We start from the raw sequence: 53,827 nt of genomic DNA, 5'->3' as shown, positions 1-53,827 counted from the left end.
ATATATATATATATATATATGAAGAATCAAATATAAACCGTCCTAATTTGTATAAACTTTATAAACTAATTACAACCAATCACATAAATCCATTTGTTTTTTTTTATATTTACAAGGGTATTACGGTCATTTGAATTTACAATAGTTATGTTTGGTAATTGTTTAATATTAATAGATAAGTTTGGTAACAACATAATATTTATATAAACATGGATAATATATTGATTAGCATAATTATTAGCAAATATTTAATTGAGGTATCTATTAAATTTTTTGAAAAAAATCGTCACATTTTAAAAAAATGTAGAATAATTTTGTTTTACAAATACAGAGCACTAATTTCGAATGAAAGAGACCTAAACTGTTCAATAAAAAAAAGTAATTTCAAATAAAACAAACTCAAGTTGTTCAATGAAACAGAGTTATATATAATTGCATCATGTCCATATGTATAACAGTTGTAATGAAACAAATTTATATTCATAGGTATGTATGATAGTTTGTAATGAAACAGGTTCATATGTATAACAACTATAATGAAACAGGTTCATAGGTCATATATGATCGCATCAGGTTCATATGTATAACAGCTGTAATGAAACAAGTTCATAAGTCATATGTAATTGCATAATGTTCATATGTATAACAGTTGTAATGAAATAAATTTATAGAACATGTTTTTCTCCTTTTTGTCCTTCCGTGTCTTTAATATGAATTCTTTTTTTCTTTTATTTTACTTATTTAGCTTGTTTCAATCTTGACATTTAATCAAAAAATGGATGAATGTAAGGTTTGTATTAAATGAATGGTTTGCAAAGTAAACCTTCACATATATATATATATATATATAGGGTTTATTTCAAATACAACCTATCGTATTTGTACAACCAATGCAACCCAATAAATTAAAATATTTATGGAAATGATTAGAGTTCATTTATTATGATTTAAATACTTATGGAAGATGAATACGGTTCAATAATTATGATTAATACTTTATATTAGGAAATAATCAAAACCTCTATAAAATCACATATTAATCAAATGAAATGAACGGTTGAGATTGAGTTGTATTGGTTGCACAAATGACAAGGGTTGTATAATAACCAACTTATATATATATATATATATGTATGTGTGTGTGTAAATATATATATGTGTGTATTTTTTTAACTTAAATACTAAACATATCTGATTAATTAATAAAAAATTAAAGTTTTAATGAAAATAAAGAATAACAAGAATAAAGTGCATTTAATAAAAATAACGGGTTGATATGAAGAAATATTATTTTATTGTTTCCTTGAATGCAATTAAATTTCTTCGGATAATAAATTAAAATAAATAAATGTCTTGATATTTTAGTTATTAATTTTTTAATCAAAGTTTTTATTTATTTATTTTAAAAACTGATTGGTATTTTTATTAACTTCCTTTTAAAACTCGATTGGTTTAAGACGAGAAAATTATGAATTAAAAATAACAGTTAGGGTGTATTTGGTATGCAGACTACATGGGACAAGACGGGACAAAAATAATAGTCTCATATTTAGCATGCCATGGACAAAAAAAACATGGGACAAGGTGAGACTATTTTTAATTTTAGTGGGACAAATGTTGATATTTCTTGTTCCACCAAAAAAAGTGTAATAACATGGGACTAAAGTTAAAATGACAATATTTTGATTGATTTGTTGTCATTTTACAATCATTATATGATATAAAATAATATTGAACAACATTTAAGGGTAATATGGTCATTTTAATAGTTTTGTCCAGTCTTGTCCTAGTCGTACCAAACATAGGACAGACAATTAGTCTTGTCCCGTCCCGTCCTGTTCTATCTCGTACCGTCCCGTCCTGTCTCATCCAGTATGCGTACCAAACACTGCCTTAAAGGCTTATTAGTTATAATATGATAATAATGTGAAATAATATAATAATCAAAAACCAATAACAATTATGTACACAATTTGCTTGTTTTTATTAAATACACTTTACTTTCACTAGTTATTATTTCATACTTTCTTTTAAACTTTTTATTTATTAGTTAATCAAATTTGTTTAATATTTAAACAAATTAAATAACAGAAAAAGTTATAATTTACTCTTTATTAAATATATATATATTTTTAAAATAAAAACAAATAGCATAATAATAAACATGCCACATGTGATGTTATGATGTAGTTAATCATGACATTACGTATATGGCATATGGTAATAATATCCCATGATGACTCATCACATACACCATTTCAAAATGTCTTTTGTGGACCCCTCACACCTCCATTATTCTTTTTTCTTTTTACTTTTTTTAATAATGGAAGGAGAAAAAAAATTAGGTATTTATTTTGGGATAAAACTACACGTCTATTTATATACGGAGATTATTGACAATTTAAAATGTAGGGTAAATTACAGTTTTGGTCCATGTGGTTTGTTGTTTTTTAGGTTTGGATCGCTATAAAAAGGTTATTAAAAAAATCGTTAAATCAAGGGTATTGTGCTCATTCTACATTTTTCTATTGCAAAATTAAAAAAACATTATATATATATATATATATATATACACACACACACACGAGACACAATGTTACATCAAGGCTATTTTTGACGTCCGTTTTATCTCGTCGTCCACCCCATCTCCAACATCCACAAAAGCACCTCGCTTCCCTTGTCCAATTCGAGGTTTTGCAGACCACAAACAACGTATCCTTAGGTTCCTTCAAGTTCAAGAGAAAGTTGGCGTTTCTCAATAACCCAAGGCTTCGATATTTTTAGATGGCCTAGATCAAAAATCCGTCGAGTAGGGACAATAAAGGATGTTACCTGCAAATTTCAGGCATGTATCGGTTGTTGTGTAGTTGAATTACTTGTTGAAATTCTTTCATGCTTTCATGGTAATCTAGCTAAATGTTGAAAAGTGAAAACTTGCGTTTTTAGCCAAGGTGAATAAATGGATTTCAAATCCAATCCAAATCTTGCAAACCAAACACAATAATGGATTTTAAATCCAATCTACTCCAAATCCCTCATGCAAATTCAAATCTCTCAGAAACATTCATGCAAACCAAACGCATCCTAAGTATTTTTGCATACCATGAGGTTCTTTTGCAATAACTTTTATGAGAACCCAATCCAAGAAAATTAACAAACCATAAGAACCAAAAATGAAATTTACTCTAAAAATGTAAGTAATAATTTTAGATATTTAAAAAATGAAAGAGTGTCTGATATTATATATTTAGATAAATCTATTTCAGTTGTTAAATATGTACTTTTATACATCGAAATATCATGTGAAAAAATAAATTACGGTGAAAAGCGTAAAAAAAATCTGAACTCTTAATTACTTTTAATTTTAAACCCATTTTTAAATAACGCTTGATACAAATATTAATCTGGTTATTCCAACCCTAATATACATCTAAATATAAAAATCCTTTTATTACATTTCTCAAAACTTTAATTTTTTTTCATTAGATCCTCTTCCAAAACTAATGATTATTTATTATTATTATTGCGTATACCTTGCAAAAAGGAAAAGACTATGACGTGTGGGATCGTGATTGGAGTGGGGTCCAATGGCTGAATAGAAAAAGATAAGATGTAGCATATGAATTTATGTTCGAAATTTAAAGGTAATATTAAATTCGAGTAGTTTTGTTTATTGTCAAAAAACATATTTTTATTTGAATAAATATTTTATAATTATGAAATAGGAAATTTTTCTACAATTTTTGTCCTCATGGTTTAAAAAAGATTGCGAGTTTCATCCTTGATTTTGAAATTGAGATTTTTATTCATATTATTTGTAGTTTATTACTTTTTTTTCGTGCGGTAGGTCTTGTTTATTTAAAAAAAACTCTTATTAGTTTTTTATGTCTGATTTGTTAAGAGGTAAAACTATTCAAACTGTTTGTTTTTTTCCAACTTTTGAGAGGTACGTATGTCTTATTGTCCTCTTATATGATAAGAGGTAAACTAACCTCTTATTTGTCTTTTATTATTCTCCAAATGCTCAGTAACGATGTTTCTCAATCAATTAACCTTAATCGATTATTTATTTATTTGATTCTTACCAAATTAATCCTCACCACTCTCTCAATTGATGTATTTTAATAAGATTAAAATGTGTTAAATACTATTAATGACATTTCGTTTAAATAAATATTAATTATATAATTTAGATATAAATTTTGTAACGATGATGAATAAAATGTGAAGTTGTATAAATTTATCTATAAATTAAACACATTAATTTTCTAACTTGTAAAATTGACAAATTTAAACAAATTCATACATCTATTAGTTTATAAAAACAAACAATCCTAATGATTCATATTTCAGACTTCAACACTATATTTTATCAATTAAAAATGAAATAAAACTTCAGATTTCAGCATCTCTTAAAAAATTAACGCCATTTTAAACTAAATATGTTATAATTTCTCCATTAACTTAAGGGTATTTTAGTCTTTTTATTTATTTTTCCTTTTTGATTTATTAAAAATATTTTTGGTTTCTTTTTTGGTATCTTTGTATTTTTGATTTAATAAAATTATATATATTTTTTATAAAAAATTAATAGATAGAAAATTATATTGTTTTATTATTGTCCATGATAAACTAATTAAAATATTTTTTAATACAACTAGTTTTTATATATATTTTTAGTCATTAATATTTTAGTTTTTTATGGGTTCGATTTTTCACTAACATCGTTCAAATACAAGCCGTTAAGTACCTCTCACATAAGTGTATTTTAATTTTTCTTCATTAAAGACCAAAGGATTCTATTTTTTTATAGAACGAAATAATTAACTATTTTTAGGTTATTCTTACCAAACAAATGTATGCAATTTTATTAATAGAACGTACAATTATTTAGTTTCATAAGTCATTCAATCATACAAAATAAATGTACATATTGTATAAACGTATTACAATAAGTTTATAAAATTATACGTTCTATTAATAAAATTACATACATTTATTTGGTAAAAATAACTCAATAAAGTTGATTTTTTGGCCCTATAAAAATGAGTCGTTTAATCCCTAGTGAAGAAAAAAGAAATAAAATATCATCATGTAAATGATACTCCACAACTCAACGACTTATAGTTAAATGACGTTAGTTACAGAAATCCAATTAATAAGAAATTAAAACTATAATGAACAAAAGTATACAAAACAACGAATCGCATGAAAAATATTTAATTAGTTTATCATAAACAATAATATAATTTTATATATATATTAATTTTCATGAAAAATATATAGTTTGATTAATACAAAAAAGACAACAATACCAAAGAAATAAACCAAATAAAGATATTTAATAAACAAAAAAAAGTTAAAAAGACTAAAATACTCCCAAGTTAAATAAAGGATTTTTAATTGATTTAAGATCTATTTATTTTTTCAAAATTATCTCTTAACATCTCTGAAGTCTGATTCGTTCAGACGTTTAGTTATTAAGAGCATTTGTTTGTTTTTTCAAATAAGAGCTTAAAAGCTCTAAATGTCCTCTGAAATTGTAAGTAGTAAACGTATCCCTTAACACCTCTTAATCCTAATCCATCCTTTATGAAATGATTCATATTTTGGAGGTCCTAAACCACAAGGGTGGTGCATGATTGCTTTGAGCTTGACTTCAAAGGTGAAAAGTACCTGAAGGTTCCAGGTTTAATTCCAAGGAGGAATAAAAATCCCCTTGTGGCCATGGTCCATTCAAATGCGGTAACTTCAGGTTATTTGCAAAGCATATGGTCGGTCTGGGATTAGTCAGCTTGCAAAGCGGGTTAGATATTCATGTTAATTAAAAAAAAATTGCTAGCAAAAACTATTTATCTTTTATACTTTTGTATAAACTATTTATTCTTTATATTTTTGCATTAGTTTGACCAATCCAGATTTTAGACTTCAGACGTAAAAACAGACAGTCTTACTGATTCAGACTTCAGTACCAACTCTTAAAAATCAAAAATGAAATCAAACTTTATATTTCAACACCTCTTAAAAAAAGTCACCATAATCTTAATAATAAAAATAATAATAAAATATAAATCATGAAACGAAAACATAACAAATTATAAATTATAGTGATGAAAATCGAAACTGTAAGGACCAGAATCGTAATCTTTCACAAACAATGGGGGAGGAAAATGATAGTTTACTTTTTTTAGATATGATAATTTATGTAATATTGAAAGAAAATAAAATAAAAATAAAAAAAGGGTTGGGAAGTTGGGGAAGATGCATGCATTGTGTGTCGTTGAAAATTGGACGGCAAATGTTAATATAATTGAGAAAAACGAATAATGAAAGTGGAAATGTTAGGGTGGAAGATGAAATCCAGATCCACGTCAGGAGATAAACCACGTGTCACTGTGCAGAGGCATCTCATATTCCCACAGGCCGTCAATCAAACTGCTGCCCCCACCTTCCAACTTGTTCAACTCCCGACTCATTTTCTAATTATTTAACCAAGATATTTTCTACACCCCATTTTTTTTATTGTAAAATTAAACTATTATATATTTAAAATTTAAAATATATTTAAAAGAGGATTTGTATTTTTTTATTACATTATTTATAAATCATGTATTATATGGGATTGATCTGGTGTTTCTTGATATATCTTATCTCGGTATATTTCATTTTAAGATGTATTCAAGGGCGTAGATTATTTCCTACATTTGTCACCTTAACTTTCATTCTCACTGGAACTTAACCATGTATATTTAACTATAAAATATTAGTGATATATCATATTAGTATTTTAAAAGCATCTTTAATAAATATCAAAAGTCGTTTACCAAACACTTATTCGATAAACATTTATCGGTAAAAATTCAACACTAAACATTTACTTACCGGTTAAAATTTTAACCAGGGTAAGAATCATAGGTAAAACTCTTGGTCCTTGTCTTGTTCGTACCAGGTATGATTTATGGTTCTTACCGTATTCATACAATAAGGTAGTATGACTTAATAAGCGCTTGACTTGTCTTCAGTTACTTAAGTAAGCGTTTGTAGACGACAATTAATGATATATCATGCTAGTATTTTTAAAGCATCTTTAATAAAACGTCACTATAAACAAAAAGTGCAAGTTTTTATAAGATTTACTACCGTAAAAAGTTCATAAAAAAACTTTTACATTTTTTAATTTCTTATACAATAATTTTGATATATTAATAAAATCATATGTTTTCTTGACTTTCATATAATAATAATTATTAAAAAAAGTCTTATAAGAACCACCATTTTAATTTTATATATAAGCTTTTAATTTAGATTTTAGTGAGTAAAAATATATGAAAAAATTATATATTACAAAAACTTTCATTGAAGATGCATATGGTTTTTAATGCATTTTAAATGATGGATTGTCCAATAAATATTTTCATTCAGATATATGTAAAATCGAGAGATCAGTTATCAAAATTTAAAATTTTATTTTGATGGTGAATTTAAAATTTAACTGTATTTTGGTCATACAGTTTTTTTATTGCAAAAAAAAAACTCGTGTGCTAACAATATGCTTGGTTTGCTCCCTTCCACGAACGTTTATTAACTTAGGGGCTGTTTGGCAGTTGCTGAATGATTTAGTGCAGAATGATTAAGAGGGTCAGAATGGTTAAGTGCATAATGAAATAAAGTTGTTTGGTAATTGTTCTCTGAATGACAACAAATTACCATTTTAACCCTTAACGAATTTCAGAATTTTCCCCAACCAACTCGTTGTTGCCCAAATTTGGCTACTCAATAGTTACCATTGACTGCTTCTTCATGATAATGGAACTGGGTGTGCTTTTCTTATCACAGTTCTTAACCCTCGATTTTATTTTTGGGTTCTATGATTTGATTTTGATTTCAATACAGAAGAGACTTTTTGTGGTTTTGATTAGGGTTTCACTCACTTTTGGATTTGGGTTATGTTTTTCCTGGATGAGACGTTACCGATTTCGTTGATGGGATCTAAGGATTGTCGCCGTCGGGAAGGAGAAGTTATGGGATCTACCGATTTCGTCGCGCCGATGCCATTCCAGAGATGATGAAGACGATGATGGTCAAAATAGAGAGATTCTGGTGAAGGCGACGATGGTCAAAATAGAGAGATTCAGGTGACGGTAGAGAGAGTAGAGTAGATAGGGGCTGTTTGTCGGCCGATTGTCGTCGGTGACGAAAAATGGCAACGAACAGGGGAGTGGGAAGGAGCAGTGGGTAGAGCCATTGATGTGTGTTGTTGTGGAGGGCAATATGATGGGTTGATTTGTAAGTCTGCATCTGAGTGTATTTTGGTAGATTGAGGAGATGGAGATGAAGAAGATGATTTGAGGAAGATTACCAGAAGAACAAGCAGGAGGAAGAAGGTGCATGAAGAGAGGGGTTGGGAAGAAGGGTTGGGAAGGGTAAACTTGGGAAAATAAAAGTCTGAATGGTTTAGTGACCCATTGGTTGCAAAATGGTTAAGAGGGTTATGTAACCATTAAGAGGCTTAATTTTTTTTGCCAAACACTCCTTACCTCTTACCGATTAAGAGGTTGGCTCTTAATGTCACCATTAAGAGCCAAACAAACAGCCCCTTACATAAGTTAATTCACATGAGGATAAAATTAGTCATTTTACGTTTTTCTTTGTCTTAACGATCTTCCTCCCACCACCACCCATCATCTCTTAACACAACCACCTTAGCTCCTCTCCAACTGCCAACCATCGTTTAGCTTCACCTCTACATTGATTTGTTCGTCCATGAACGACGTTGACGACCACCATTCCATGTTCCTTTCCACTTCTCTTTAACACCTCCCTCTATCCCTTTTCTTTTCTCTTCTTATCGCCGTTCTCCCCCTACTTTAACCGATCTCTAATGCCCCTTCACTAGCAAACTATCCCCTATCCTTGCAAATTATTGTTATTTGGCTCAAATAATATAAAAAACTTCACCATTAGAGGCTAGAGATTGGTTAATATTAAACGGTTGACCTGATGGTATTAGTGGCTTTGTAGAAAAGAGGAATGAAGAGATAGACGATGGCAATCGTTTGACAATGATGGTTTTCATTCTTTAAAGGGAATTCTGTGATACTTGAATCGGGATTTTCGATTTTTGTGTTTATAAAACTAGGGTTCTTTGATTTTGTTGTTATATATATGATTTTGGTCACCATGAATCAAGAATCTATCGGTTTTACATATTGTGTTTGAATTAAAATTTGGGTATGAATTCTTGGAGTTCAATAAGTATTTATTTATATTAAAAACGACCACAAAACTTTTTACTTAACAAATCTATTTTAACAGAATAAATGAGAGGGACCAAAACCAACCTTTTCGCATACTGTAAGGGTTTTGTTTGCAACAAAAAAAATCATAGGGGATGATATCCAAGAAATAGACAAAATTACAGGGATCAAACTGCAATGAACTCTCTATATAAATTTTATAATGTTATCTTTCATAAAATGAAAATGAAATTGAAAAGGTGAATATCGGTTCGGGGAGTCCACAGTATAGGACCACATCCGTGTCATAAAAGGAAGCTTGTTTCTTCACCAAATCGTGGTAGCTTCTAATTGGGCCACGTAACCGTCAAACAGAGACTTCCACGTGGTGCCCTACGAATATCACCAGCATAAAGATTTTATTTCGGAATCAACGGCTTAGATTCCATCTCGGTGTTCAAATTTCTACGTCATACCAACTATACATGTCGGATGAGTCTACCCGTGACGGAGACGGGCAGCTGTCCGTCCCCACCACTCCTCCAGCAGGTATAATATGGTCTCTTCTCCATCCTCCTTCCCACAAACCTTTTATTCAATTTTTAAAATCTTCCTGGTCTTCGTTTCAATTCCGTCAAAGATTTCTCGTATCTCATCTTTTTACGTACACTTCAGTTCTAGCTTTGCAGAGCCTGAAATTTATTTGGATTTATTCGATTCATAATTTTTTTGATATGGCTGGTATGTGTTGTGGTGTCGTCGGTGAGACAAACACGCCATCCACGGTTGAGCATAGCGGTGGTCGTCAAGGGAGGCGTCGCCGGATGGAAATTCAACAGCTTAAATTCCTAGCGGCTGCCGCCTCTGACGTGGTGATGCCTCTTCCCGGGAGTACCGGAAAGCGAAGAAAGGTTGAAAGTCTCGATATGATTCAAACTAGTCGTAGTGGTGGTGATATTGCTGTGACTACGCCGGAAGGGTTCGAGAACGCAGTTCAGGCTTGTGATATGAAGTTGGAAGAAGTCGGATCTTCTGGTACTTCTTCGGAGACCAAGCGTTTGAATAGATGCGGAGCTTCGTTGGAGACTTTGGACAGAGATGTTTCTGATGAGGAAAATTCTAGATTCGGTCTCACCGTTGTGTGTGGAAGGAGGAGAGATTTGGAAGATGCCGTTGCTGTAAAACCGTCGTTTTGTAAGACGAGTTCTCAGAATTGCAACGACCTGCACTTTTATGGCGTTTACGATGGCCATGGCTGCTCGCATGTAATTAATCCGATCCTGAAACACTTTAGTTGTGTAAAATCCGTTATGTATAACTGAATTACTTTTTGTTTCTTTAGGTTGCAATGAAGTGCAAAGACAGAATGCATGAAATAGTGAAGGAAGAAGTGGAGAATGGCGAGAAGTCGATGGAATGGAAACAGACTATGGTGAAGAGTTTCTCACGAATGGATAAGGACGTAACAGAATGGAGCAACAATGCTTCGAGCTCGAATTGTAGATGCGAACTTCAAACTCCTCAGTGCGACGCCGTTGGATCTACTGCGGTCGTTGCGGTGGTGACTCCCGATAAGATCGTCGTCTCCAACTGCGGAGATTCGCGTGCAGTTCTTTGCCGGAACGGCGTTGCTATTCCCCTATCCTCCGATCATAAGGTATATATTAAACAATCGCAACACCTGCCTGGATTTCCATCATCTTTCCCGTCGTTTGTGGTCTAGTTGATCTTATGTATACGTACCGATTCAATTCACTGACAAATTTGTTTCTGAATGTAGCCTGATCGACCTGATGAACTTGAGAGGATCGAAGAAGCTGGTGGCCGAGTAATATACTGGGATGGCGCTAGAGTTCTCGGCGTTCTAGCCATGTCTAGAGCAATCGGTATGTAATATGTTCTTATTCATCGAAATTTTGTTGAATACTTTCGAGATCTGGATTCTTCAAAACTGATTAAATGTTGGTGTTAATCATCTCAATTAATTTTTCAGGCGACAACTACTTGAAGCCGTACGTGATTCCGGAACCGGAGGTAACCGTAACGGAACGGACGGCCGAGGACGAGTGCCTTATCCTTGCCAGCGACGGCCTCTGGGATGTGGTATCAAACGATGTGGCATGCAGTGTGGCTCGCATGTGCCTGAGTTCCCAGGATGTTCCATCGCCGCCGCGGTCGCCGGGAAGTGAACTAAATGTTGCTCGCGGTGAGAGCTCCGACAAAGCATGCTCCGATGCGTCGATACTTCTAACGAAATTGGCGTTGGCTAGACGGAGCACGGATAACGTCAGCGTGGTGGTCGTTGATCTGAGGAGAACAGTATAGCCATAACCATAAGCCACTATTAATTCTAAGATGAAGGATTTGATGTCTTATTAACGATGATGAAGATATAAATGTATAGTTTTTTGAGGGAGTAATATCCCTCCGGTCCTCAATCGGACATGATATTAATCGAATTTCTTTCTTTCTGGTAAATTAAATCTGTTGATGTGCTCAAGAAACTAAATAAGAAAATTAAAATTAATATTAAATGATCCAATTAATTTAAATAATAAACACATGTTTAATTTGTATAAATGCGACATCAATGCTGTATTTGATTTATGTAAGTAGCATCTTTAACGAATATTCTATAGTTTCTTTTAAGAAAAAGTTATCTTCAAGCTATAATTATATTAATAAAATTTTATTCTTTCTTTTTATAATTTCAGTATATCTAAGGAAATAATTGAATATTATTTCTTTAGTAAATATAAAGTTTTATTCGGAATTTTTTTTGATAATATAGTTTTTAGAGTAGAATTATATTATATTTTTTTTATTTTAAAATAGTTGTTGAATGGTCTAAAGATAGGAGAGAAAAATCTAAAAAAATCAACTTCACTTTAGTTTTTAGAATAATTAAGTTTTTGGAACAAATAAGTCATTATACATTTCAAAACCTGTTAAATAACTATTTAAACTTTTTAAAATCTGTTATATACATCCTTATTATCTATAAAACTGATTAATATAATAAAATAATGAAAAAATGTTGAAAAAAGTCAATGGACTTATATTTTAAATGATTAAGTTTCTAAATATTTTTTGAATAAAAAAGTATTTATATTTTAAAAAAATTTATTGATAAAATTTATTTTAAATAAAAATAAAATATATTATATCAGAGATTTTTCAAATTAAAAAAAAATAAAAAAAATTTAAAAAGAATTATTGATTATATTTACTTTTAATTAAAAATAAAATATATTTCGTAATGATTTCTCAAATTAAAAAAAAATTATTATTGATATATTTTAATTTTAAATTAAAATAAGTTTCATCAATAATTTTTTAAAATCTTTTTTTTTAATTTCTAAAATCACATACGATGATATATTTTATTTTTAATTAAAATAAATTTAAGCATTAATCTAATTTTTTTTAATTTTTTTAGTTTGAAAAATCATTTGACAAAATTATTTTATTTTTAATTAAAATAAATTTTATCAAAAAAAAATTAAATGTAAGTTTTTTTTATTGTAAATATAAATACATTTTTAGTATATTTGTTTCATTTTTATTGATCTAAGCTTTTGGTTCAAAAAAATGTTTAGAGACTTAATCGTTTAAAATGTGAATGACCATTGGTTTTTTTCCCGACTTTTCTATTATTTTACCACATTAACCAGCTGTATAGATCATAAGAATGTATCTAACAGATTTTGGAAAGACCAATGAGTTATTTAACATGTTTTAAAATATCTAATGACTTATTTGTTCCAAAAAATTGTTTGCACACTTAATAATTCCAAACATTAAAGTTCATTAGATTTTTTTAGACTTTTTCCAAAAATGTATAAGAAAAGAAAAAACAAAATAATATTATGAGCGGTTAAAATATTTTTTTATTTTAAAATCGTTATTAAATTTAAGTCTCTACAATTATATTTATATGTTTTTCAAATCAGTATTTAAATTACAACAGTTTTTTTTGTAACAATAAATCCTTTAACAACTGTTAAAACGCCTACCATCTTTTTATATAGTTTTTCTTTTGGTTTCCATTTTGTATAAAGTTTTCTTCACCAAACAAAAAGGTTCAAATGTCCTAACTACCTGTTTGAGTTAATATAAGCTTAATAACGAACCGTCTTTATTATGTTAGTCGAACACCAGACATTAGGTACAATCATGTTACTCGAACGCTAGACATGTAGGTAAAATCATGTTGACGTGAAACTAAAGTCTAAAAGCCACCCTTTTAACTCGTGCTCGTCACGTAACTAGAAGTGGACGTTTCTTCCCATACAACATTACGATGACACGAGGAACACATTAATAGATGACCGATTCGATGGTTTTCACATGTCTACGTGATCATCAATTTCTTAAATATTGATATAAAATTGTTTGTTAGATATTACTTTATTAATAAAGTTCAAGGCATAAATGTCTTTCATCATATAACACAACCAAATAACATGAAAAGGAACAGTTTTAGATCAGGTCTAATTTTTTCCGATTAAGATAAAATAATACCAAAATAAATGCCCATAAAGAAAAATACACGTAATTTTAAGAATACGAATATATATATATATATATATATATATATATATATATATATATATATAACATTATTCAGGTGTTGGGCAGACCTATGAAGGCTCTATTGGGATCTTGTACAATCGATTTTCACAAGTGAATTAATTAGAGTGCTTGGTATAATAGAAAACAGAAGGAATGATCAATCAAAAATTGAAAAGAAAAATCCCTCGAAATCAATCAAAATAAAAAGGGTTCAAAATCAATAAAAATTCTAGATCCACATTTCGTTATGGATATACAAATATAAAATGAAAAAACGTGTGACATTTTATATAGTAATTATAAGGACAAAATGCGCAATCTACTTTCATAAATTTCTTTATTATTTCATTATACTTTCAGTTTTTCTTATTACAACAATGTGCTTTCAAACTATTTTTTATTACAACATTGTATTTTGAAGAATTTATCCATTATAGCATTGGATAACCTTTTGATTTAAATTTACCAATTATACCAGGATTCCATTTCACATCATTGTCCACGTAAGTTGTCCACATGTACTATAGTGATGTGATTTTTTTATTACAACATTGTACTTTTAAAATTATTTTATTATAACATCTACTAGTTTTTATTAAACAATGTACTTTTAGTTTTAATATTTAGATGTTTTACATGTTATTTAATAAATATATTACATATATTAAATGAATTAAAAAATTTAAATTATTCATTAATATACCAGTATTAATAAAACTAGTAGAAGACAACTTATCTCGCTATTTTTTTTAAAATGTGTTTTTTGAAAAAAGAAAATAAGAATTGATTTTTTTAACCAAAAAAATATTATATTTTAAAGAATATATTCTATTTGTTCAAAAACTTTTACTTGACATATAAATATGTTAAATTAATTAGATTTTATTGAATTATTTATTAATATAACAATATTAAAAAATTGTAGAACACAATTTATTTTATTAACATTTTAAAGAGAACTTTAAAAGATATGTACTTTTTTGAATAATATAAAATAATAAGTGTTACATTTGTTACAAACAAAATATATGTCGAAAATAATGTAGCATATTTATTTAAGAAATATTTTACGTATAATATTTAATTTGCATGCAACTTAATAAGAAAAAGTCAAAAAAATTAAATGTTTTTTTAAAATCATAGCAACAAAAAATAAAAATCACTAATAATAATTTGGAATATGCTTTTATTTTTATTTTAATTAAGTCATCACAATGATGTGTCATCCACATCACCTCATTAAAGTCACATAAGCAAAAAAAAAAAAATTAAAGGGTTAACTGGTTTAAAAGTTAACAGATTATTCATTGCTGTAATTGATAGATTTTTTAAAGTACGATGCTTTTTAACCCTAATAATAAAGACGATAGTGTACATGTTTTCCCCCAAGCCAAAAAAATCAACGACTAAAATTGATTAATGAAAGACGGGAGAGATTGCCGGAATCCGTGGTGGTGGTGGTGGTGTTGCGTATGTGGATGGATAGACGTGAACTCTTGATCAGAATGGGAAGCATCAGGTGCAGGTGCAGCTGCGTCTACGGTTGGTTTGGTCCAACCCCACGGCGTCGCTCTCTGTGTGCTGGATTCCAATCTAAATATCATGTGGACTCCAAGTCAATATTTATACCTAATTACCAAAACCATCCCCATACTATCCATCTCTTTCCATCTTCAGTCCTTTCATTATTTTCCTTTCACCTTTCTAACAATTCATTTTCAACAACAATAAACTTCAGTTTTCCTTTTTTATCATTTTATTTTAATTAAATATTCGTCCTCTCCTTTAAAAAATAAACCAAAAGTTAGAAAATCAATGTATTTTGAATACTTAACAAATACGATGGTTAAAAATATTTCAATAATAATATACACCCGATACCGTAATAGATTATAAACATCGAAAATAACCGTAAAGATTGAAGAAAAACAACTGGTAACTAGAAACTGTATAATGCTTAGTTACAGTAGTTTCTATAAGCATACAAGCTAAATTTGGATTCTAAGTTATTCTGTAAAATGTTTTTTTATGTTATGTCGCTTGAACATATCTTGCAAAAGAATAAAAATTTTATTGACATCAGGTTCTTATCTTAAAATCGTACTTCAAGATAAAATAGTTCTTAGTGGAAATCGATATTTGCTTTTCAATGTCAAAGATGTTGCTATATATCCTTAGAATCTCGCATTATCAATGATGCTATAATAAAATAAAAGGCGTTTCTTTGGTATATATGATATGTCGGGTTTGAATGACTGAAGATAATATTCTAAGATTTCAATCAAATCTATCAAACACGAAGAACCGTTTAGAAATCTATCTTGGCATATATCGGGCTTGAACTTTTGCATTGTGTTACGCTTTACAAATTATTGATCAATCAAGTCTCCATCAAAACCAGTAAAAAGCATCTTTGAAAGTTTAATTTGTTTCGGTAACATTTATAATATCGGATCATCTTGTTTTTTAGATATCGAATAAATCATTATATAGTTTCTTTTCTTCATATATCAAGTACCAAATAAAGTGTTACATTTTTTATTTAAAACCCTACTATTTAAAAGTACTTAATAGTCATGATTAAAATAATTAAAACAATACGCCAATTAACTGAAAATTACCAACCCCAGAACCGAAATACGATTTAAAAGTTAAAATCAAAGTTTCATCTGCTCTTTGACACGAACAAAAGTAGATATCTTGAGCGATAGCTGAACTAGTAAGATCTCGGACTTGCTGTCCATATGTTACTAATTCAAGTCTCATCCAGTCTTGACTTATGGAATGCTAAACAGTTGTTATGTTTTGTCTTTACTGTCCAGGTACCAAACGCACCCTAAAGAATTTGTCTGATTGTTTAACTTTAGGGCCATGGAACAAGGCAAGGTACATATAAGCTAACCCGTATGGTGTACACCCGCAATTACCAAAAAGAAAGTAGATATCATGTGTCATTAAAGCCTAATGGAGAAAAAGGGTTGCATCAGATGGTTTTGAATCCAGAATTCTGCACATAATGTAAGGAGTAACCACAAAATGCGGTTACCCGACTATGATACACAAGACTACAACTATAGAGCTTGTAAAAAACCGACACTTTATCCTCTGTAGTTTTCTACCAAACAAATAGGACCATCAAGCAGTTTGCTATCAAAGAATAAAATTATCAAAATACGTATGATGTGTACCTCGATTAATCAAACGGGACCCTACAGTTTGCCCTTGCTACCGCAGGTTTTTGTCACATGTCAAAACTCTATAACTTGCGTGAGGACCCTCAGCTGTATCACGTAGCATTACACGCCATCCAATCGCCTTCCCTATCTCTTCAAGTTCATTCATCACCGAAATGGAATCACGAATGTACACACGTCCCCCAGGTCTCAGAATTCTATCCATCTCAACCATGATGCTAGAAATGTTGCATCTGATATAATAATACGACATTAACCCAACACAATCAAAACAATAATCGAATATATTCATAAACAGGAAGAATAAATGTGAGATTTCAGCATTAACATATGGTTTTCTTATACTTATTAATGATATTCTTACGCATCTGGCCCGTGAAGAGAAATAAGTACCTTTTTTGCTCAATCGAGAAGAGGCCAGCTGCGTGCAAGAGATCATAGGTTCTTGGGTATGTATCGAATGGCTCACACCTGTGATTAAGATAGGTGATCAAGATGGGGAACTTATCATTATTATCAAGAACAAGAATCTACTAAAACTAGTTTATACCAATCATGCATAACTCCGAGAAGTCCACGATCATAGATGACAGGCAAGGTGTTGGGACCACTAACAGGAACAACGTTCATAACCCAACAATCTACTTGATTGTTAATCAAGGCTGCTGCAAAACTGGCAAGTAAAAAAGATTGATATTAAGGAGAGTTTAAGAGGCAAACCACACGATCCTACAACAGGGAAGGACAGAATGCAATTGGTAAGATACCTTCCAAACCCGGCTCTCATGTCCAGAACATTTCTAAGGTTGTAGGTTTTCCAGCGTAAAGCTCGTACATAGCTATCTATTATTTCTTTCCAGTATTTGGATTCTGCCCTAAAGAGATCTTTTCTCGATACATAGGCGTCAAGTTTTATGCTTTGGAGTCTCTCCGGAGGATTATCCAGTCGTTCAGGCCATGTGGTAATATTTGCTCCAGATAAGTCCTCAGGCAGTCGAGAAATACATGGCTTCAGGCCAACATACCTGAAGTGAAAATAAGTTAACACCATCAGTTCTGATTTTTATCAAGAAATAAGAAAACAGAAGAAAATATATACTTCAAAAAAAGTTATTTTCACCAAAAATTATTTTTATCACGAAATGGTCATTGGCCCAACGGTACCCGGGTTATTATGGAGCCCAGCCTCCCACCTAAGGTGAAGAGTGCATGTAAGTTTTGGCATCTATGAAAATTATATATTTAAAAAAAACCCAAAGAATTCTACCAATAGCAGAGTACTACTCGATCCCATAAAAATTAAAATTTATTATCATCATAAGGAACTATTGTAATGCTTCCCGTTAGCGTTTTGAGGCATCAAAATATTCGTGCGAGTTGGTATAGGGAAAGGACAAACATCTGTGGATGACAGTGAAGACAAAGGGTGCAAACAGAAGCAACAACAAAGTGACACGATGGTACTCGAACCAAGACAAAGTAACAGTACGGCGCTTAAGACCTCAAAGCAGATGACATGGATACCCTCTATGGTATGAATGAAGCTTATGTCCTGTGGGGGTATGGAGAACATTGATGCTGTGTAACAAACCCACCACCATACAAGTACAGTGGGGTTAGAGTTGGGGTCACAACAGGGGTCCATGGAGCAAAAAATGTCTCGATGAAGAAGATTTTGATAAAAATAAATAAAGGTTCAGTTTTTCCTCAAATTTATTCCCCTCATTTTCCCCTACTCCAGTATGGGTGGCTAGGCTCATTGCATATTCTCATGCGTGAGGAAATTAGGGTGTAACTTGTTCTAGTATGTTCCTCATTACTTTAGATTGTAATCACTTTTGGTTTCCTAAGACTTGTACTTTATGCTCGACGGAGTGATAATATTTGTGTTTACACTTAACATGTAAGAGTTTTTATACTGAATTCAAGTTCATGACTAAGGGGCCGTTTAAACAATGCTTACCCGGTAAGCACTTACTAGTAAGGGCCGAACACTTTCACTTAACTGGCCTGGTAAGATTTTAGTCCATTAAAACAACATTGTGTGCAACAACTTATCCGGTAAGCGCTTACCAGGTAAGAGTCGTTATTCTCACTTACCTGGTAAAACTCTCGGGCCTTATCATCGCTCTTACCGGGTAAGATTCTCAATCCTTGTCATGTTTATCCAATAAGGTAAAGTGACCCGGTAAACACTTACCAGGTACATGTTTAGTAAACGGCCCCTAAGTCATTTAATGTTTCAGTTCTGGTTCCCAAGAAGGTACAAAGACATGAATCAGTAGATCAATAGCTAATATCCAAAATCCAATTTAATGATTTGCCTAACGGATGGCTGCAGTGGATGAAGGAGGAAATATTGTAAGTTTGTAACTAGTCAAGCCCTAATCTCTCAAACAAGGCAACATCAAATTTTCTCCTTGATATTTCATTATTTCTTTAATTGCTTATCGCTTTTGGTTGCTAAATTCAGTTTTAGGAACAATCATTCAATCCGTTTTGTCCAAACACTCTTAAGCATTTCTGATCAAATATAACCATAGGGTCTTCATGGTTCAACGTGGATCATCCTTGCAAGATATTACCTTGGTGTACCTTTAGGCTTAAATAAATCATAATTTACTAAAGCTAAGTAAATAAAGACATGACTAGAGAGAGATTTCGTTTTTGAACTACTTATACACATGCAAGCTCAGTTTGCTAATAGAATTTACATGGATTTCTATTGGAACACACACTGAATAACCAAATAACATTGACCAGTATAGTAAAGAATTCAGGCGAAATGCATAAAGTAATTCAATAGACCTAATTACAGTTATAGCAAATGCAAAATTGTATATTCTACTAGACATTCTAGTGCTGATAATAAGAAAGCAAAAAGGATGAGATCCAAATACGGATTCTCAGAGAAAAGCCAAAAGCAAAACCAAGGATTGCCTCTGTTAAAGGCTTAAACAAAAGGTGGTTTTCAGAAATAGTAATCACACATGAAATAAGCTTTTGAACGGTACATCCAAGAAAATGCAAAGCATATGAATCCATCCATATATCACAACATAAATGAACCACTGATACCACAATGTGCTACCATCATGGTCAAGACTAAAAGAAACATTGGTCAACACCACACAAGATTTGTACTTATGAAGTTGGCCAAATGATCTACAATCACCACCATATTTTCATGCAATAAATCATCTTGGGTAATATCTCCTAACATTAACGTCTGAAGAAAATTTGCAACTTGATATAGTAATATATACCATGAACCACAAAAGACCACATGATTTAGCCGAGTCAGAGAATAGAAAAATACCAAACATCGTCTGGATCATCCTCCTCGTCACACAATGGTGGTTGGGTCCCCAATTCACGACTTAAATAGCAACTGTTGTTAAGGGGTTTCTGCCATATTGCAATATATCCCTCTTTCTTCACAAGATTCCAGCAAAGACGAGTTGTAAGGTTGATCATCTCTGAGAGAAAGAAAAAAAATGGCACTTTGGTCAAGAGATATAGTCTTTAAGTACACATTGAAACTTCACAAAGATACTACAAAATAAAGCTAGCAAGAAAGCAAGTTATAATCACAATTTGGCAATTAGACATCAGGGTAAGTTACAGCACCAACTTCTCAGATTTACCTCTTCCTACTTTTCAAGAGGAACTGAAATCATGAACTCAAAGTTATGTATAAGCTAGGGTCTGATAAATGACTTTCCTGCCAACTCCTGAGGACTAGGGAGCATTCAATAAGGTCAACATTGCTACAGAAACAGGTTGACACAGTTAATTGCATCCACCCAGTTCAGTAATAAAATGATTCACTGAACTCGGCCACTTCTTTAATTCTAATGTTCACTCAGTTATCCTTTTTAGGAATTCATTTCATCCTTTTTCCTGAAAACAGTGTACGATTCAGGTTTCGCAGGTTGACTTTTCGCTATTTTAATTTTTTTTGCAGGAGCATCAACCATTTTCAAGTAGCAAGGTCAATAATGACAGTAGAAAGGTTATATCCTTGGAGGCATAGAGCTATTTAACTAGTCCTAGATTTATCCAAGTCAATTTTACCAACAGGACTAATAGAAGGTATAGTAATTTCTTGTCATGCATGTAAAGATATAGCTGCATGCTCTGGAAAAACACATGAATGTTGCAAATTGGAGCAGCCCTTCAGCAAACTAACAATGTTACCTTCCCATTGTTCTTCAAGAAGTGGTTCATGCTTATAAACTGGTTGTGCTGCCCAAGCAAAATATCCTCCGGCCCTTAGCAATCTATTGACCTCAAGTAGCAAAATCCCATCTTCATCAAATTACATGTAAAGAAATGAAACAAATTAGAGTGTCCCGGTTCGAGACTCGGAAGTAATGTAGACTATATGAGCCAAAATATTGGAGCTATCAATGTGCATGATAAGAATACACTAAGAAAATAAATAAGGTGGGATTCATTTCATGACCCTCGTGCATAAGATGAAAAAATTACATGCTTACAACATTTGGACATCAAGAAGCAACCAACACACCCCTCGTGAGCAGCTGTCCATAATTTTATTAACTAACATGCACATGACATAGCACACATAGAAGAAATCAATATGGAATTATTGCCTCGCCAAAGCTTGATGGAGATTAAGAAAAATGATTATTCTTCAATAGCAGTAGTATTGGGTCTCCTTACTCAAAAGAGCTAGCAATGAAAATAAGATCTTCATTGAAGGGTGAACTAGGGTATATAGGGATAAATACAAGTGCAAGGGTCAATATATATTCTGCAGGAGGGGGGGCGGAATTAAGAAGGCATTCATATAACATAACACACTTGATCTTCTTAGACAAAAAGTTACTAATCATGAGAGTTGAGACTTACCATCACGGGTCCAATTGACTCTACATCTTGAGCAATGAATTAATTCAAAAGCCTGGCTCGGATATAATAGTCGCCTTGTTGCAAAAGCTGCCACCATGGCAGGCACACCACGTTCTAGTGCAAATTGAATTTGGTTCTCATGAACATCTTTTGGTGCAACAGACATGGTGAGTACATTCCGTGAAAATAGATAGGCACTGAAACTTGCCACACCACATCCAACATCTAATGCAACCCGGGTATGGCGTCCAAATGCAATGTCAGGGATCATCTACCAAGACGAATCAAGCATCATAAGAAACAGGTATCCAATACCAGGCTGTTAACTCCATTAAAAAGAAAGCCAACTTTGTAATAGAAAGAAGCAACATTACATGAATTCCTTTTAAGATTATACCTGTGAAATCTGGTCCAAGTACTGGTCTGCCCCATGAATGAACTGTGTACCACCTCCCGGAAACTTAAATTTATCCTTGTCTACAGTAATCCAATTTTGACCACCCTTATATTCAGCAAGCTGTGCATGTGGAACATTACTGTACCACACCTGTAACGAAGTGCAAAATCAAAATATCATAAAAGGGGACAGAATGCACCTTCGATGTCTAAAACATCATTTAGCTACCAAAATTGGAGTGTGAATTCAATAATTTAAGCTGCCAATTATAGAAAAAGGTTCAAGTTTTTGAGTTTATTGCTAATTTTGCATATAACTATATTTTGTTTTTGCACGTGTTATCTAGAATTAGTGGAAAGCCAAAATGATCTATCCTGGATTGCCCACTTCTTTATACAAGCTTAGCTGCAAGACAATTTGAAATTCTTGTAAGATGATTGTAGTGCAAAAACTCCTCACCATTCTGTTAGTAATCAGTACGGAAACAGAAACTGGGCAGTCTAATACTGGATCTCATATCAAATTGTTCCTTACAGAAAATGTATTCAAATTCGCACCATATGCACATCAGAAACTAAGGAAAAGGTTACCTCATCACGACTTCTTGGCCAAGGAATTGGGGCTTTGTAACCCTTTGGCGCTGGTACCAAACAATTCAATCCCTTATCTTTCTCTGGACAATGCCGCTCGAACTTCTCCCCTTTCTCAGTGGATTTCAACCCCTTAATCGCCTCCTCATTATCTAAACACGGTATATACTCCCTCATACTCACCGGACAAGTATCAAACTTCGGAACCCTAAACGTAACTCCTTTATCACCTTCCACCACTTTTGTTTCATTATTCCGATTCTCCCCCACGTCGGGATCATACTCCCCCACCTCAAATTCATCCCTCATCACCCCATTCTCATCCACTACCCCTAGCCTCTGCACCGTCGGCGGCGGCGGCGGCGGTGGCGGAGGTGGCGGAGAAAGCAATGATGCAGGCGGAATTGCAGCTAGCGTGTGATCTGCTACTGTTTCTACCTCTGTTGTGTCGTTAATTAAAGACTTGATATCGAAGGTTTTGTTAAAATTGGGTGAAACCGAAATCGAAGGGGGTTTCGCATTTGGGCTCGAGTTCGAACTGAAAAAGATCAACTGCTGATAAGTATCATCGGACCAATGCTTACCTAAATAGAAAAAAGATAGTGCTATGAAGGCAATCCCGGCGGTTTTTACCACAATTGACGATTTTAACAACCCAGATCCCTTCATCTTTGCAAACACCATCACCAGATCCGAGCCGCTCCTCCCTCCTATGATCTTGATTACACGTTTATATGTAGACTAACAGTTCAAGGATCTGTGTGTGTACACGCATTCTCGTCACCAAGATCGATAGCTCGAACTGTGCCAGCAATTCAGTGAAGTGTTGAAGTCGCTTTATCTCCCTCCCTCTTGGCGTATATTATATGTATATATTTCTGTGCCAACGCCCAATGAAATGAAGTGCCTTAAACGACACCTGAATAAATATATAAGTGCCTATACACACCTATATCCCTCTGTATAGCTCTTTGTGTGATTCCATGAAGAAGAGGATTGAAGAAGGGCTAATGAATCCGTTTGGTTGCATTAAAATTTTGAAGATCACATTCACATCTAGATTTAGCTTAACCAACTAATCATGACCTTTATAATTACCATTTACCAATTTGATATATACATTTGAGACCCCTTAACTTTTTCTGTTAGTCATTTCAGGCCCTTTAGCTCATTGGTCAATGGTGGAGTATATTACACTTTTAGTCCCTATGGTTTGTTAAAAATTTACGACTTTTATCATTGGGATTGTGAAAATACAGTTTTCATCCTTATAGTTTGTAATTTTAATCGATGAAAATAACAATAAATTATAAATCATAGAGATGAAAATTATAATTTCAAAAGCATATTGACGAAATTAGATAGCAATTTTCAACAAAACACAAGAACGAAAAATGTAATTTACTCTATCTTTATTTATATCCTTCGTCATCAACATCCCGAGTCCTGTAATACAAGGAAAAACTCACTGGATAAACTACAAAATTGGGTTCTTGGACAATTCTTTCGTTTGCCTACCTCACTTTTACTTGTTCAGTCACATCTCGTCCAACCTTGTCTGCATAAACACACCCTTAAGTTCTTTTCACCAGTCTTGTTATGAATGTCTAAAACATAAAGGGTGTGAAATTGATTTATGGATATTTATTACAATGATCTATAGTTTGGATTAAATGAATGGCTACAATTTATTTGTCAGTGATATGGATGTCTAAAATATAAGGGGATGAAATTATGTATGAATTTGAAAAAGACATCTTGTTCATTTTCTATAACGACTGCAATTTTGATGTAGTTGGGCATGGAATATAACTTGTTTGAAGTTGGTTGGAGGGGCATTGGATATGGACCATGCAGGTTGGGTCATAAGCGAAATAACGTTCGAGTTTAACATTCGTTTTTCACTTGATTTCGTCATGAAAATAATCGTGAAACTAAACAAGATATGCGGTATATGTCACTTACTTAAATAAATACCACGTATAATTTAACGTATCCTGATTAATTCATTTGTGCGTTTGAGTTTTTTCAATAAAGCCTTGGTTAAAGTGAACAACAAAAACCTTTGTTGAGATTTTGGACATTTTTTTTGTTTTTTTTGTTTTAGTTTCTTCAAAGGTGATCCTGCTGTTTTTAGTGATCTTTTTATTTTTCCTTTTGCCATTCAAAGTAAATACGAGAAATATGCTAGTCATTTTACTTCATTATATGAACACTTGTTTTTTCAAAAAAAAATATTAAAATATTTTCACCTAAAATGTAGTTTTTAACTGGATTTTATACATTTTAGGAAAAACGTGTACTTTTACTTTAATTAAATGAAGTTTTAGATTGCATGAAACTTAGTTCAAGTTAGAGCCGGTCCTACTTTAGTGGTGCTTAGGGATGTCTGATTGAGATTAAACCAATTACTTCGAGCGGTATTTGACAAGCATCAAACATGTAAAATTTAGACTAAGATAATTGTTGAAAAATAATACATTTTTATATGATAAAAATTTGTCATTGTAACTTAAACTTAAACAATTAATTATCCAATTGTGCCAGATTTCTTGTTAAACATCATCAATCATTGTTCAAAAAATAAGGAGCAAGAGATTAGTTTATTTAGTGACAATTATTAAAAACATGTGTATCATGGTATAATACTTTCATCTTTTGAGGTTTAAATGTTATTTGTGTTATCAACTTGTTTATGCTATACATGTTTTGACTAAAAAAACCTAAATTTTATGTAACATATGTCGGGTTTTCGGTGATAAAGAGAGTCAATGTGAAAAGCGTAAGAAGGGATCTCCACCCTTGGTTGCACATTAGGATGGGATGCACTGAATCAATTCCCGTGAAGAATGTAATTCATGGGTGGACAATAGATTAAAAGTAATAAAAGGTTCAAATTCATTTACACGCTTCTCATTTTAACTCTCATTTTTCATACGATTATTCGTTTGTGTAACTTATATGAATGAGGATCTTGTATAGAACAGGATTGAATAAAATTATCCACTTTTTATTTTTCCAATATAATTAGCTTTTTTTCTTTCAATTTACTATATTTTTTATTTTGGTTTTTTCAATTGCCTTCGAATAAGGATATTGGTCAAGGGAGATCAGGATTAGAGGAATAACAGTTGGTTTTTTAGGATCAATAGTTCAAATTACAATATATTTAGCCAATGCATTCTTTATGTTTTTTTATAAAATATATCCATAACATTGACTAAATTAGAACTTATAATTGACCGCTTATTATAACTTTTAAAAGATCACCTGAATCCAAATGCTGACTTTGCCCTTGATTGTCTTTGATGGATATGTGATAGCATACCATGAAATTGTGTTGCATGGTATACTTAAATGTTATTTATTACAGTGTAGGTATATTAAGAAATTTCAGTTATTTGTTACCAACCAAAAGTCATGATACAACAGTTAGTGATCATTATTATGTGCATATACGCTATTAATCGCTTGGTCAACAAATTTCGTTGTAAGTCAAAATCTTTCAACTTCGTGTAGGATCTTGGACATGTTCGTTTTTATCCTAAATTCCTAGATTTATAGATCAGTCGTTTTTTATTTTTTTCATCATTATTGTAATGTTTTTTATTTTAAAAATAATCAGATTGAATTATTCGAATGTTTTTAAAATATCAACACATGAATAGCGCAATAAATGCAACCAGGATTGATTGTACGGATCAGACTGGTGAGAAGGCAACAAGTGACTTGTAGATGGTTTACATGGTTCCATTGATATTGTAAATTAATTTATTTTAATCGTGGTTCCATTGATATTGTAATTTGAGGTCATCTGATTCTTCTGCCTTTTGGCCCATTTATGGCCCAACTATTATTACCATTTATAGTAGGTTCCTATGTTGATGTCTCCATGACATTATAATCATAGACTGGGCTGGCTGCAATAATTCTGAAAACGAAATATCGGAGCTTTATGCGTTGGTCGACACAAATATCAGAATTTTTTTTATTAAAGTATATTTAATAAATTAATTATTGTTAAATAAAATAATAGTTGTTAAATGTAAAATAAATAAAAAAATAACATCGATTAATTTTAACATTATCTTTTTAGAAACAAATTAAAATAATAATTAATAATATAATATTTAAAATGATTAAAATTAATAATAAAAGAGTGAAATAGTGTATTGGTTATTTGGTTTTACGGTCCAATCACGAGAAGGTAAAGACGAGATTGGATACGTGACTGCAAGGGCATCGTCCAGGAAAAATATTCCGATGCGGTTAGTTTTTCCCGCTAAATTTTAATGGACACGTGGCATTAAATAGAAGGGCCACACCAACTAACCACGCTCATCATAAGCTCTAGACCGACCTTCCAGAAACTTCTCGCGAACTCGTGGCTCAGAATGACCTAACTAATCCTCCGGTTCATATCACGCCACGTGCATATACACCAACGTGAGCATCCAACGTGGCACCCCTTCCCCCCCGAAATTGATACGGCCTTCTTCTTATTCGCATGCTACGATTTAGGGCACTTTCTAGAAATAATTTCAACTCTTCCAAGTTTCTACTTCGAATAACGTTGGAGAAGAACATCAATCGTACACATTGTTCCGTCAAATCTCGTTGATTTGGGGTTTGTTTTGTTGGGTTTTAGTTAGGGTTTCGGAAAATTAGAAATGAATGGTGAAGGCGATGAAGATATGAAAATGGAGATGAAGTGTGAGGAGAAGTCAGTGTATATGTGGGGATATTTACCTGGAGCGTTACCTCAAAGGTCGCCGATATTGTCTCCGGTGGAAGTTAGGCTCCCGCAGTCAATTGACGCTGGTCGGCTCTGGGCAGATGTCTGTGGCGGCGGTTGTGGATTTGCTATGGCCATTTCAGGTTTGTAGTCTCTGATTCATTCTTTCTTTGCGACTAAGTTTATATGAGTCGTAAAGCTTTTGAGATAATTTGATTTAACCAAGGGAGAAGTCTAAATTCGTAACATTTTCGCATGTAATATGAACTCATTTGCAATCGAAAGCCAAAATGTACGTATTTTTGGGGAAATGATGGATTCCAATACCTTCATATTTTCTTTTAGACATTTGATAGGAACAATAACTTCCTTTTTTCTTATGGGTTTTAATTTACTTCAGATTTGTTGATCCATCGGGTTCCTTTTTTTGTAAATTATAGCAAATTCTTCATCTTCTTAATTACTACAAGCAAAAAAGTTCAAGTGGGGGTGGTCATATACTCATATATAAGTGTGAGTGTTATTCGGAAGTTGGGATCAATTATTCTTCCATCCAAGATGCGATTATCTTTTTTCCCTCCATTTCAATCTCGGGAGACTTTGTGCCCATATTGTCTGCCGAAGAGTTAAGAACTCAGGGATTCATATGGCCGGACGATTTTAGGATTTAAAGCAAAATATGGACTTGGTGGGAAGGAAAAAAACGAATTCCTGAATGGAAACGGCCGCTCTTCACTTTGGATAGGGGACCTTTGGTTTGGTTTGTTCTTTGGGAATGGGGTTTTAACATTTAAAGCAGAGCATGGGCTTGGTAAAACAAATGAGTTCTTTTTATCTTTTATCACCAAATGAAATAACAATTTTGTGAATCAATCACACATAGTTTAGTGCTCATACATATTTGACACAGTTTAGTGCTCACGCTCATATTTGACTTGGAGCTGACATTGTTAGATTTCAAATGTCAGCATTTCTGTAATTATTTAATGTTGCTTTTTAGGGTGGAAGTGAAGGGTTTTCTATAGTCATGATTCCAGTTCTTTTTTTGTGCTCGAAACCCTGGTAAACCTCCAATGTGGGGACCTGAAATAGTTATTATCTTGCCAAAAAGGAATTTTAATGTCTGTGTTGTACCCTAATAAAAGGTTTATATTTCGTACACACTTTTGGAACATCCTTTCCCTTACTGGCCTTTATTCAATTAGACACAGGGAAGCTAATCACATGGGGTTCAACAGATGATCTCGGTCAAAGCTATGTGACATCAGGGAAGCATGGGGTATAAAAATACAGCTTGATTTCTATTGGTCTATTTATTGAGCTTCTTCTGAAAGAAGCTAATGTGCAGTTTTTTACTTGTTTTTGTTAAGGAAACGCCAGAACCTTTCCCTCTTCCGAAAGAAGTTTCAATAGTGAGAGCTGCAGCAGGTTGGGCGCATTGCGCCTGTGTAACAGGTACTACTGTTATCTTTATTCGAATCTGCTATGATGAGATTGCGCTTGTTTAGCGTTTTCTTGGAGTTGCTGTGAAACTGCTGCGTGATCTTTAGATGTTCCTATGTTTCAAAGGTTTTAGTGACGCGGAGGTGCTAGGAGTTGCACATTCTCTTGCACTCATATGATATTCCTCCTCAAAAGTAAGATGCTGAATTGGAACACAGGGAGGAGCATAGCCCTCTATTTTCTTAGTAATTGTCACAAAAATGGAGACAAACATTTTTGGCTCTCCTAAATTTTTTATCTATTGTCTGCCTGAATTGGCAAAAAGAAACATGATCTCATGCCTCCTGCAGCTGTGAATCACCAGAAATTGAACTATTACTTTAACAGACACACCTAGGGGTAATTACCTTGTGGTAATCTGCCACTTGTTGTAGCTTCCCTCCATTATGAAATAATGAGAATGCTTGGGAGCAAAGTTCCCTTGTTAGTCCCTCTTTTTATTGTGAATGAAACAGACAATTGAAATAACATGGTCATATTTCATGAATTGCATGCTATATTTGTTAATTTTCTGCAGTTGCTGTTTTTGGGCAAAAGTGTTCTTATTGGGGATTCCTTCAACTGTTCTTCAAATATCAACTGCTTACTATAATCCGCACTATGATTTTCTTGGTCAGTCATCCATAACCACAAGGAGGGGAGTTGTAATTGGAGGAATTCAAACATGAAAATCCTGTCTGTAGTCCCATCATACTTTTAAAACCTTGCAAATAAACCTCACTTTATGTCTGCAGTGGCAGGGGAGGTTTATACATGGGGATGGAAAGAGTGTGTTCCCTCTGGGAAAGTTGTTGGAGACCCAAACACGGCTCAAAGTCAAGATAAAGATGTATTTGAGAGGCAGAATCCGTTTTTGACGGAACAAGGTAATCCAATTTCGACTCTATGCCAGTCATTGCAGGAGCTTTTGCAACTGTTATTAACTAAAATTCCCAAACGTACTATAGTTAGCCCTCGATCCCACGGTTCAAGATCCACTGGTGGTGCAGCCTCTGGCGTGGACGGTAAAGCAATTGGGGATGAAAATACTAAGAGGAGACGTGTATCATCAACCAAACAAGTGGTTGAAAGCTCATCGTCGGGTGATGAGCCTCTCTCGGCTTTGCCCTGTTTGGTAGCATTGAATCCGGGAGTAAGGATAGCAACAGTTGCAGCTGGTGGTCGACATACGTTGGCATTATCAGGTAAATCACAAACTATTTTGATTAGGTGGCAGTTATTTCTTTGTAACTTATTAGAGCAATATTCTTAATGTATTGTAACTTCTCTGAAGTTTCAGATATCGGACAGGTGTGGGGTTGGGGCTATGGAGGTGAGGGGCAGCTAGGTTTGGGGTCTCGCATACGAATGGTATCTTCACCGCATCCTATACCCTGCATTGCTACATCTTCTGTAGGAAAAGATAGATCTGCAGCCCTTCCCAGAGGAAGCATGGGCTCAGAAGGGCAGGGTTATAGAGTCCCTGGAAATTACATAAAAGGGATTGCTTGTGGAGGACGACACAGTGCTGTAGTTACTGGTAAGGTTTTCAACTCCGTACAGACTTTCAACGGAACATTTTAATAGACTATATAACTATTATGTTAATGGTTTTCCTTGTATGCTGTACTAGTTCGGTAGATAATGATTATGGTTGTGCTGATAATATATTCTGGTCTATGTTGCTGGGCATATTTGTGAGCTCTACTGGGTATATTTGTCATCGTATGGCTTTTAACCTTCTATTTATACATCTACAGATGCTGGGGCATTAATGACTTTTGGTTGGGGACTCTACGGACAGGTGAAATTCCCTCGTTTTGAAAATATTTGTTCTATTCTGTTTTCTTGTTCTGCTGTCTCTGTTTTTTTGGCATCCTCTTACAAACGATATGTGTGATTCTCGTGTGGAACTTGGACAATGATTCAATGATTTTCACTTATTACATGGTTTTGTTTCTTGTTTGCTTCAAGTGGGTGTGTTGATACTCCAATAGGGAGTATGTTCGCATGAGTGAAGATGGATATCCACTATCCAGCTGCCAATATGAAGCTTTCTACAATGTATTGGTGTCATCATCATATTTTTTCCTTATACTATTAAAGTTCACAACTTAACGTCTTTTAAGAAATAAATTTTAGATGTGTCATTTGCTACAGCACATAAGGGAGCCCTATATTACTTTTGGACAAAGTTTTGTTTTCTTGCTAGAAGTCATTGTTCAGTTGATTCTTTTGCTCCTATGAAAATACATTTCTTTGGGACCAAGGGGCTGCTCATCATTCACTTAAATTCAATTGGACAGGATGTGAGGATTTTATTAACTGAACTACTTGTATATAGTGAACTGAGTCCTGGATGGCAATTTATATTCCAGGAATAAAAGTAGAAAGATAACTTTCAAAATTATCTTACTGGGCCTAAGGCCCATGCAATGCATGGGTGTCCTATGTTAGTTTGACCACTTCTCCATTGAAATATGATATGATAAGATCTGGAATTTTTATGGCAATGAAGTATTTCTCCATCTTTGGTCTCATAATATTGTTGATACTTGCAAGTCAAGTGTTCTTAAGTAGATCATAGATTGTAAGCACATAGTCGATTTAGACAAGGGTTTCACGGTGCAGAAAACCCTGTAAATGATATATGTAGTTGCACAGTCTATCAACCAAACTTTAAAGAGTGGACCAACATAAATAATCAACCAACCACTTTTTATTTCATGAATGCGAAAAGCATAAACATTTCAATTGCCGAGGTAGTTTGATCCTATTTGTATATATAAATTAGTTTAATTGTATTTAGGATTTTTTTAATTGGTTGGATTTTAGCTCTTTAAAGACTTGATTATCTGGAAGAGTTGTAATTGATCCTGAGGTGCTTTGATTTGTTGGAAAATTTTCCAATTACAAAATATCGGTCTGAAATGACTTCTCGGCACATACAAATTAATGACGGAACTATGTGGGGTTTCCACAACAAATTTCGAAAAGCTGGACTCCCCACAATTTTCATGTGAAAAGAGGGTATGGGAGGGGCTTTCCTTTGTCACACAAGTATGAATGGTAGCTGCATGTTTACTTTGATACAATTACACATCTTCCATTTTATTCTGACTATGTGATTGAAGTCCAATGAAACATTCAAGTCTCAACTTGCTGCTTCCTTGCGCATGTAATGGTCATTTGGTACCCTTGGGCAAAAGTGGCTCATGAGATGTGCAACATTGTTGATATGCTCCTTCTCGACAGCTAGAGCTAGGAGAAAGAGGTCATGGTGGAGATAGGTTTACACACTATGCTACCCTTTTCATAAAGCTCCGCAAGAGAGAGAGCTATGCTTAGGTCAGTTCCTTCACTCCACCTTTTAGGTAAGCCAAAAGTTCACTTGTTGGATTGAGGGAAGGCTTTCCTTCTTTGTTGACTTCATTTAAGTTGGACCAGCCTCTTTTTGGGTTTCCATACCTCGGGACTTTATTAAAAAGAGAAGAAATATAAAATGTTCCCTCAGGAGTCTCGTGGAAGTGCTTATTTCTATTTAATCACATGGAGGATGTGTTCGTATTGGAGTTCAAAGTTCAGACTAAAGGTAGGCATTGACCACCCAAGTGTCAGGAGTTGAAGATAGAGGGATCCATTATGGAGAATGTTGACAACGTTGAGAAAGTCTTAGTGAAACTTTCTATGGGAAGTGTCAACAATGATGAGAATATTGGGGTTTCAAAGGTCGAAAATGTTGACACTTACAAATGGCTAAGCAATGAGAGCGAGTAAACCTCTATGACGAATGAGGTTTGTTATGACGAATGAGGTTTGTTATGACGAATGAGGTTTGTTCAACACACGTGGAGGACAAATTGGTTCAGCAACTGAGCCATGCCTTGTGGATTGCACAAGTTGCAAGCTAGATGATTACATTGTTAACGATTAACCATGTATAGGTAGTTATATCGCGGATATGGTGAGGAAGTTGGTGCGATACTTGTCCACATGAAAGCACAAGGGTATTAATCCAAATGTTCAGAGATTACATTAAATCATGGAACATGGGACTGATGCAAGTTAAATCGGTAGAGTGGTCATTGATAAATATTGAAGTGCCATCGTGAACGAACTAAAATTCTGCACACCTCGACATAGGACCGGAAAATGCAAGTGATAGTCCTTTTCATTTACAAAATTTATTTTATTTCTTTCCTTTGGAAGTTTAGATCTAAAGGGCTAAATTATTAGGTTAACCTTTGCATTTCGATTGTGCCTGCATTTGCCTTGCCTAGGGGTCTAGGATAGAATGTTTAGGACTGAGAACCTGTTTACTGAAAGCAAGATTCAATTCAAAAGAGTTACTCTCCCAGCTGTTTCATTTCTCATGCCTTTGTAAGCTGTGGGAACCTGCAAGGAACTGATTTCGTTCTTCAATCATGCCATTCGGGTTCACACCTGTGTTATAACACCTATCCTGAAATCAGTTAATCTAGTAGGACAAAGCCTTGAGGAAATGATTGCTGTTTCATTATAGTCCAACTTTGATTGTTTTCCGCTTATGTGGGTCTGCATTGCACATTGTAATGTGTCTTGTAGAGAAATCGTCTTCTTTGTCGATCAAACATGTTCAATTTTTTTGGTTGGTACTAATCAATATGAAGTATTCTCATATCAAATTATGGGTGAGTGTGCATGGATCCTTGGTATGACTTAAGGACAATGAAATACCGTAATTACTAATGTTCTTCATTTCCTAGAAAGTGGGTTTTTGCTGGTTATATCAATTTTTTATAGGTTATTTACGCCATTTGTTAGAAATGCATGCCTGTGCAGGTCCTCATATTTTGGGGTCCTCTAAGCATGATTTTGCAAGGTAATGAATTCATAGGGTGGTCTCTTTGCTCCATCTACCACTTGAGAATGAGTCACTAGTACTAGGTTGTTAGCAGAGCAAGTCAATATCTTGGATGAGTCACTAGTACTAGGTTGTTAGCAGAGCAAGTTAACTTTTACCATTGGGATGGCCTTCTTTTTATAGGTGAATATGATTGGTTAACGATTGGAAAAGTTGAAGTGCAGGCTTAGATGACCGTTTGAATGAATAACTATCAGCGGTATAGGTGTATTAAATGCTTTCCCACCTTAGATTTGGTTGTGCCTCTTCTTTCGGTCAATGAGATGTGGCACTTGAAAGATTATGGAGCATGGATGTTTTTGTTGCGTTGTCGGTTTAGCAAGCCTCTTAAATTTGTGGTGGGTTTGGCATGTGAATGCAGAGCCAAAGTCCTTTTAACTGGATTAGTTCTTAATGGTAGTAGATCACGGCCTTTACGGCTGCGGGGGATCCTATCACAAAGTGCAGTAAACTATGAACACACAAATCGATTTTCTACCTCTGTTACCTACTTGTACTTGCAGTTACCACGTGTACATTCCTACCACATTCTATCCTTTTTGGTTTGATTAGTGACTGCTGCACTTTTTTACTTGATTACTTGGGAATGTTAAACAGTGTCCTTGGGTAGCGGGACATGTAGAGGGCTGCATTGGACTTGCTGGAGCTCAGAGTGTAGACTCTTATCACCAGGGGATAGAAATTGCTGGTTATGCAAGCAATGGGTTAATTAGGAGCTGTGTTATGATTTCTCCCTTGAGTGTGTCTGTTGTGTTCACCTTGAATTGCTTTATTTTTTCACTGATGGATAAGCTTTGTTCTTTTTGCTAATGCATTTCCATGGGTCTTGTATTGGGCATATTTAAGTTTTTAATATACGTCAAGAGAACAAGAGGTGATTTGGTGGCATTGACGATTTGCAACTTCGACAAGAATGACTGTGACAGAAAAGGTGAATCGTCACAATGTATTATCAATTGACAGGAGAGGGATACCCAAGCAGTCAATGATAATATTGAAGAGCATCATAGCTCTCTTTATGACTGCTCAAGCCGCATTTAATCCTTCAAAGAGAAAAGGCGTGTGTTCCCGACTAGACAATGGCAAAACTTAATTAAGTGTTTTATTCTTTGATTATTTAATAAATGCTTATTATGAGGTTCCCGTCCTTTGCTCATTTGATTACCGTCCTATTTTGATGATTTTCTGTGATGGCAGGTAGATAAGCATACATAGGTATGGTTAGTGTTCTGATGAGAGGAATAAGACATAGAGGATCTGACTGGGATCTCGTTGCCATATATTGTGCAAGCAACACGAGTCTACTCTTTGTTACTTGGTGTAATACCTTTTGAGTTGCATCATTGTGATTAAATCCTCTAGCCTCTAGGGACATTAGGATAGCTGAGGAGTCTTGCCTTTTTTGATGGTTCTTGTCTTGGTTCAAGTGGTAGAAACCATAGGGATTACTTGGCTATGTATGCATTTTGAAGTCTTATATCTCTTTCATGTATGAAAATCATATACTGATGAATAAACTAATTTAAGAGATAATTAAACCTAGAACAAAACAAAGTTGAAAATCTTTAATATATTTTGCACCTCATTGGGCCGAAGACGGCAACAAGTTTTTAATTTTCTGTTCATTGGACATTAATTATTTCGAGAAGTAAAGAAATTATGTGTAAACCTTTATATCCAACTTGGATGAACTGTATGTTCATTCTGAGTTATCGGTAGGCAGGAATTGGGTGCTGTGGGTATAGTCTAGTGGCTATTATGATAGAATGTTGTTGAAGTCTATCAGCTAACAAACTAACACATATTTAGGGTGGATGATTGTGCTCTTGAAGTTGCTTTTAGTAATTAACCACGTATTTTCTTGCAATTGTTGCTAAATGCAAAACCCTGTGGTACGGATTCTGTCATATGTTTATGGTATTGAGCAAATGGTGATGATGGTTTGTGCATGCTCATTATGTTTTATATGTTGAGTTCTTGTTGCTGAATTGGTGGAGATTCCACGATATTGACTTGCTCTGCAAAATCAACATGTAGGTAAGGTAGAAATGATGGAGAAAAAGCAGACTGAATGTTCAAGATGAAGTTCTATATGAAAGGCGATAAAACAGACATTTTTGAATTATATCTATGTTCTTCATTTTCCATTTTTGTTGCAAGATTATGGCGATTGCATGTTGGGATTCTAAGCTGTGATCATATTTCGTGCTGTAGTGTGGGCAAGGAAGTACTGATGACGAGCTGAGCCCTACATGTGTATCATCCTTGCTGGGTATCAGGATAGAGGGTGTTGCTGCTGGTCTCTGGCATACAATCTGCATTTCAGCTGATGGTGATGTGTATGCTTTTGGTGGGAATCAATTTGGCCAATTGGGTACAGGCACTGATCAAGCTGAGGTAAGTTCCCCTTAAGTTCTTATGTCCTAGTGAGATTTTTCAGATTATAAATCAAAAGCTATAATGGTATATGTTCTTTTCACATGAAGCTTTAAAGAATCTTAACATTCCTAAACAATATTCTTTACGAATTATGATATTCTGTAGAGTAAAGAATCTTTATTATGATGTTCTATACTATCTGGTTTCGAAATCTTGGACTGCATCAACCCATTTCATGTGTGATTTCTTGTCAGACGTTGCCAAGGCTTTTGGATGCTCCTAGCCTGGAAAATGAACATGCAAGAGTTGTATCTTGTGGGGCACGACACAGTGCTGTAGTTACTGGTATGTATTACATACGATATTGCTGTTGGTTAGTTAAGCACATATTTTTTCCCAGAAGTTTTATATGCATAGAAATCAGGTTTCTGCCTAAAAAAGCATTACATACGATATTGCTGTTGGTTAGTTACCTCCATTAAGCATAAGAGAAGGAAGCCCCTGTTAAAGTTTGTTTTTTTATTGCTTTTAATTTAATGATACACTTCTGGTTGACGAGTGAGATATACTTGGTATGTTCGGTTTCGTTTTTTACTTTTGGATCGACTTTGTCCAAGTAGTCTAAGATGTTAAGACTTGAAATTGAAACTACAAGTTATATGCATTGTTCTTAATTCTTCATTTTGTGGGATTGATTCTGTCGTTTCTGATAAACATGATCTTAATCTCATTTCACATCATGTAAATGGGACCCACTAAATGAAATATGAAATGGCCTAACATTTTGCTTTAAATTTGTGAAGAGGGGAAGGTGTTCTGCTGGGGATGGAACAAGTATGGCCAGGTACACACCCCTCGTGCTAAATCAGAATTGGCATACGCTTCTAAACTACTTGGATTATGTCTTGATAACGAGTTGTGTAAACATTGCAGCTGGGCTTGGGAGATGTAATAGACCGTAACATTCCATCTCAAGTTGCGCTAGAAGGCTGTGTCCCTAGAACTGTTGCATGTGGCTGGTGGCACATACTGCTTCTTGCCGAACCACTGACCTGAGGGTCTGCTTCTTTGGTGCTTTTAGACAAGCCAGAAACAGTTTTGTTAGGTCAGTAGATGCTCTTCCATTGAAAAGGAAGAGTAGATGTATATGCATATGTACATACAATTGTCCGCTTACATGTACAATGTATGCATGTGATGATCATCATTCTTTAAGAGTTTCTTGATTGTAGGTGTGAAATTGATTCTTAAATCATTGTATATATGTCAATAAAATTAAGTATTTCCTGCTGCATGCATATGGTCCTATTATAATATTCAAGTATGATGTTGTTTTCCACTTATCGGGTAAGAGACACACTGTCAGAGATAATGCTATTTACCAACTCCCTCTTACTGGTCCATCATGTTAACCGAGATGTTTCACTCTTACTCCGTCAGTAGTGACCTAGATCGCACTTCCTGATTACCCACTGGTCCAATTTGTGTTGGTAAGTATTCTGGCCAAAAGTTAGATCTCTCCTCTTTTTGTGGCTAGTATGTTTCTCTTGGGAACATTGTACATGGAGATTGGCCCCAGTTGTTCTGGGATCCTTAAAGGCTTCCATCCCTAAGCCATTTATTGGAGTTTTCTATCCTAAGCTAACATCCAGAGGACATAGAGATTGGTCCCGAATTGTTTCGGGTTCTTATAAATAATGAAACGACCCGACTTTGGTCCTTATTACCTTTATTCAAATGACGATTAACTGGCCGAGACTGGTGATATTTGTGGCAGTGTTGTTAGTGCATACTGGTTGTGCTGTGGCCACCCGCTGCCCGGATTGTGGGAGGACGCCTGTCCCGTATCCGCTCAGCACTGGACCAACATGCGGCAATCAGTTGTACAAGATCCAGTGTGATGTGGATGTGTTGAAGTTCGATACAATCAATAACACTTACCCTGTGATATCAATATCGCCGGAAAACCAACGGTTAGTGATAGGGCAATCGCATTTCTTACCAAACACCTGCGTCAAGGCCGATCTTGCCACCAACGGTATCCAGCTGAACACCTCCCTGCCCTTCACCATCACCGCCGACAATACCGTGTTCTACTTCAACTGTACGGATACAATGTTCTCGGTGGCATTAGATTGCACACCAACAAGCCCTTGCCAGACCTACCAGAACGGCTCGGCTCACATGTCGACATGCCGGCGTGCTCCACGTTGTTGTTCCTACAAAAAAGGAAGCTCAACGAACCAATATTTCCTTCGGCTCATGATTGAACGATGTAGGGCTTACACAAGCTTCGTGAATCTAAACATCTCTTTACCGATTAGCAGATGGCCGGATCCTGCTGTGGAGTTGATGTGGGTGCTACCGCTGGAGCCGCCATGTGTGACACAGGCGCAATGTGATTCAACCTCCACCTGTAGGGACGCCCAAGACGGCGGGAGAAGGTGTTTCTGTAACCATAAATTCCGATGGGACGCGATTGCTGGTCGGTGCGCTTCGGGTAATGATTGGGGTTTGATATTACCTTTTAAGCATTTAAGAACATATTAATTATTGAATTAAATTATTGCAGATTTCAAAAAGGTCAGATCAAAACGGATCATGATTGTTGCAACTACAATTTGCTGTGTTGGGATTATTATCATGTTGGCTGTATTCGCGATGACAATTTGTGTTCGTCGTCAAAGAGTCAAAGCAGCACGGCAACGCCTTTCTCGTGAGCGTGAAGAGATCGTAGGGGCGAGCGGTGGTGGAAGATCATCCAAGATCTTCACCAGCAAAGAGATAAAGAAGGCTACAAACAACTTCTCGTCAACGGGTCTTCTCGGTGTCGGAGGTTTTGGTGAAGTGTATAAAGGTGTGTTGGACGATGGGACGACGGTGGCCGTTAAATGTGCCAAGCTCGGAAACACCAAAAGCGTTGATCAAGTCTTGAATGAGGTTCGTATCCTCTGCCAAGTCAACCACAAGAACCTTGTACACCTCCTAGGTTGTTGTGTCGAACTGCAACAACCGTTTTTGGTGTACGAGTATATTCCAAACGGAAGTCTCTTCGATCACTTGCATGATCGTAACAAACAACCTCTAACATGGAGTCAACGGTTAACTATCGCTCATGACACCGCCGAGGGGCTTGCTTACCTCCATTTCTCCGCGTCTCCACCGATCTACCATCGTGACGTGAAGGCTAGCAACATTTTGCTCGATGACAAGATGAAAGCAAAGGTCGCAGATTTTGGTTTGTCAAGACTAGCTCACTCGGATGTGACTCATGTAACGACTTGTGCCCAAGGTACATTGGGGTACCTTGATCCTGATTATTATTGGAACTATCAGTTGACCGACAAGAGCGACGTATATAGCTTTGGAGTCCTGTTGTTAGAAATACTAACGTGTCAAAAAGCTATAGACTTTAATAGACCGACAAATGACGTCAACTTGGTTACTTACGTCAAGCGAATCGTGAGCGAGGAAAGATTGGTGGACGTGATTGACCCGATACTCAAGAAACGCGCTACGTTGTTAGACTTCGATGCTATGAAAGCATTTGGGTTCCTTGCGATGAGTTGCTTGGAAGAACGAAGAGAAAACCGGCCGTCTATGGAAGAAGTATCCGAGGAGATCGAGTATATCATGGGTATCGTCGCAACCATGGTGGATGATCATTCTCGGGATAGGTAGGTCGCTTCGCATGTCGTCATGCCAGCACGAGTTATACATCATGCAGTAAAAGTTGTACATAACACGTTAGATGTTGTACATCATATGTTAGGTACAAATCGTGCAATGCAATATAATAAAATGTAATATCAGTTTTTTTTTTATTAACTTGGATATCCAATCTGCTATTCGAGCCGACTAATCTCAGTACGGCCACCTGCTTTGTAGATAGTTCGGAATTACTGCATTTGAATCTTCGTGGTCATAAGATGATTTTTATTTATTCGTGGATTTGAACATGAGACTTCCTGATACTTTTGACTTTTAGAGTTAAACTCAAACCAATCATGGATAATATCAGTTTTTTATATCTAGAATGAGATGTAATTATCCTCTTCTGAATTAGGCATTGATTTCCGGTAGAAGGTAGTTGAGAAGGTTGACGTAAATATCTTTGACTAGTAAATTGTCAAAGTCAAATGCCATAAGATAATACAAAAAGTCAAAAAGAAGACAACGAACAACTTAGTATAAATCATTATATCCTTTTCGTGGCTTCATCGAAAACCATTTCTCAGTTTTTTCAAACATGGCGGCTAAATCCACCTTCGATGTCATGTGCACGGTGGCGCTGATGCTACTGTTCGCCGATTTCACCACCTCGGCCACCCGCTGCTCTGACTGCGGCTCCACCCAAGTTCCGTACCCTCTCAGCACCGGACCTGGTTGTGGCGACCAGTCCTACAGAGTCCGGTGCGACACGGGTGCAGGTGCGCTGTTCTTCGACACCCCCAACACCACCTATCCGATTTACTCTATCTCTCCGACCATCCAACGGTTCAGGATCCGACCACCGAACTTCCTCAACAACAACGCCACCTGCGTCACAACTGATGTTTCCACTGAGGGCCTCCAGCTGGACCCAACCTTACCTTTTAACATCACAAGCGGAAACACTATCATGTACCTTAATTGCTCCGAATCGCTTTTGAGATCACCGTTGAACTGTACCTCCACGAGCCTCTGTCACTCTTACATAAACAACTCAGCGGAAGCGTCAGTTTGCGGCCGATCTCCAATTTGCTGCACGTTTAGGTCAGGTGGATCATCGACGATGTACTCGATCCGGGTGAGGGATGGTGGGTGTCAGGCCTATAGGAGTTTCGTGAATTTGGATTATTCGTTGCCGGTGAGTAGGTGGCCTGTTCCTGGAGTGGAGATACAATGGGCGTCGCCACCGGAGCCCTTGTGTGGGACCCAAGCTGATTGTGATGCTAGCTCTACTTGTGTGCCATCCGCTGCCGGTGGTGTTCGTAGGTGTATTTGTAACTCCGGATTTCATTGGGACGCCATTGCCGGAGTTTGTGCCTTAGGTAATTTGTTAAAATCTTTCAAGAATTAAGGTATAAAAAATTTCATTGCGTATGGTGAAGAGCAGTAATATAAATTTTGTTAATTTATTTGGTTACAGATGATACTTGTGACACCAGAGGGGATTGTGACGACTCAAATCGAACCGCGCTTATTGCAGGTATCGTAACGTCTCGCTTTTGCTTTCGTTGTGTTTATTCGTGCATACAGACGAAAACATAAAGGCTCGGGCAATACAGCGTTGGGTAGGGGTGCTCAAAAACCCGATCCAACCCAACGCGAAATAACTCAACCTGAAGCAACCTGATGTTTAATCGAGTTGTAAAACTTTCAAACCGTAGGTATTAGGTTGATATTGGGTTACTATTATATGAACTCAACCCAACCCGATGAACCCGATATCCATTTATTTTTTGAATTTAATATGATTGTTGAATTTCTATTAATATATACACTAGACAATTAACTATCACGCACGCTTTAATCTATTCACATCTCTATTTTTTGTTGAATTTCTATTTTTTGAATTTAATATGATTGTTGAATTTCTATTAATATATACACATCTTTTCAATCTATTCACATCTCTATATAACTCGTTTGTATATATGTTCAGTAACTGTAAACATATATACGTAAATTGAGAAAATTAACTAAATGTGATATACGTAAAAAATATGGATAAATTGTATCAAATGGTTGATGATGAAAAAGAAATTGTGAGTAGAGAAATAACATGTTCAAAGTTAGAAGAATATTTTAATGTACCAAAGTACCAACCCGACCAACCCGTACGGTTTGGGTTGGGTTGGGTTGCACTTTCGTTTGGGTTGGGTTGGGTTAAGATTTTTCAAACCACAAGCATTAGGTTGGGTTGTTAAAATGTCTTCAACCCAATCAACTCAATCCATGAGCAACCCTAGCATTGGGTGCTTTTGGAAAATGTTGGGACACACCAGTGTGTGTGTATATTTATGGATGGATTCATCAAATTTAGGTTGTGAATTGGGGACAAAGGAAAGCATGTCACATGTTTCATACATTCATGGGTTATTCATCATGGATATAGTGTGTCGTGTTCTCCTTTATCCCTGAGTTCATAACCTAAAGTTGATTTGCAATCGAACTTTTCTCTCAATATATATGTTATTTGAATCATCTAGCGCAACAGAGATGTTTTTTTTTCAACCAGATGTAACAAAATTTCATAATCCCATTCCCATAAATAAAAACTAAACAAATCTTTGTTGTATTTGTGTTGTGTTTCATCCAGAAAATTAGAACAAAGGATGCCTCTTTGGGTCCACTGGGTTACCATGGGCCCTCTACTAAACCTAAATTCTTAATGGGCCCATTTCTTTTCATCACTTATAACAGTTTTTTTTTATAAAAGTCCGGTGGCTTGACTTTTAGATAAAAACCATTTTGTTTTTTAAGTAGTGTTTTGTTGACATTTTAATGTTTAGGTTTGACCTCCGGCCTAGGAGCAGCGCTTGTGGCGGCTGTCATCGGATTCCTACTCTACAGACGTCATCGTCGTCACAAAGAAGCACAAGCACGGCTTGCACGCGAACGTGAAGAGATTCTAAACGCCGGTTCCGGGAAAACAGCTAAAGTCTTCACCGGAAAAGAAATCAAAAAAGCAACAAACAACTTCTCCAAAGACCGTCTTCTAGGCACCGGAGGTTTCGGTGAAGTATATAAAGGCATTCTAGAAGACTCCACGGTCGTCGCCGTCAAATGTGCCAAAGTTGGCAACGCAAAAGGCACCGATCAGGTCCTGAACGAGGTGCGAATCCTCTGCCAAGTTAACCACAGGGGCTTGGTTCGTCTCCTGGGCTGTTGCGTCGAGCTCGAACAGCCATTACTGGTTTACGAATACATCCCAAACGGCACCCTTTTGGAACACTTAAAAGGTCAATACAGCACCGGTGGTCTGAGTTGGACTCACCGGCTAAACATCGCTCGAGATACGGCGGAGGGGCTGGCCTACCTCCATTTCTCAGCGGTTCCACCCATCTACCACCGTGACGTCAAATCTAGCAACATCTTGCTAGACGAGAAAATGAACGCAAAGGTTGCTGATTTCGGGTTGTCTCGGTTGGCTCAAGCGGATTTGAGTCATGTGACAACATGTGCTCAAGGGACGTTAGGATATCTTGATCCTGAGTACTACAGAAACTATCAATTAACAGATAAAAGTGATGTTTATAGCTTCGGAGTCGTGTTATTAGAGTTATTAACATCAGAGAAAGCAATAGATTTTAACCGACCACCAGACGATGTGAACTTGGCCATTTATGTGAAACGGATTGTGGAAGAGGAGAGGTTGTTGGATGCGGTTGACCCGAATCTGAAGAAGGGTGCTAGCAAGTTGGAGTTGGAGACGATGAAAGCATTGGGGTTTTTGGCGGTTGGGTGCTTAGAGGAACGTCGACAAAATCGACCTTCGATGAAAGAGGTGACCGAGGAGATTGAATATATCATTAGTATTGCAACAAGTAGTAATATGGAAGATTAAGGAACATTAGCTTATAGACAATAAGTTCCTTTTTTGGTGTTTGAGATCATGTGTTTAATCCTGATATTCCATTTTAATTCCTGTCAAATTAAATGGGTCCGTAAAATTTCATTTCAATTCCTTCAAAATCAAATTCCATCGATGGTAACTGAATCCACCAAATTTCATTCTGCGAACTGAACACTTTCAAGTAAGTTTAAAATTCTTATTCTTGGGCTTTTGGGGATTTTCCTACGTCACTAAGCCATGGTAGATTACTGTGGATATTCGTAACTGTTCTCCAGATCTCAGAATTTGTTGAGGTGTGTACAAACTGAACTAGATACATCCATGATTAAAGCGATTTTATTGAATAAATTTATTTACAGTGTTTGGTAGAACAGAAGTCAAGGACTATAATCCATTAATTTTTTATGTTACTCTTTCTATTTTGTTTAAATATTGTACAAGTTGGGTTGGTTGAAACCCTTGACTTGATCAAGGGTATACATCTTACACATAGTGGAAAAAGAAAATTTCAAATCTGAACAAATAATTAAGATGGTTTGTGAATGCATGGAAATCAAGGTCCTTCTTAGAAGGTTGGGGGAAAAGGAATTGAAAATTATGATCAATTGATTTGTTGAGAAACTCCTTTCATTCCTATTTTCCAACCCATCACCTAATATATATATATATCTTCAACTTGTATGGTTTTATTAATTAATATTACTTTTTATAAAATTATTATCAAACATAAACATAAATAACCAAAAGACTTTTTCTTTATTTCATTATTTCAGATAAATAGATACGACATTGTTCATCTTCAATTGTTTTAAAATATATATATATAAATTATCGTTTACTTTTGATCTTTGAAGTTCAAGCTTAAACCAATCAGGTATCATTTTTGTTGTTCTAATTAAGTTATTTATCAAGTTATTAAGTACATGTTTGCAAGAAAGTATAACATTTATATTTTAAAGTTGTTTATGTATTTGAATTATATATTAGAGTTATTCAAGGGTGGTATATGATCCACTAGATCTGGCTTATCCGACCCATTAAAAAAACGGACTTGTAACCATTTTTAAGAAATATGGGTGGGAACGTTCAAATTAATGGGCGGGCTCGGGTGGTGAAAAGAGAAATTTCGATAAGCCCGTGCACCATGATATATAATTATAATCAATTATTTTTTTTATATGATTAATATTTTTTTAGAAAATATATAGAATTAGTTTTAGGTTAGACTCACTCTACTAAGTATGGTCCCCTCCCAAATACATATTATATGTTGTGTATCAAATGGTATGTTTGGAATCTTGATCTTGAAATATTCAACTTCGAAGGTTGATAATCCTTGGATAGAAAAAGCCTCCTCCATTTTATGCTTTTTAGTTAGAAGAAAATATGTATTTTGGATAATTTTACATAAATTACTATTTTATATAGATGTCCATTAGCCCATTGGCAAACCCGATCCACCTATAGGACGAGTATTGGCAAGTTCTCTAGCACACAAAAAAACATACTTGAATTTGCTATGAAGCCCTAACATGGCCGAAAAACACTCCTAGGTCGGGTCGGGCCGGACGCAAATCGGTCCCTGTCCCAAAATAGTAATCCCATAACCGGTTCTGTCCCCATCCAAATACGAAAGCTCGGTTAAGGTGTATGAGGCTAAGTTATGAGAACTGGTCCCAAACCGGTCATATGTAAAAAAATTCGATTTTTTGAAGTTAATTTTAAAGAATACAAAGGTTTTATTCAAATACACTTCAAATTTTTAATTGAGTCAATTAAATACACTTAAAAATACGTTTTTTGCGAGAATTGTGACCGTTTGTGAGTTGGTATCTTCCCCATACATAACACAATATATATATATATATATATATATATATATATATATATATATAATATATATTGAATAGAGATTAAATGGGACAATTAAATACACTTAAAAATTATGTTTTATTATAATTTTATAATTGGTTTTTAATCAAATACACTTAGAAAGTTGGAAATACATTTAAAAATACGTTTTTTTTGAAAAAATCGGACCGGCCCATAACCAGTCCCAGACTGGTCCAGGGTCGGACCTAGTTTTCTGACGAAAACCGTAACGGGTTCCAATCAGTCCCGGGCCGGACCGAATCCATTCGGCCATCTCTAAGCCCTGTACAAAAAGAATATGTTAGGCTCAATCACTGATCCATCTAAGCCCATAAATGATCACCTCAATTGTACATAATGTTCCAACTATGTTATATCAACTTGTGTAACCACCAAAAAATGACGTGTTAGGGTCGTTTACCAAACACTTACCTGGTAATTGTTTACCGGTAAAATCTAACACTATTATTTACTTACCGAGTAAGATTTTAGTCCACCAAAACGACATTGTATGCAACAATTTACCCGGTAAACGCTTACCGTGGTAAGAGTCGTTGACCTCACTTACCGCGTAAGACTCTTGGTCCTTGTCTCACTCTTACCGGGTAAGATTCTTGGTCTTTACCATATTCATACGGTGAGGTAATATTACTTGGTAAGCGTTTATCCGGATAAGCGTTTGGTAAAAAGGCCCCTAAACTAGTTTTATTGTTGGCCGAGGTTGATAAAAACTAGCTCACAAATTAGTTATATTTGATAAAATGAAAAGAAAAACTTCTACAACTTATTAAATTGTTACGTCAAATAGTTTTTCAAAAGTTAGTTTATAACTAATTAAACATTGTTTATTTACCATTTAATTACCAAACATGACATATATTAGTAATTTCGATCAGAATAATATCTAAGTTTGTTCTTAAAATTTATGATGTGAGTGATTGCCGGGTAATTTTATGAAATGTTTTAATAATATAAAATGTGTTTATATTATTAAATAATTATGGTGAAATCGCTGTCATATAATCATACAAAATCCTAATGGTCTTACAAGACAAAAAATGGAACATATCATAAATAGACAGGCTCTTTAGAAAAGGCACAAGATTTGCGCGTTTTCTTGGTCATCTCACATTGCTTTCTCTTTTTCTTTTAAACGTAATTTTTGAATTTTAAATACAATTTTATAAAAGTATTTGATTAAATAAAATTCAAAAATGTTATTCCACTAAGATACATGTTTTTATTAAATTAAATGTCTTATTAACTTATTGTAACATTTTTATATATGACATACAAATGTTTATAATAAATATTTATAGATCTGTTTTTGCTATAGTAAATAGCAGAGTGGTACTTGATTAGGTTTTTGGTTTATAGGAGTTTAACGATGACGGAAAAATAACAACGCTTCCTATGACTTGAGAAACAATGTATGGGGATGGTATGGTGATGGATGCTTTAGACTTTAAAGGCAACGAATTTTATTATTTTTAGAAAATATTAATTGATGAAAATGTACGATTTATTATATTATTAGACACGTTCAATAAATGGAACTTTTATGAACGATATCTAAAAGCATTGACCACCCATTTATTTATATATATATATATATATATATATGTGTGTGGAGAACCCTTATGATTTACGAGAATACGAGAACAACCTAATAACCTCAAACTTTTTTAATTAATAAATTAACTTTTATTATATATAAATAATTTAATAAGGGCAGTAATGTAATTAAGTAATTTTTATTTTATTTTAATTAACCATAATTATCATATCACGTTTCCACGTTTTACTCTTGTTACTTTTCTTCTTCTCCATATCGTTCATGCTTCTTCTCCATATCACATGATTATCACACTCATATCACAAGATTACACCAAAAATTTAACTTATCAAACAAAACGATAACCCAAGTGATGTATAACGGTGATTATCACACACATATCACATTAGTACACCAAAAATTTAACTTATCAACCAAAACGATAACCCAAGTGATGTATAACAGTGATTATCACACCTATATCACATGATTACACCAAAAATTTAACTTATCAACCAAAACGATAACCCAAGTGATGTATAACAGTGATTATCACACCCATATCACATGATTATTGCACCCATATCACATTATTACACCAAAAGTTTAACTTATCAACCAAAACGATAACCTAAGTGATGTATAACGGTGATTATCACACCCATATCACATGATTACACCAAAAATTTAACTTATCAACAAAAACGATAACCCAAGTGATGTATAACGGTGATTATCACACCCATATCACATGATTACACCAAAAATTTAACTTATCAACCAAAATGATAAACCAAGTGATGTATAACGGTGATTATCACACTCATATCACATGATTACACCAAAAATTTATCACATGATTATCGTGTTAAAATATTTGATGATATCATTTGCATTATTACCCTTTTAATTTTAATATTTTTTGAATCTTTTTAAATTTCAATTTTAATTTTAAAAATCTTTTAATTTTATTTTTTTATCACAATATGAGGTTACTGGGTTGTTCTCGTGTTCTCGTGTTCTCGTAAATTACAGGGGTTCTCGTTTGAACCCTTCCCTATATATATATATATATATATATATATATATATATATATATACACACACACACATATACATATACATATATAGGAGCGATCAAATGAAAATCACCCTCATTTGTACAAACCGTACAAGCCATCCTCATACGTCGATTTTATTGTTTAATCTTATGAAATTTTTTCATAAAATTGTTTAATCTTGTGAAATTGTTTCATATAATACTTTTTTTGATGAATTTGTTTCATATATGGTTATGAAATTTTAATGAAATTTTAAAAAAATAGATGAAACAGTTTCATTAAAATTTCATTAAATATTATATGAAATTGTTTCATATAATATTTAATGAAATTTTAATGAAACTGTTTCATCTATTTTTTTAAAATTAAAATAATGAAGATGATAATATCCATGATTAACACCTTCCATAATAAAAATGATTAATCAACCTCTCATAATTACAAAAAAATGAACAAAATGAAAAATTATGATTGGTTGAATGTGGTTTTCACGGTTTGTATAAATTGAGTGGTTTTTATTTGAACGTTCCTCCATATATATATATATATATACCAAGTCTGTCACACCCCGCTAAAGCGGAAACACGAGGCGCGACAGTTAGGAGTTCATCGCACTAGGATATATTTAACACCAACCATACATTCATAGCCATAACACAAAAAAAATCCAAAGTTTAAAATTACATTCACCGATTACATTTCAACAGAAACAAAGTTTTTAACAAAATAAGTTCGTTACAAAAGGAGTTCCTTAAACAAAAATCCAGCTTATGTTGCCCAATGTGGATGCAAGCAAGAACGTAAGATTATCTATTTTTCCACTACCTTCTTATTTCCTGAAAAACATATTAAAATCGAGTGTCAACTACAAAGAGTTGGTGAGTTCACAGCCCTCTTTTTTACCATTTTCGCGTTTTGGGGTGAAAAACATGATTGAAATTGTGATATGATCCATTTCATTACGGAAAGTGAGTATATATATATATATATAATTGCAAACCATGCATTTAATTTATACCCACTTGGTTCTTGTAACCACTCATTATTCTACAAATATTTTCGTTTTTCCTCCTCCCTAAAATATCACCAAAAGACTATATGTTGTTACGACTTAGTCTAAAGATGCCTTTCATTCCAATAAAAGTCTTAACAATTTATATTTAGTAGACAGTTTTTTTCAAATTTAGAATAACTGTAGTTTTCCGGACTAACTTACCCATATTGAGGTGGTGTTTGTTTTTTAAAAAAAGCTCTTATTTTACCACTTATGTCTGATTAGGTCAGACATAAGGCAATTAAGACCGTTTGTTTTTCTTTTCTTTCTGAGCTACTTATCCCTTATTTTCCTCTAAAAAATTAAGTGATAACCTAATCACTTATTTTCCTCTTAATCCTGAAGACTATTCAGAGAACTGATTTCTACTTCATCATTCGATCGACTTCACCTTCCATCGCCTCTGGTGGCTTCAAATCGACCCAAATCAGATCCAAATCAAGAGGGTTTTCTTCCCTGTGGGTTTTTGCCACTGTGTGTTTTCGTTCCTGTGCAAACCAGTAGTTGTGCACCTTTATCCTCGTGAATCAAGGTATTTTCGTCCCTGTAGTTTTCATCATAATGGATATTTACTTCGATTTTAGAGATGGATTTGGGCGTTGGATTTTAGAGAAGGAGTGGTGGTAGACGGTGGTGGGATGAGGGTGGAGATTGAGGATGGAAGGCTTGAATTGGAGGAGAAGAAAGAATTAAAGGAATATTGGGAACATAAACAGAACTGAAATCAGAAATTATACATATTCATATGTTTTGTTGGTTACAAAAACAAACTATTGATTCAGATTTCAGACTTCAGACGTTTGTCAGTTTAGAAAAACAAACAGTCTGACTGATTCAAATTTCATACTTCAGTACTACCTCTTAAAAATCAGAAGTGAAATCAGAATTCGAACTTCAGCATCTCTTAAAAAACAAACGCCACCTAACTAATTCTTCGGACGATGAACAAATAACTTGGAGAGTTATCACAGGTGAACTTTCAGGCCACAAGGGTTTTGACGGAGATTGGAGTCGAACCAAGAAAAGATGAGATTCGTAGACATCTTTTATCTTCTTTTATTTTAGTGAAAACTTCGTTATATCTTAATTTATTAAATTAATATCATTAGAATTTTTCCTACCAATATACGTTGTATCCATTTAACAAGTCGTTTTTAAAATAAAACTTGTAAGAGAGTTGTTGTGTGGATCATTATCACCTTCGTTTGGGTTTGAACAACACCATTTCAAACCCATTTAAATACAACCCCCATGCTTTCATTCCTCTTCATTAAACTCATCAAATTGATTTCCGTTTTTTCCAAAATGTGGTCACCACACCCACACCCACACCTCAAATTCGCCATTCTACTTCTTCTTCTTCTTCTATCTTTCTTCACAACACTCTCTCATGGAGCACCATCTCCCCCAAACCCTAGGCTCCAAAATGCTTATTTTGCTCTTCAAGCATGGAAACATTCCATAACCTCCGACCCTCGAGGTTTCACTTCCAATTGGTATGGCCCTAACGTGTGTAACTACACTGGGGTCTTCTGTGCACCTTCTTTAGATGATTCACATATCACCACAGTCGCTGGAATCGACCTCAATCATGCAAACATCTCTGGTTCTCTTCCGGAAGAACTAGGGTACTTACTCACTGATCTTTCCCTCTTCCACATCAACTCTAACAAGTTTTGTGGAACAGTGCCAAAGTCGTTTGAAAAACTAGGTCTTCTTTACGAGCTTGATATCAGTAACAATCAGTTTTCGGGTAAGTTTCCATTAGTGGTGCTTTCGCTTCCTTCTCTCAAGTTTCTTGATATTAGGTTTAACCAGTTTCAAGGGGATGTTCCTTCCAAATTGTATGATCTTAAGCTCGATGCCATTTTCATCAACAACAACTTGTTTACCTCTAGATTGCCGGAAAACCTAGGGAATTCTCCTGTATCGGTGTTGGTTTTTGCTAATAACGATATCCAAGGTTGTTTGCCGTCGAGTATAATGAAGATGGGTGAAACTTTGAACGAGATTATTCTGACGAATGTGGGTTTAAGTGGGTGTTTAACGCCGGATATAGGATCGTTGAAGAAGTTGACGGTTTTTGATGTGAGTTATAATTCACTTGTCGGAATGTTGCCGGAGAGTATAGGAGATATGAAGAGCTTGGAGCAGCTAAATGTGGCTCATAACAAGTTCTCCGGCAAGATTCCGTCTAGTATTTGTTCGTTGCCGAGGTTGGAGAATTTCACGTACTCGGATAATTACTTTTACGGCGAGCCCAAGATTTGTCTGAAGCTGGCGGACAAAGATGATCGGAAAAATTGTATTCCGGATAGGCCAGCACAACGGAAAGTGGAGGAGTGCAAAGCCTTTTATTCTCGTCCTGTGAATTGTCGTGGTTGCACGGCTTCTCCTCCTCCTCCGCCACCGCCACCTCCACCACCACCCCCGCCACCACCACCATCTCCACCTCCACCTACTTATAAGAAATGGGTGTCACCACATGGCCACCACCCATACACGCCACCATTGAAATATTGAAAAAAGAAAGATTCATGCCTTTCCAATTGTGTATTCAAAACATAAAGATCATGTATAATGAAATTGGAATTAGTTTTCGTGTGATATATGTTGATGTTGATATGTTACCTCCCTTTATTTTATTTTATTTGCAATTTAATTTTGACGCTCATAATTTTAATTTGGTATGAACATTGAAAATAATTTGTCTTAACCAACAACTCAATAAGACTTTTTAAGTTATTATTCACTTTGACATTTACCTTTTGGCCGATAATAAATGACCTTGACTTGAAAAACACTGGTAATTTATTTAATACTAATTTTAGTTTTGGAGGTAGAATGGTAAAAGTTCAAGTGGGGATCCTAAGAAAAGATTTTCACCCTGATCATTTTTATCTTATTCCGAAGAATTGATTTGATATATCTTATTACTGTTGATTTTAAATTAGGGTTGGTCCAAAAATAAAGATCATTTTTTACCATTCTAATCATAACTTTCATTTCCATTAACAAATTATATATTTATAACAGACATGGTCCTTCCTAAAAACATCGTCAACTAAAATGTTGTTAGTGAGGAATAGTTCCGTCCATTAATTAACCCTTCCCCTTCCTATACTTTTATTTTTATAACATATTCGATATCTTCGTTTACTTTCTTTTTTATAAAAGATTTGGTCCATTGTTCTACTTTCATTTTTATAATAGATTTGAGTTTCTCTTTAAAATTAATAAATTTTGATGGGACAAACATATACCAGTCAAGTAAAAAAACACACATCAATTAAGTAGTTATCAAGCCAGCCAAATTAATCCATCGGCATCTAAATATAAAATTGTTAAAATAATTTATACCAGTGAATTCAGAAGGAAAATCTATTAATTAAGGTATGAATAGTAATGTAAAGATTGGGCTTTCAAGTTCAATCAACACCATTGATGTTGTTACAAGCTAATTTATTTATTGATTCTATTAAAAAAGTTATGTTTGGTTGACATAAACTAATTTGTTATGGTGAGTTTGGTATGGAGACTATATGAGACGAGACGAGACAAAAAAAAAAAATAGTCTCATGTTTGGCATGTCATGGACTAAAAAAATCATAAAACAAGGTGAGGACTATTTTTAAGTTTCAAGACACAAATCTTGACATGAGACTTAATTTAAAATTACAATATTACCCATGGGCGGATCTGATTTGGTGGCATGGGTGGCACGTGCCACCGTCACCGAAGGGTTAAAAATTTAGGTTTGTTAACGATGTTACTGTATCATTTTAAAAGGTGTTACCGTATTTTCCTAAAATCCAAATAGTGCGAATAAAACCCAAACAAAACAAAACCCAAATAGTTAAATCAAAATTTTAAAATGTAAAGCCCAATTGTCCAAACCAACCATATCAAAATTCTAAAAATGCAAAGCCCAAAAAATATCAATTAATCAAATAAGGTGTTTAGCTTAAGCCCAACCCAAATACCAACCGCAAATAGCCCTTAAGGCTTAAAGCCATATCCTAATTAATTAAGGGTTTTTCTAACCCCACCCCCTCTTATTGGTGCATGTGAGGGGGATGAGATTGTATAGGGGGTGAGTATGTGAGGGTGAGAGTGAGAGGAAAGATGTGAGGGTGAGAGTGAGGGTTGGTGTGAGGAGGAGGGGGTGAAAAGTGATGTAAGGGGGTGGGGATATCAACCCCCTTGATTAATAATTTGTTAAAAAGTAATTTAATGATTAAATTAAATATTTTGTTCAAATTATTTAACACATTTTTACCATCTATGAAACAAAACAAATATAATTTTAATTTTTAAGTTACATAAACATTGTTGAAATTATTATATTAACATTT

At 34.5% G+C, this 53,827-nt stretch overlaps 6 protein-coding genes across 14 annotated transcripts; 5 read left to right on the top strand and 1 right to left on the bottom strand.

Moving 5' to 3' along the window:
• The first annotated feature begins 9,846 nt into the window (after window positions 1–9,846).
• LOC112520701 (protein phosphatase 2C 37-like) lies at window positions 9,847–11,710 on the top strand. The gene is made up of 4 exons (XM_025129177.1): window positions 9,847–10,501; window positions 10,579–10,893; window positions 11,017–11,122; window positions 11,230–11,710. Exons 1-4 carry the CDS (start codon window positions 9,971–9,973, stop codon window positions 11,559–11,561), a joined length of 1,284 nt encoding a protein of 427 aa, XP_024984945.1. The 5' UTR covers window positions 9,847–9,970; the 3' UTR covers window positions 11,562–11,710.
• A 5,066-nt stretch (window positions 11,711–16,776) lies between these two features.
• Window positions 16,777–23,539, bottom strand: LOC112517094 (probable methyltransferase PMT11). The gene is made up of 9 exons (XM_025124417.1): window positions 22,871–23,539; window positions 22,281–22,430; window positions 21,884–22,154; window positions 21,206–21,316; window positions 20,325–20,484; window positions 17,773–18,030; window positions 17,556–17,678; window positions 17,399–17,476; window positions 16,777–17,238 (listed from the first exon to the last, which is right to left on the bottom strand). The coding sequence occupies exons 1-9, from the start codon at window positions 23,537–23,539 to the stop codon at window positions 17,037–17,039; spliced, it is 2,022 nt and encodes a 673-aa protein (XP_024980185.1). The 3' UTR covers window positions 16,777–17,036.
• A 3,820-nt stretch (window positions 23,540–27,359) lies between these two features.
• Window positions 27,360–37,443, top strand: LOC112512234 (ultraviolet-B receptor UVR8-like). Of its 9 annotated transcripts, none has more exons than XM_025118135.1 (11): window positions 27,360–27,748; window positions 28,811–28,884; window positions 28,976–29,060; window positions 29,843–29,974; window positions 30,056–30,292; window positions 30,388–30,627; window positions 30,848–30,891; window positions 36,205–36,387; window positions 36,624–36,714; window positions 37,173–37,213; window positions 37,303–37,443. In XM_025118135.1, exons 1-11 carry the CDS (start codon window positions 27,541–27,543, stop codon window positions 37,423–37,425), a joined length of 1,458 nt encoding a protein of 485 aa, XP_024973903.1. In that variant the 5' UTR covers window positions 27,360–27,540; the 3' UTR covers window positions 37,426–37,443. The 9 variants fall into 9 exon arrangements, 8 of the variants coding, with proteins under 8 accessions (XP_024973903.1, XP_024973895.1, XP_024973908.1 ...); XM_025118127.1 differs by having other exon boundaries at window positions 30,382–30,627; XM_025118140.1 differs by having other exon boundaries at window positions 27,380–27,748; window positions 30,098–30,292; window positions 30,382–30,627.
• Window positions 37,444–38,093: 650 nt separating this feature from the next.
• LOC112512228 (wall-associated receptor kinase-like 20) lies at window positions 38,094–40,192 on the top strand. Its single transcript, XM_025118095.1, has 2 exons — window positions 38,094–38,869; window positions 38,942–40,192. Exons 1-2 carry the CDS (start codon window positions 38,107–38,109, stop codon window positions 40,048–40,050), a joined length of 1,872 nt encoding a protein of 623 aa, XP_024973863.1. The 5' UTR covers window positions 38,094–38,106; the 3' UTR covers window positions 40,051–40,192.
• A 285-nt stretch (window positions 40,193–40,477) lies between these two features.
• Window positions 40,478–44,006, top strand: LOC112507612 (wall-associated receptor kinase-like 20). Its single transcript, XM_025112264.1, has 3 exons — window positions 40,478–41,402; window positions 41,501–41,560; window positions 42,867–44,006. The coding sequence occupies exons 1-3, from the start codon at window positions 40,619–40,621 to the stop codon at window positions 43,919–43,921; spliced, it is 1,899 nt and encodes a 632-aa protein (XP_024968032.1). The 5' UTR covers window positions 40,478–40,618; the 3' UTR covers window positions 43,922–44,006.
• Window positions 44,007–50,777: 6,771 nt separating this feature from the next.
• LOC112522488 (leucine-rich repeat extensin-like protein 6) lies at window positions 50,778–51,995 on the top strand. The gene has a single exon (XM_025131641.1). The coding sequence runs from the start codon at window positions 50,778–50,780 to the stop codon at window positions 51,993–51,995; it is 1,218 nt and encodes a 405-aa protein (XP_024987409.1).
• Window positions 51,996–53,827: the final 1,832 nt, after the last annotated feature.

The sequence above is a fragment of the Cynara cardunculus genome (assembly GCF_001531365.2).
Source record: "Cynara cardunculus var. scolymus isolate 2C chromosome LG 1, CcrdV1, whole genome shotgun sequence".
Lineage (NCBI taxonomy): Eukaryota > Viridiplantae > Streptophyta > Magnoliopsida > Asterales > Asteraceae > Cynara > Cynara cardunculus.
Note: the sequence above shows the minus strand (reverse complement) of the source record. Positions and strands in the feature narration are given on the sequence as shown.

Excerpts from the sequence above, each read along its gene's own strand:
- LOC112520701 (XM_025129177.1), top strand. The coding sequence starts at position 9,971 with ATGGCTGGTATGTGTTGTGGTGTCGTCGGTGAGACAAACACGCCATCC. Across the intron at positions 10,502-10,578 it reads ATGGCCATGGCTGCTCGCAT|GTTGCAATGAAGTGCAAAGA; the intron begins GTAATTAATCCG and ends TTGTTTCTTTAG. Across the intron at positions 10,894-11,016 it reads CCCTATCCTCCGATCATAAG|CCTGATCGACCTGATGAACT; the intron begins GTATATATTAAA and ends TTCTGAATGTAG.
- LOC112517094 (XM_025124417.1), bottom strand. The coding sequence starts at position 23,539 with ATGAAGGGATCTGGGTTGTTAAAATCGTCAATTGTGGTAAAAACCGCC. Across the intron at positions 20,485-21,205 it reads TCTTGAAGAACAATGGGAAG|AGATGATCAACCTTACAACT; the intron begins GTAACATTGTTA and ends TCTTTCTCTCAG. Across the intron at positions 18,031-20,324 it reads GATGATCCAGACGATGTTTG|GTATGTTGGCCTGAAGCCAT; the intron begins GTATTTTTCTAT and ends TTTTCACTTCAG.
- LOC112512234 (XM_025118103.1), top strand. The coding sequence starts at position 27,541 with ATGAATGGTGAAGGCGATGAAGATATGAAAATGGAGATGAAGTGTGAG. Across the intron at positions 29,061-29,842 it reads GCATTGCGCCTGTGTAACAG|TGGCAGGGGAGGTTTATACA; the intron begins GTACTACTGTTA and ends TTATGTCTGCAG. Across the intron at positions 37,214-37,302 it reads GATGGAACAAGTATGGCCAG|CTGGGCTTGGGAGATGTAAT; the intron begins GTACACACCCCT and ends TAAACATTGCAG.
- LOC112512228 (XM_025118095.1), top strand. The coding sequence starts at position 38,107 with ATGACGATTAACTGGCCGAGACTGGTGATATTTGTGGCAGTGTTGTTA. Across the intron at positions 38,870-38,941 it reads TGCTGGTCGGTGCGCTTCGG|ATTTCAAAAAGGTCAGATCA; the intron begins GTAATGATTGGG and ends AAATTATTGCAG.
- LOC112507612 (XM_025112264.1), top strand. The coding sequence starts at position 40,619 with ATGGCGGCTAAATCCACCTTCGATGTCATGTGCACGGTGGCGCTGATG. Across the intron at positions 41,403-41,500 it reads TGCCGGAGTTTGTGCCTTAG|ATGATACTTGTGACACCAGA; the intron begins GTAATTTGTTAA and ends ATTTGGTTACAG. Across the intron at positions 41,561-42,866 it reads TCGAACCGCGCTTATTGCAG|GTTTGACCTCCGGCCTAGGA; the intron begins GTATCGTAACGT and ends TTTAATGTTTAG.
- LOC112522488 (XM_025131641.1), top strand. The coding sequence starts at position 50,778 with ATGTGGTCACCACACCCACACCCACACCTCAAATTCGCCATTCTACTT.